The 72,089-nt window shown below is 40.9% G+C and overlaps 1 protein-coding gene across 1 annotated transcript; it reads right to left on the bottom strand.

The window, feature by feature from the left end:
* Positions 1-20,265: 20,265 nt before the first annotated feature.
* On the bottom strand, positions 20,266-60,153 carry CDKN3 (cyclin dependent kinase inhibitor 3). Its single transcript, XM_053711062.1, has 4 exons — positions 59,894-60,153; positions 45,968-45,999; positions 25,551-25,654; positions 20,266-20,424 (listed from the first exon to the last, which is right to left on the bottom strand). The coding sequence occupies exons 1-4, from the start codon at positions 60,151-60,153 to the stop codon at positions 20,338-20,340; spliced, it is 483 nt and encodes a 160-aa protein (XP_053567037.1). The 3' UTR covers positions 20,266-20,337.
* Positions 60,154-72,089: the final 11,936 nt, after the last annotated feature.

The raw sequence follows: 72,089 nt of genomic DNA, 5'->3' as shown, positions 1-72,089 counted from the left end.
ATCGTAACATTTTTCCTCACTTATCCTATAGTGATAAGGAATTACCTTTTTTAGACATCTAAATTAAAAAGGTAAGGTAGCCGTACTCAACTGAAAATTTTCGTAAAGATACGGCAACCAACAATCTTTTGGAAGCCTCGAGTGGGCACTCAGAGCCCTTGAAAAAAGGCATTCCATATGGGTCAACTGTTGCTAAAAAGATACTGTTCTTCAAATACTAAATTTAACTATCATGCTGAAAAAATGTGTAAACGCTTCATTGAAAGAGTTATTCTCATAACTTGGTTAAAAGAACTTTAAACAAAGTATGTAAGTTAAACCGTCATGACCTTCTATATGCTCAAAAAGAAACAAAATCTGATAACAATATCAGATTTATTACTACATTTAATTGCCAATGGCAAAGTGTTAGAAATATTCCATCTCAAAACTGGCATTTATTAACCCTAGATGACAAAATTGCAGATAAAGTAGGAAATAGACCATTACTGACCGCAAAAGAATCTCCTAACCTTAAAGATAAGTTAGTCAGAAGCAGATTTGTACGGTCTGAACCAGTTTACAAACTGGTTAAATAAACAAGTTGAAAGGAAGCTTTCCCTGTGGGCATTGTGTCTATTGTTCCTATATGCTAAAAAGCAAAACATTTTCAGCTAATACAGGTAAAAATTATACTATTAGATGTTTTTTCAAATTGTAACTCTGTGGGGGTTGTCTTACCTTTTGGGGTGCTCCTGTCCCCTGTTCTATGTTGGTAAAACAATAACGTTTATTCAAGGACAGGGTACAGGAGCACAGGGATGACATCCTCTACGGAAGAGATACAAGGCGTAGCTCGTCATTTTAGGGAGGTTCATAATAGTAGTACTGGTTTCTTTAAAATTTGTAGGGATTGACAGAGGAATAACAAATGGAAGAGGTGGGGATGAAGATAAATGCTTATTTAAAAAAGGAAGCAAGATGGACATTCATGTTAAATACAGTGTCACCTTTTGGTTTAAACGAAAGGATTGAATATGCATCTTTTCTTAAATAAAGCTAAAACTTTATATAACGACTTATGAGTCTAGAGATCTCCATCTCCACTTCTTTTGTAAATAGATAAAATAAACATGAGAGTGTCCTCTTCAGAAGCTGTAACACTATCAGCTAATTTTAAGAATTTTTATTTATTCTTCTGTTTTTATAAAAATGATGGTTCTTTTTTTGCTAAAAAAATACCTCCACAGTAATCTCTTTAACTATTTATAAGGGTTAAAAGATCTATCTAGATTTATAGAATTTAATCGCCTAGGATCTATGTTTACGTTATGTCCATTTGTTTTGATATAAATAACTAATGTAACAAAGCTTGATTGAACTGCAACATGCATTTGATTTTCTAGGATGCAATTAAAGTTTCTTGTAAATGAGTTGCTAAACAAAAATGTTCTTTCACAACATTGTAAATGGCTAAATTGTATCACTTTATGTGTTGGAAAACACTGAATGAATTTGTAAGATAGGCATGATCACTCTGTCTCAGTTACTTTAAGAGGTTTGGTATAAGTAGCTATTCTGATTGGCTAAAATAAAAACCTCCACTCCAATAGTGTTGCAATAAAAGCCGATAACTTGAGGTGATTGACAGTCCTGACGAGGCCCTGTTTCGCTCAGCATTATGGGGCGAAACGCGCGTCGACTCTTCTAAAAGCAGCTATTAATGCACCTGTGGAACAAGCAGCTGGCCTGAGCATGCCCGGGAAATTCAAATCTAAACTGAAGAAGCAAGCCTGGTTCTTGCGGTAATCAAGCGGTTCTCACAAGTCGCCTGGATATGGTTTATGCACAGAGGCAAGGAGTTCACCTGCAAAGTTTGTGTCCCTAGTGAGCAAGGAGATACAGTTGGGATAGGTGAGATAAGGATGTCGGAGGCTCATGTCCCGGTCCGGTATTCATTAGCCCTGTGATTTTGCTTTCTCGGATGTTGCTGCAATATCTACAAACAGGTCTGTTTCATTATTTCTGGTTTGCACTACTGAGATATGGTTTATCTGCTATCAAGCTGCACAAGTCTCCAGTTTAAGTTAACATTTGAGGACGTTTTTACCTCGGTTAACACATACTGCCATAAAATATGTTTGCAAGATTGTTTATTCAGTTGGATTACAAAGTTGATCTATATTGCAACTAACTGAGACACCTGATCTCTCCTATTCGGGACTTATATTGTCTGTAAAAAGGACTTTATTTTCTCCTTATCATAGAGGAATCTATGTGAATGTTAACCTAAGTTTACATTTCAGTTGAGAGTCTGTTAGTTATGTTTCCAACCCTTGCTTGCTGCATATGTTTTTATATGTCTGTGATGACACTTTAATATGTTTGATATGCAATACTCAAAATCCACTGCAGTGGTGTATACTAGATATAATGATTAATTTCTAGCTGTCTATTTTGTATTAGCAACTCTGCAATAAACTATTTGCATGTGATTAAGTCTGTGCATGTGCAGTTCATTTTTTGGATTTAATGCTGTTCCGCAGTCTTACACATCTAAGAATTTGGATAAAATGGGTTAAAATTTTGAGTGCTGAAATCCCCTACTTTAGTCATGGTATCTCATATAGCTCTACCATGGTTTCTTATCTATAATGTACTGGAATAAATACATTTTCAAGGGGTCTGCACCACGTTTGATTTCAGCTGACCCTGAGTCATTCGGTGTACACACAAAAAAAGTTTTATCAGAGTAAAGGTTCCTATTATCTTTGTATAAAGAAAGGTCCTGGTTTTTGATGTTTCTCTTCCACAATTTTGAATAGATATTTATTATGTATATGTATATATATATATATATATATATATATATATATATATATATATATATATTTATATGTGTGTACATATGTATTTATATGTGTGTATTTATTTACAGACATATATACACATATAAACACAAAAATACATGTGTGTACAAATATATAAGTGCATTGGAGCCCTTTGCAGTCAAGTAGATGAAAACATGTAAAAACTTAAATTATGCCTACCTGATAATTTTCTTTTCTTCAGATGGAAAGAGTCCACAGCTGCATTCATTACTTTTGGGAATTCAGAACCTGACCACCAGGAGGAGGCAAAGACACCCCAGCCAAAGGCTTAAATATTCTTCCCACTTCCCTCATCCCCCAGTCATTCTGCCGAGGGACAAGGAACAGTAGAAGAAATATCAAGGTGAAAAGGTGCCAAAAGAACAAAAATAACAGACGCACCACAGAAAAAATACAGGCGTGGAGCGGTGGACTCTTACCATCTGAAGAAAAGAAAATGATCAGGTAAGCATAATTTAAGTTTTTCTTCATAAATGGAAAGAGTCCACAGCTTCATTTATTACTTTTGGGAAAACAATACCCAAGCTATAGAGGACACTGAATGCAAAAACGGGAGGCCTGAAAACCCCTACCCAACAAAATCCTGCTTCGTCTGAAGCCGAGAACAACTTTGAAAAAAAGGAAAAGGCCCAAGGACACTGATCCATAGATATTCCACAGCCTTGCTAAAGACCGCAGGAACTAGACTCGACTGAGTCAACAGCCTCCAAGAGACACCGTCGCCCAGCAGTTGGTCTCCAAACAACAAACCCCTTACTAAAGAAAGGGAACAAACTACTGTATTCTTCCACAAAGAAGAAAGGTCACGGAGAAAACATGGTTGTACTTGTAAAGCACGGCTAATCCCCCTTAAGGGACTCAAGGCGCTGCTCATTTTATCAACCTCGAAAGGAGGAAAGCCTGAGTAGACCTAGCCGGGGATCAAACTTGCAACCCTCGGTTTGCTACAGTGCAGAGTAGCCACAGTGCATTAGTATGCTGAGCTAGCTTCCAGCTAGCATAAGGAACTCCAGAAAAAAACCCTAAAAAGGGCACAACGAGTCCTAAATAAAAACACAGAGCAAAAACCAGAGAAACCGGGTCAGGCTAACAGAGACCCAACCAGTCTCATAGAAACAAGGGGAGGCAACGCCCAGACCCCAGAAATACAGAAACCACGGGATAAGGCCAGGAGTCTGAAATAAAGAGGGGATCTTCCCCTAACACAGTGCAACCACACTCTAGAAAGCAACTGAAGACGAAGGACCCCAAGTCGCAAAAAGGTATCTCAGAATACCAAAATATTCAGAACGAAACTTCGTGCAGCAAGCTCGAATAGGTCTGACGAACAACACCTGAAGCAAAAACACTGCACGCTGCAGCCATCTAAAAATGACTCTGAAACTTAAATACTTGCAGGGCAAGTAGAAAGCAGCTGAAGATGGGATCCTTCAGATTGCTAAGTATCCACTAACCAGTGGATAACGTCGCAGGTTATCTAAAAACCGCCAGTCCTTCCCACAAATCTTGAATGTGGAGAAAGGATAAACCTCAAAAAGGTTTACTGTACCTCGAATGCTCCGAGGATGAAATAGCAGAACAACAGATCAGCCCAAGCGACAGACATGTCTGATAGACAAGGGGAAAGAAACACCCCAACCACAAGCCCTCAGGGAATGAAAGAAAAAAGGGAGGACTCACCCACCCCAACAGAGCTTGGGTGTCAACTCAATACGCTCCTCCAAAATAAGGCACTCCCAGGGAGAACCCCCATAGGACCTGGAACAGAGAAAAGTGCAATAGATCCATAGGAAGACCTATCACAACTCTCTTAGACAGTCTCTACGTAGAGAGATCAATTTCCAACAGGTGGAACAGAGCCCACAGAGCAGCAGATGGTGACTCTTACAGCAATAAGCCACCTGATCCAACCTGCTACCCACAGGGCAGGACAAAGACCCTCCAGAGTGAGGAAACCCCAACTCATAAGGAAGATAAACTATCCCCTCCAGGGGAAGGGCACAGATAAGAACAGCGTACATGTCCACAAGACATGAAGCCATAGTATGATCAAAACATGGATCGAATGAAAAATCATCCAGACACCACTGTTGACCCAACAGGAAAAAAAACTCCCCACAGAGGAGCACAATCCGTCTGAAGGACAAGTCAAGCCTTAAAACTCATAACCAGTACCCGAAGGTGGATGAGAACTCTGGCCTACCTGCTTGCAAGCCCAATGAGCTAGCCCCTATGTCACAACATAGGGTCCCTGAAAAAAACTGGGTCGTCTCAAACCAGTCCACCGGATCATAAGTCTCCAGACATCCAAGAAGGATCCAAGAAAAGAACTCCGGACCCGGGACCCAGAATCGTCCTAGAACGAACAACATCCTCAGGGAACACAAGATACCCCATCTAAAGCAATCAGACCTCACAGGGGATGAGAACCGAGAAACCCGGAGAACGGGTACAGGACTCACTCGTAATTCCCAGCCCAAAGGAAAGAGAACACCCTTAGCCGGAGGTCAACACCCCCCCAGCAAGGTACTAGGCCGCAACAAAGTCACACAATTTCTCTAGAGCCCAAAGGCCCCAAGGGCAGCACTAAGGGAAATGAAAACGAGAACAGAGTCACCCGAAAGAGAGTAGAAAGAAAAGCTAGTCTCCATAATCCTTTCAGATTAACGTTCCAGAGGACCACACCCAAGGGAGAAGAATGCAAAGCATCCGAACCCAGGCAGAAAAAACATCCCCTAAACAAAAAGCTTTGAAAAAGAGACAACACCTCCTATTGCCCCTGATATGGAGACAACTAACTCCCGAAGGAAGACAGAGCCTCACGGTCTTCACTTCCTTATTAAGCGCCCAAAGCCGCCAGAAAAAATGGACAAAGTCCAGAAAGTCTCGACTCAAAAGAAGAGAACCTCTAAAAGGAACAAGTACTAAAAGGACACTTCCAAAGAGACCACGAAAGGCAAAACCATAAGAACGGTGGTATGAAGAACCTAAATCCTCCAAGCCTCCAACCTACAACGGGAAGGAACACTCTAGTTCCCGAAAAATTAGGAAACGACTGAGCATGTCGCTGCAGATCTCAACGGAGTCCCGGCCCACTAGATTGAAAGGCGAATGAGGACTGAACCAATCCCCCATGCTCCTAAGCAACCACAGACCCTCAAGTCCTCTCAGGATGCTAGCTTGTAAAACAAGACAATTATATTGTGATCACTAGGCGCCCACACTGGACCAACCGGACATAGAAAAAGGTGCCATGTGTCTGAACTAGGCCTCAAAGACAGAAGGATTTGTACCCAGTCAGGACCAGCCTGAAACCAAGGGCCCCAGCATGGTCAAGGCTCGATGATAGAGGGATAAAGAACAGTCAGACAGACTTTTGTAAACAGAGCAACCACAAAATCGCGAGTATCAATTCCAGAGAGGAAAGTTCCAGAAGGAAACATCACACCACAACATGAGCTTTAAACCAAATAAAAATCATCCTCACCAGATGAAAATAAAAGATAAGGCAACCCGTAGGTTATCGCCCAGGAAGAACGGACAGACCCGCAGGACCAGCCCAACAGGGGTCCGAGACTTCCAAGCTCAGAACCGGAAAAGGATACACAAATAACAAAGACTATAAGAAGATTACTTCATCCCCTTATGTCTATGTATACAAGCCAGTCGAAGAATAAGACTGAGAATCCCCAGACCCATTAAAAGTGGGATCCTCCAGCAACGCCAAAAACGTGCCTTAGTAGGACACGAAGGCGCGCCAGTCTATAACGAAAGGCGCAACATACCTCCATGGGAGAAAAGGAAACACCGGCCCCGAAGGTTGACCCCTTGACCGCCTCAAGGGCAGTCGCTCCCCCGGAAGGCTAAACTGGACCAGGCGATCCCACGCCTGACGACCCCCGGTTAACGAAACACGGATATCGTAAGCACACTCCCGGGAGGTGCACATGCGCCAGCGCCAAAGATATGGCCATGCGGAACCATGTCATAACCTCCGATGGGAACAGGCCACAAGTAGCCAATTAGAATGAGTATAGGTAAGAGTAGGGCAGAGTATACAATCAACAGGAAGTCAGTACTATTTAGGCAAATAGCCAAAAAGTATGTATTATATTAATATAACTGCCTAGACTCCCTGCCACAGATTATGAGTTAAGGAGACAGAGAACAACTAACTAGTAATTGTAAAAAGGCTTACAAAAAGTAATAGGTAACTCAAATCTGTGTGTGAGTAGATTATGAGCAAAGCCCTATAGCAATCAAACGAATAAAAAACATTCATACACTAAAATTTATTGAATTATAGTTAACTAAACCACACATACATAAGCAAGGGCTGAAAAATTAAAGACACTACACCCCAGATAAACTGGAAATCTGATTATATCAGAGTTATCAAGGTGCTATCTGACTGGCAGCATATATATAAGGATAAATATATAAGCTAAGCCCTTACAATTCGAGGGCTAAGTTAATATTAATTTTTACTGTTATCAATTATGCTGCTAAGAAAGTCAGAACAACTAGGGTGAGCAGATTAAAAAAGGGAAAGACAGGGGGATGCTTCCGGGCGGCGGCCATGAAGGTCGCTTATTTCAGCAGCTGAAGAGTTGAGCATATCTATCCACTGCATATCGCTTAACTATGGCTCCATCTAGGATTGAAACACACCTATTCTTGTATAGTAACTTATGCTAAACAGTTTGGTCTAAAATGTGAAGCCACCTTCTGCCCTGAAGTACTGGAACGGTGAGGTACGCAGTGGAGGCCTTGAAGCGGGCCTGGCCTATACCTAACCCCCCCGGTTATCCGGGTATAGCAGCTTTGAAAGCTGTCCTTTCCTTTCTCTACCTAGCAGCACATAAACTCTTGGGGATATATTCTCATACCTTTTATTATTTGCCTCGCCAACAGCAATATGACGCTTAAGTGGCAGCACCTTGAGGCCTCAATGGCTAAACTATTGGACATGCATTACCGGAATCTGTCGGATCTCATTGTGGACAGCTTTGGGGCACTATCGCAGATGTGCACAGCCGTTAGAGAGAACCGGATGCATGCAACAACTCCATCGGAGCGAAAAACTGAGCGGCCTTCAACACACCCTATTATAACAACCAGGCAAGATGACAGTACTTGTCCGCCACAACCCCTGGAAGCATTATCACTAGAAGCGTTACCAAACGAAATTAATAGAGAACCGATAATAGTAAGTGCTTCTACTGAATGGACAGACCTTATGCATACTGTGTCACATGCCGTTCAGCTGGCTGACAGTTACTTGACAGCGGATGGTGGTCAGCAGGAGCGAGCGGTAGAATGGCTGGATGCAGATGGATCCGCAGGCTACAAAACTGCTCAGATGAAGAAAAGCCCATTTGATACCCTACCTGCCTTGCTGAGACAAAGATCACTTCATTTGGGAGACCTAGATCCTGAGCAAGTGACACCAGCATTACCACCGATTGAAGCAACAGAGAGAAACTTTCCTACATGCCCTGTTGCGCCTATGCGGAGAGCCACCATGCTCAGATCTACAGCTCTATCTGGAGCTATCAAGGAGACAGGCAGAAAGTTTCCGCTGCCGCAGTTACATTTGCTGAGACACAATGTCATACAGCCACGAATCCATATCCTAACAAATCTGTCATCAAACCGGGGGCACATGATAAAACTGACATACCAGGCTATTAACTGGATTCACATGGTCTCTTGTGCTCTCCGGTCCGGAATTGGTTAATGAGATGCCATCTCAGACATGTTTACTCAGAGCGGTGCATTTATGTCTGCGTGAACTAGCACTTGTCAGAGGAGTGGTTTTTGGAAAACTGCCGTTTTTTACCAGGTCCAAAGTGGGTTAACAGCAATGCACGCAAAAAGGAGGATTACCAATACCAATAATGTAAAGTAGTCATTAACATTACACATCTACTTATTAGCATAGGTTAACGTTCCCTACAAAAATCTTTGCACATCCTCCTCTGTATACTATAACTGAACGGCCCCTGTAAGGTATGCTCTCTCTGATACAGATCTGATGTGCTCGCTATTTAACTACTTAAACTAAAATGACTGTACTAATGAGGACTAAGTCTGATATATTATAGTCATAGTATAATGCTCCTCATGTTTCTTCTACCATAGGAACTTGTATATAGATTGTTAAAACAGTTATTTTCATTGATCATTACTTTCTTAATTTTATGTATACTATATTATTAATGCTGCACACGGAAGACTGACTAACATATTTAGAACATTTTGTTACAGGAACTTGAGGTAATATTCTGTATGACAGTGAAACAGGATATCATGACTGCTTATGTTACACAGTTATAGTTTGCATAGTTTGGGGCAACGCTAGGTGTGTGGATAAGTGTATAATGCTGCCACATTGGTGTTAGTCATAGCCACCTTTATGCTCTTTAGTCAGCTACCTTGACTAAATTTATTTAGTTAAAGTTTCTAAGTATCGCTGCCACAGTGTGCTCTTAGAGATCTGCCACCTATAAATCAGAAGTTGATGCTGTGCTGCTACGGGGGGGGGGGGGGAAGCAGTGGTGCTCAAAGAGATTAACTTGCAGGGGCTTCTCTCCTTATCTCCGCTACGCATCGGAGCACATCTGTTTCTAATTGCCTGTGTGTTTCATTAACTCCTGCCTTACCAGTCCCAAACTGATTTCTAAACTCAGATCAGTTGCAGATAACTATGTGATTGTGACAGAAACTAGACTTTACGCATGGTGAGTACAAATGTCACTTATAAATGTGTGCTGAGTCTGACATCTCTGGTAGATGTTACTTAAAATTAAATATGTTTGTGGGTTGTTTCTTTTTTTTTATATATATATATAGTTAATATAATTCAACATTTGAGCCTTAGATCCCTGTGCTTAAGAATATGATATATGGCATAGACATAAGACTCCCTCAGCAGCTCAATCAGCATCCGATTATACCTTGTTTAAAGCACTATAACGTGAATGTTCTGTACTTTATTACCTATTTTACTCTGAAAATCTGTTTTACATAGGCAGAATGAGAGGGTTATGTTGAAGCTCCTATCATTTAGAATATATCTGGAATATTTGCTGCAAGCCAGTATACTTCACACATAAGCCATACTACCTCAGTTAAGAGCCTATTGATATGCCTTAAGCTCCTTCAATACATTAATGGTTACTTTCTGTAACTCATTTATGTTTAATGTGAGTGTGCCCCCAGGAGCTACCTATACAAGTGGCTCAATAGCAACTAATATTTGTTTTAGCAACTCATCGCATTTAATGTTGGTTAATTGTCATTCTAAATCATATCTTGGGTCCAAGAGTGGCCAATTTTATTATTTTCTTCTCTCCCCAAAGTCCCCCACGATGCCATAATACTATTCCAGGGGGTCCAAGAGAGGCCTCTATATACCTCTGGGGGTAAACACTTAATCTCTTATTTTATCATATTTTAAGGGGTCACACCTTAATAGAAAACACGAGGTTCAATCTTTTATTTGCATTCCTAGATAATATTTGTATTCCTATTTTAACATGACTGTATATGATCTCTCCTTCTTGAATTTGCATGTTATTTGAATTATTGCTTGTATTTCATATTACATATTAAACCTCAATAAAAAAAAAAAAAAAAATGCTTAGATTTAAAAAAAAAAAAAAAAAAAAAAAAAGGGAAAGACAGAGCTTATCCCAGAGGGCCCCTGACGTACGTTTCGCAAAAAACGCTTCCTCAGAGAGGTGGCGAGCCGCTGCTGTAATGAAATATTTAAGAGTCAATGATACCCTCCTCAAAATTTGATTGGACATGCCTGTTGTACACACATAGTGTTCTGATTGGCTTAAAAATATGTATGTCAAAGAGATAAAAATTGATTGGATAAGGCTGTGGGTGGTGGTTCCTGACGTAGCTGTCATAGTCATAAAGGGGCGTGTATACAAGCCCTAACGTCATCTTTTAGCCCTCATTGGATGATGGTGTAGACCATATGTTCTGCTCTGTCATTGTTCCAAAATGCCCAATACTTGTATAAAAAGTGTATAATACAGTGCCAGTAAACATAGACAGACAGATCTATTGCCAGATAAGCACCACTATCTATTGGATTTACAGAGCCTCAGATCGTGTTAGTGATTTTGAAGGCGGATCAGATCGATCTAGCATTTGAAGTGCACATAAATTGTATTGAAGTATAAATACATATGGGATTGTAATGCTACGTTCACATGTGTAATAAAATGAAATTGTATAGTCGACCGATTAGCCAGAATAAATGTACACAAGACGTGTTTACCCTTATCGCTGCGGGGCATGTTGCTATATGGTACGTCATACAGGTCTATTTCATTGGATGATCGTGATGCCCTAGCTGTTATAGTCATACAGGGGCGTGTATGCAAGTCCTAACGTCACCTCTTGGCCCTCATTGGATGATACTGTTGACAGTATGTTCTGCTCTGTCATTGCTCCAAAATGCCCAAATGCGTGTACAAAAAGTCCATAATACAGTGCCAGTAAATATAAACAGACAGATCTATTGCCAGATAAGCGCCACTATCTATTGAATTTACAGAGCCCCAGATCATGTTAGTGATTTGGAAGCGGATCGGATCAATCTAACATTTAAAGTACACGTCAATTATATTGAAGTATAAATACATATAGAATTGTGATACTACGTTCACATGTGTAACAAATTGTGATTGTATGATCGACCGATTAGCCAGAATAAATGTACACAGGACGAGTTAACCCTTATAGCTACGGGGCGTATTACTGTATAGTATGTCTTGCAGGTCTATTACATTGGATGATCGTGATGCCATACGTAGCTCCTCACAGAGTTTGAGGAAATGTATTTGTGTGATCGACCGATTAGCCGGCATAAATGGACACCAGGCGTGTTTACCCTAGTAGTTATGGGGCGTGTCACTGTATGACCTGTCATGTGAATCAATGTGATTGGTTGATAATCGTATCATACATGACTCCTGTCAAAGTTTTAAAAATATGTATGAATTTTGCTTCATATTAGCCGAGTAAATTATGTTAAGCATTACATATATATGGAATCCAGATGGTTAAGAGATTTTAGTATCTTAACATGGAAACAGTCTTAGATGCAGAAGTCATATCAAACAAGATTTTGGAATTATCCAGATATTGGAAAATAGATATATGATTCAACTGTTAAGAATACAACATTTATGTTGACCGTTATCATATTTGAATTCAATTATATAAGTGTATTGCGTAATACTTAATATTATTACTTGTCTGAGCTTGATATTAGTGGGCATGAGAATCAAGTATTTATTATAATACGTGACTTTGCGCAAAACCAATATAATGTCCGTTGGTATATAATATCCTGAGATGTTACTAAGATCTGATATACTCTGCATTACAGTTAGTTAGAATTGGATCAAAAAATAAAACGTGCATTTACATGTAAATTTGGTATCAGAACCTATCATTGAATTAGATACTCAGGATGACCTTACAATCAATATTTGTATAATAGAAAAATGTACATATAATTAGTGACTAGTGAAATTAGATCAGGTTAAACGCTGATAAAAAACATATAATTTCATAAATAAATAATATGTGATGTGTGAGACGAATGAATAAGGATTTGAGTAGTGACAGAATAAGTGAAGTTACACAAATAATTATATAGGTGCTCTGCAAATAAAACGTGACATTATGAAGTGAAAAGTATTGGACTAAAAATATTGTCGCCTGTGAGAAAAATTATATATTAACCTAGTGATGTTTGGTGGTGATCATGAGAGATGAGAGAAGAGAATATAGTATGATATTATTAAATTTTTGTATGATTGTGTGCGATAAGTGACATAGGTGAAAAGAAGAATAACACATGTTATTCATACCGTGGTTATAAGTATACAAAATAATTATTAAAATCATTCATACCATTGGGTTTTACTGAATTCAAACGATAGATCCATTTACATTCAAGTTTAAGTAATGTTTTCTCAAGATTGCCTCCTCTTATGCCAAGAGAGGCTTTTTGGATTACTGTATACTGTAAATTTGCAGAAGAGCAATGGTGTTTTAATTGAAAGTGTTTCACAACAGATGTTATCTTCTTACCTCGTGCTTCATCTTTTTTTGCATTTTTGATATTATTGGCATGTTCAAGTATACGTACCCTGATTTCTCGTGTCGTCATACCCACGTAAATCATTTTACATGAACAGAAAAGGGCATATATGACTCCTATAGATCTACATGAAAAATGTGAGGCTAATGTGTATAGATTGCCAGTTTTGTCTTCAATAGTTTTTGTCTTTAATACATATTTACAGGCTGAGCATGTACCACAGGGATACATCCCTGGGTCAGTATCCTTTTTCTTCGTTGATCTAACATAATGACTGGATACAAGTCTGTCCCTTAAGTTTCTCGGTCTCTTGTACCCCATAGAGATCCTATCACCTATTGTAGATTTTAGGACTGGATCATTTTGTAGTATCTTCCAGTGTTTATTGATTATTTTGGTCACTTCGGACATTTGTGGGTTATATGTAGTGATTAGTCTTGGATTTGATTCATTCTGATTTTTTACTTTTGGAACAAGCAAATTGTCTCTATGAATTTTCAGAGCCTTGTATTTAGCTCTCTTGACTGCTTTCCTACTATATAACCACGGTATGAATAACATGTGTTATTCTTCTTTTCACCTATGTCACTTATCGCACACAATCATACAAAAATGTAGTAATATCATACTATATTCTCTTCTCTCATCTCTCATGATCACCACCAAACATCACTAGGTTAATATATAATTTTTCTCACAGGCGACAATATTTTTAGTCCAATACTTTTCACTTCATAATGTCACGTTTTATTTGCAGAGCACCTATATAATTATTTGTGTAACTGCACTTATTCTGTCACTACTCAAATCCTTATTCATTCGTCTCACACATCACATATTATTTATTTATGAAATTATATGTTTTTTATCAGCGTTTAACCTGATCTAATTTCACTAGTCACTAATTATATGTACATTTTTCTATTATACAAATATTGATTGTAAGGTCATCCTGAGTATCTAATTCAATGATAGGTTCTGATACCAAATTTACATGTAAATGCACGTTTTATTTTTTGATCCAATTCTAACTGTAATGCAGAGTATATCAGATCTTAGTAACATCTCAGGATATTATATACCAACGGACATTATATTGGTTTTGCGCAGAGTCACGTATTATAATAAATACTTGATTCTTATGCCCACTAATATCAAGCTCAGACAAGTAATAATATTAAGTATTACGCAATACACTTATATAATTGAATTCAAATATAATAACGGTCAACATAAATGTTGTATTCTTAACAGTTGAACAGTTGGATCATAGATCTATTTTCCAATATCTGGATAATTCCAAAATCTTATTTGATATGACTTCTGCATCTAAGACTGTTTCCATGTTAAGATACTAATATCTCTTAACCATCTGGATTCCTCGGCTAATATGAAGCAAAATTCATACATATTTTTAAAACTTTGACAGAAGTCATGTATGATACGATTATCATCCAATCACATTGATTTACATGACAGGTCATACAGTGACACGCCCCATAACTACTAGGGTAAACACGCCTGGTGTCCATTTATGCCGGCTAATCGGTCGATCACACAAATACACTTCCTCAAACTCTGTGAGGAGCTACGTATGGCATCACGATCATCCAATGTAATAGACCTGCAAGACGTACTATACAGTAATACGCCCCGTAGCTATAAGGGTTAACACGTCCTGTGTACATTTGCTCTGGCTAATCGGTCGATCATACAATCTCAATTTGTTACACATGTGAACGTAGTATCACAATTCTATGTATTTATACTTCAATATAATAGACGTGTACTTTACATGTTAGATTGATCCGATCCGCTTCCAAATCACTAACACGATCTGGGGCTCTGTAAATTCAATAGATAGTGGCGCTTATCTGGCAATAGATCTGTCTGTTTATATTTACTGGCACTGTATTATACACTTTTTGTACACGCATTGGGCATTTTGGAGCAATGACAGAGCAGAACATACGGTCAACACCATGATCCAATGAGGGCCAAGAGATGACGTTAGGACTTGCATACACGCCCCTGTATGACTATAACAGCTAGGGCATCACGATCATCCAATGAAATAGACCTGTATGACGTACCATATAGCAACACGCCCGCAGCGATAAGGGTAAACACGTCTTGTGTACATTTATTCTGGCTAATCGGTCGACTATACAATTTCATTTTATTACACATGTGAACGTAGCATTACAATCCCATACATATTTATACTTCAATACAATTTATGTGCACTTCAAATGCTAGATCGATCCGATCCACCTTCAAAATCACTAACTCGATCTGAGGCTCTGTAAATCCAGTAGATAGTGGTGCTTATCTGGCAATAGATCTGTCTGTCTATGTTTACTGGCACTGTATTATACACTTTTTATACAAGTATTGGGCATTTTGGAACAGTGACAGAGCAGAACATATGGTCTACACCATCATCCAATGAGGGCTAAGAGATGACGTTAGGGCTTGTATACACGCCCCTGTATGACTATGACAGCTACGTCAGGAACCACCACCCACAGCCTTATCCAATCAATTTTTATCTCTTTGACATACATATTTTTAAGCCAATCAAAACACTATCGCCTAGATTTAGAGTTTTGCGGCCAAAGGGGTGCGTTAGCTACGCGTGCTTTTTTCTGGCCGCACCTTTTAAATACCTCTGGTATTGAGAGTTCACAGAATGGCTGCGTTAGGCTCCAAAAAAGGAGCGTAGAGCATATTTAACGCAACTTCAACTCTCGATACCAGGGGTGCTTACGGACGCGGCCAGCTTCAAAAACGTGCTCGTGCACGATTCCCCCATAGGAAACAATGGGGCTGTTTGAGCTGAAAAAAAACCTAACACCTGCAAAAAAGCCGCGTTCAGCTCCTAACGCAGCCCCATTGTTTGCTATGGGGAAACACTTCCTACGTCTGCACCTAACACCCTAACATGTACCCCGAGTCTAAACACCCCTAACCTTACACTTATTAACCCCTATTCTGCCGCCCCCGCTATCGCTGACCCCTGCATATTATTATTAACCCCTAATCTGCCGCTCCGTAAACCGCCGCTACTTACATTATCCCTATGTACCCCTAATCTGCTGCCCCTTACACCGCAGACCCCTATATGATAGGATTCTATCAGCCAATCGGAATTAAGGTAGGAATATTCTGATTGGCTGATGGAATCAGCCAATCAGAATCAAGTTCATTCCGATTGGCTGATCCGATCAGCCAATCAGATTGAGCTCGCATTCTATTGGCTGTTCCGATCAGTCAATAGAATGCGAGCTCAATCTGATTGGCTGATCGGATCGGCCAATCGGATTGAACTTGATTCTGATTGGCTGATTCCATCAGCCAATCAGAATATTCCTACCTTAATTCCGATTGGCTGATAGAATCACTCTTCAGCCCCCCGCTTGGGCTTGGATCAACACTTCCGAGGACCGATCGGTGAATCTGGTATGGTGAAGATAAGGTAGGAAGATCTTCAGGGGCTTAGTGTTAGGTTTATTTAAGGGGGGGTTTCGGTTAGATTAGGGGTATGTGGGTGGTGGGTTGTAATGTTGGGGGGGGGGTATTGTATGTGTTTTTTTTACAGGCAAAAGAGCTGAATTCTTTGGGGCATGCCCCGCAAAGGGCCCTGTTCAGGGCTGGTAGGGTAAAAGAGCTTTGAACTTTTTTAATTTAGAAAAGGGTAGGGCATTTTTTTTATTTTGGGGGGCTTTGTTATTTTATTAGGGGGCTTAGAGTAGGTGTAATTAGTTTAAAATTGTTGTAATATTTTTCTAATGTTTGTAAATATTTTTTTATTTTTTGTAACTTAGTTCTTTTTTATTTTTTGTACTTTAGTTAGTTTATTTAATTGTAGTTTTTTGTAGGTATTGTATTTAATTCATTTATTGATAGTGTATTTTAACTATTTTAGCTATTAAATAGTTCTTAACTATTTAATAGCTATTGTACCTGGTTAAAATAAATACAAAGTTACCTGTAAAAAAAATATTAATCCTAAAATAGCTATAATATAATTATAATTTATATTGTAGCTATATTAGGATTTATTTTACAGGTATTTAGATTTAAATAGGAATAATTTATTTAATAAGAGTTAATTTATTTTGTTAGAATAAAATTATATTTAACTTAGGGGGGTGTTAGGGTTAAAATTAGCTTTAGGGGTTAAAAAATTTATTAGAGTAGCGGTGAGCTCCGATCGGCAGATTAGGGGTTAATACTTGAAGTTAGGTGTCGGCGATGTTAGGGAGGGCAGATTAGGGGTTAATACTATTTATTATAGGGTTATTGAGACAGGAGTGAGGCGGATTAGGGGTTAATAACTTTATTATAGTAGCGGTGAGATCCGCTCGGCAGATTAGGGGTTAATAAGTGTAGGCAGGTGGAGGCGACGTTGAGGGGGGCAGATTAGGGGTTAATAAATATAATATAGGGGTCGGCGGTGTTAGGGGCAGCAGATTAGGGGTACATAAGTATAACGTAGGTGGCGGTCGGCAGATTAGGGGTTAAAAAAAATTAATCGAGTGCCGGCGATGTGGGGGGACCTCGGTTTAGGGGTACATAGGTAGTTTATGGGTGTTAGTGTACTTTAGAGCACAGTAGTTAAGAGCTTTATAAACCGGCGTTAGCCCAGAAAGCTCTTAACTACTGACTTTTTTCTGCGGCTGGAGTTTTGTCGTTAGATTTCTAACGCTCACTTCAGCCACGACTCTAAATACCGGAGTTAGAAAGATCCCATTGAAAAGATAGGATACGCAATTGACGTAAGGGGATCTGCGGTATGGAAAAGTCGCGGCTGGAAAGTGAGAGTTAGACCCTTTCCTGACTGACTCCAAATACCGGCGGTAGCCTAAAACCAGCGTTAGGAGCCTCTAACGCTGGTTTTGACGGCTACCGCCAAACTCTAAATCTAGGCCTAAGTGTGTACAACAGGCATGTCCAATCAAATTTTGAGGAGGGTCTCATTGACTCTTAAATATTTCATTACAGCAGCGGCTCGCCACCCCTCTGAGGAAGCGTTTTTTTGCGAAACGTACGTCAGGGGTCCTCTGGGATAAGCTCTGTCTTTCCCTTTTTTAATCTGCTCACCCTAGTTGTTCTGACTTTCTTAGCAGCATAACTGATAACAGTAAAAATTAATATTAACTTAGCCCTCGGATTGTAAATGCTTAGCTTATATATTTATCCTTATATATATGCTGCCAGTCAGATAGCACCTTGATAACTCTGATATAATCAGATTTCCAGTTCATCTGGGGTGTAGTGTTTTTAATTTTTCAGCCCTTGCTTATGTATGTGTGGTTTAGTTAACTATAATTCAATAAATTTTAGTGTATGAATGTTTTTTATTCGTTTGATTGCTATAGGGCTTTGCTCATAATCTACTCACACACAGATTTGAGTTACCTATTACTTTTTGTAAGCCTTTTTACAATTACTAGTTAAAGGATAAGTAGCATTTGGGTTACCTGCATGCGTAGTAAGAGTTGATGGTAGGGAACTCGTCTCGTGAGAAATAGAATCCCCAGAGACGGATGGCTCAGTGGGCACCCAATTCCCCGATCCCGAGGAACCGAGCACTCTAAAACAGCATTAAGAACATAACTGATGGGCATGTATCACCAGGGCAAATTCATATTCTTCACAAGAAGTAGAGTCTGAATCAGAGACATCCGTCTCCAAGAATCCTCCATAACTGAGACACTGCCACCTCCAGAGAATCAGACACCTATTGGACCAGGATTTCTCAGTCGCCATGCAGTCAGCAAAACGGAAATGGGGTCACAAGGTAAACCGTGCAGTCCATGCAAAAGCGTGCCTGACCGAAAAGGCCGCGTCACTAGACATAGGCCGTTATGTTCCAAAATAGCCATGAGCCGAAGCAACACTACACAGTAGCAGACAGAATCACATAACAAACATGATTATAACCCCCCCCCCCCTGTTCAATAATCCCCCTCAGGAGATATTAACCCTTGATTCCTAGATACAAAAAGGAGCCTCACTGAGACCCTATGTTAAAGCTATACCAGAAAAGGTTGTAACCCCTCTCGGATAAACAGCTGAAATTACAATACATCCATGATGAAAGTAAAATGAAACAATCTTACCGGAATCTACGCCGTGGAACAGGAACACGGCCCTTCAAGTGTGACAGATAGTAGCGTCGCCTCTGCTATGGACTTGAGAGAAAAAAACAGGCAGTGAAACTCGTCAACACTGATTGCTTGTGGAGCTGTTAATATGAGTCGGGATGGTTTCGCAGAAAGACTCTCCCTGCATCTCCCGACTCTAACTTTCACCCATGCTCTCACTGAGAGGCTGACAGGACTACTTAAAACTTCAGTCCCATGCCGAAGAGTACTACCCTCCATAAGAGACTATCGAAAACTTCTGACACTTCTCTGCCAACCTCCTGGGACGAAAGGCAAAGAATGACTGGGGCATGAGGGAAGTGAGAGGAGTATTTAAGCCTTTGGCTGGGGTGTCTTTGCCTCCTCCTGGTGGCCAGGTTCTGAATTCCCAAAAGTAATGAATGCAGCTGTGGACTCTTTCCATTTATGAAGAAAAACATATTTATGCAATATTCATAATTAATAAAGTGTTATACTTTGTATTTTATGTAGAAATATGTATTTATGAATAAATAGAATATATTCTATGTGAAGAACATTGTAATGTGAAATATTCATATTTTCATGTCGAATTAGCGCACTTGAGAATATGTGATCAAATTTGCACGCAGGTAGAGTGTTAGGTTTTTCCCCACTTTTTTTGCTCCATTGACTTCTATGTTGGAATATGTTAACGCGTGGACAATATTTGAAGTTCCACTTTTTTGCGCTCATCAGGTTAGGGCGCTACCAGATGAGCGTTAAATACTGCTGCACTTGTAATCTGGCCCATTGTATGTATAGTATGGCAACCACAGAATGCTGCTATCTGCCTAAAACATAACTAAATTTGACAAGAATTTATCCCTTGAGTATCCTATTAGGCTTTCAATGCCTTTATAAATGCTAATTATTGTAACATAGGGGAGATAAAACAATCTTAAACACTTTGATATTTCTGTAGTGTGTTTATCTTTGGAAATGCTAATACATTGTGTTAATGGCATTTGTATATACAATTCATTTATGACATATTTTGTGTGAGGGTGTTTTTAAAAAAAAAAAATATTTATCTTCTATCGATAATAAAATAAAATAAAAAAAGATCATAAACTTAAAGAAGTCAAAATTAACTTAAAGAAAATAAAGTTTATTTTCAAAAACTTTAAGTAAACAAACAATATTCAACAAAACATCTTTTTTATCTTGATAGAGCACGGCAATTGTCATTCGAAGCAGAGAGCTGGGAAGCCATACGGTCACGAAACTCATTAAGAAAATTGTATTGCTAGAGAACAATAAAAAAAAGTCAGTAAACAAAACATACAATATGTTCACATGGTTCCTTTTATTAATTTAAATATTGTGCAGTGTGATTTGTCATAACATATGTGGGATTATGCTCCTGTTCACTATGAGGAGGCAAAAATACTCCAACACATTAGAGCTTTAAATCCCTCTACTTACCCAGAATCCCTCAGTCATTCATAAGGCCAAGTAGAGGAGGAAAAAAAACTAGAAATACAAGTAAGGACAAAGCAGGGCAAATGAAGTGCAAAAGTCCTGCCGCCAACTGTACAGAATAACATTAGAGAACTCAATTTAAAAGGTAAACATAAATGTTTGTCTCGTAAGATAAGAGTCCACAAGACATCACATTTGGGATCTTATATACAAGCAGTGGAAAACGGCATGAAAAAGAGGAAGGAACAATACCAGTAAGGCATGGTTGTTACAGATTGGACAAAGCAGACCACAATACTTAAAATTAAACTTTAATGATTCAGATAGAGCATGCAATTTTAAACAAATTTCCAATGTACTTGAATGATCAAATTTGCATTGTTCCTTTGATATCCTTTGTTGAAACGCATATATACATATGCTCAGCAACAGCAATGCTGCAGATGATTGGTGGCTACATACATTTGTCTCTTGTTATTGGCTCACCAGATGTTTTCAGATAGCTCCCAGTAGTGCATTGCTTCTCCTTCAATAAAGGATTCCAAGTTAACAAAGCAAATTTGATAACATAAACATTTGGAAAATTGACTATAAGAACTGGAGCACAGGTGAAATAATTAGCTCCTTAGTTTACATGGTTATTTTACATGCTCTCATCCAAGGTAATCCTGAAAATCTAGCCTGTTAGTGAGGCCTAGGGATGGGTTTGGAAACCAGTGCTCTATCTGAATCTCATACACGACAAAATGGTAGAACTTTGGGAAAGTATGCAAAGAAAACCAAGCTGTCTATAGATGCCTCATTACAGAAAGCTCAAGAAATGGCAACTGTTCTAGTGGAATGAGTAGCAATGTGTTCATGGGAAATATGGTGGGTGGGGTTTGGCTATTGACATAAAGAAGGAACCACAATCTCCTGATTAATCTTATCTGCAGATGTTTCTTTTGGAAGAAAAGAAAAACTTGTTAATAGCGCAATCTTACCCTTATTAAAGAAGAAAGAAGGCTTGCAAAAAATCTAATCGATGCATAGGTTCAAACGTAGAAGACTGAAGAGCCATCAAAACCAGATTAAGACTACAATGAATAGTAACTAGTTAAATAACTGTCCTAAGGCCAAACTCTGAAAAGAACAATATCCTAGTACACCAGGCCAAAAAAGGTTTTCCATACTCTGGTGACTACACATGGTAACAGGCTTCCTGGACTGAATTAAATGAATATTGTACTCTAAAATGTCTTCTTTAATGTGTTTCCATTGATCCATTTTATGTGCCAGAGTGTATTTCATTGTTTAATTGTATTTAAAAGAAAAAAATTAAATTAGGTCTGTGTACCAAGTACTAAGGGGCCAAGCCAGAGCAATTAGAATCACTTCTTACTTGATTCTTGCTATAACTCTGGATAGTAACACAAATAAAGGAAAAATATATATTAGATTGAACGACCTCAGAACCACCAGGAAATCTATTAGATCTGCTTGTGGATTCTGAGACCTGGCACATTAATACATTAGCTTGTGATTCAGGCAAGAAGCCATGAAGTCTATCTCAGGCAAACTATAATGCCTCACACTGGTTCAACACTTTCTAGTTCCAAGACCACTCTCTCCTGGGTGAATACTGAGAAAACTCTACCTCTCAATTGTTCACTTCTGGAATATGAATTGCTAAAATTAGGCAGTGATAACATTCCACCCACTTAATAATAAGGGACTCTTTTTTATCTACAGGGAACTCCGAGTTCTCCCTTGATGATTTATGTAAGCTACTACTGTGGCATTATCTGTCTGAAGAGTTTCTGTCTGAAGCTGAGCCAATTCTGTACAGCCTTGTAAGTACCGCTCCCCAACCACATAGGCTGGCATTTGTCCAGACTGTTTAAAGGAAGGAAGCCCCCTGGATGAGGGATTGTGAGTCTGCCACCACATCAAGAACTGTCTGATCTAGAAAGATCTTCTGAGAAAGGTCCATCGTGATCTCCATCCCACAAACAAAGTAGATATAACTGCAGAAGCTTGAGACTGATGGCAAAGCCTATCCGCCCAGCCATCACTATGGGTAGAGTGTGGGCATGAAGGGATTAATAGCCTCTGGTTCCCTTACACCTTTACCTCTACAAGGACCTAAAGGCATACCAAATTGACCCCCAAATCCTGCTTACACCACTCCAGATTAACAATGCTGCCACCACCAAGAGTTTTGAATAAGGGTGTCTTGGGAACCCAATAACTTGCACGACTAACAATTAGGTAACATGATTTTAACCTTGTCTCTATAGAGTGTGAATTCAGATATTAGAGCCCAACGACAGAATTAGATTATTTATATGTTTAATAACAAAAGACAAATACAGGTTACACAGTGCTAAATTACAAAAACAGACGACATACAAAAGAACAAGAATAATACCTACACTTTGCAAATATTACCAAGGTTCCATTAGGTATGTGTGAGAACTTTCTTCAGATGTTTCTCATATGATGTCCCAGGCAAGTTCTGACAATATCTTACACTCAATTATATCAGAGTCTCCCTTTCTGAACCATATAGCTGGGTAGAGGAAACATTTGTTATTTGGGATTTGGACTGCCAAAAGGAACTAAACATTAAGCCTTTATTTACCTTTACACTTTTTGTATTGCATAAAGAAAGCTCCCTTACCTCCAGTGACTGTGGCAATAATTGCATCTAGCCCTGGGTAAAAACAGGATTTTATTGTGAAACGGGAAAAAAACAGTAGAAGCCATCTTAACCACATCTGCAGACCAAGACTATGGCTCTTTGCATATGATCTACACTGCTGCATCACAAATAAAGCTGTTAGTGGTCTTTAGAAGCTTCAGGTGATGCTGGATCACCTCCAAGGATGCTTAATCAGAGAGATAAGCTCTGAAAGTTTGTCACACCAGACTGAGGTAGATGCAGCCATGCAAACTACACTACGATAGCTGGACAAAACGTAAAACCCACTATCTGAAAGGGTCACCTACAAAAGCCACTATACATTGGCTATTTAAAAGAGCTACTATCCTCTAACAGAATGGCCCATTCACTTTAGGAATTGTTTTCCATACCCCTACCTTAGTAGATGAAAGGGGAAACATGGCCTTGAATTTGGCGGACAGAATAAAAGGAATACCTGGCTTGTCCATTTCCTAATAAACAGTTTAGCTACTGAATCAGGCACAGGAAAGAAAAAGGCTGTTTAGGAGCTGTATTGAAGAATTTGTTAATTCTCTTAATAGGTGGCTTGCCAGGAGTAGGAGAATCATCCATCAACAAAGCACTTAACACCTCCTGTAATAATGTTCTACACTGAAATTGAGTCATCAGACTAAAATATTTTGACGGGTCACTCCCAAGGGAACTTCCTGATGAATAAAAGGATCAACTTCTTTTCTTTCCGGAGAGGATTACATTTTTGAAAATGAGGTATTTGATATTTGTTATCTGTATATTACTGTGGATCCAACAAAAGTATTTTGCTTATATACATTTTCTTTTGATAATTTTGTCTTATGGTTTGAGTGCTATTTTTCACTTTTAAACAAATAAATTTGTTAAACATGGTATCTGAGGACTAAATAGCCCTCATAGGGGCATGTTTATCAATGTGCGAGCGGACATGATACGAAGTACTGCATCTTGCCCACCGCACATCGATAAATGCCGACAGCCTACGCTGTCGGCTTTTATCATTGCACCAGCAGTTCTGCTGGTGCAATGTCGCCCCCTGCAGATTTGCAGCCAATCAGCAGATTAGCAGCCAATCAGGGGGTGTCAATCAACCTGATCGTATTCGATCGGGTTGATTTCTGTCTGCTGCCTCAGAGCAGGCAGACAAGTTATGGAGCAGCGGACAAGTTATGGAGCTTGATAAATATGGCTCAATATGTTTACCAAGACTGAAAAACGAGAGCTATTGTTTTCTGACATGTAACTCTTGTTTTGTTTTTCAATTTCTCTGATGCATTTGCTGGGACGCCAACTCCTGGGAAGAATGGAAACTGTCTTGAATATTTTCCACTTGTGAATAATCTTTCTCACTGTAGAATGATGGAATTTAAATTGTTTGGAAATGGCTTTAGAACCCTTCCCAGATTGATGGGCAGCAACAATTGCTTCACTAAGATCATTGCTGATGTCTTTCCTTCTTGGCATTGTGTTAACACACACCTGAATACTCTAGACCAGCAACCTGCTAAAATTTAGGTTTTTATAGAGGTGGTCACACTTGCTAATGATCAATTAATCAAGGACATTTGATTAGCAGCACCAGGCTGCTACTTAGCCTCTTACTCTTAAGGGTGTATTTAGTTTTCCACACATGGCCTCTCCATTTTTGCTTTATTTTTGTTAAATAAAGCATGACATGTTGTAATATGTCATGTGTTGTTGTTCATCTGAGGTTGAATTTACCTAATTTTAAGACCTGTAGAGGACCAGATGATTGTTATTATGTCCTGATATGTGAAACCATAGAATTCAAAGAGGGTGTACTTTCTTTTTCACATGACTGTATGTACACACATATGAATCTATCTATCTATCTATCTATCTATCTATCTATCTATCTATCTATCTATCTATCTATCATAATGTTCTAGCCTGAAATTGAGCATCAGACTAAAACTATCTATCTATCTATCTATCTATCATAATGTTCTAGCCTGAAATTGAGCATCAGACTAAAAATATCTATCTATCTATCTATCTATCTATCTATCTAGGTTTAGAAAATATCCATAGTTAGGCTTCAGCAGAAATAAAATTAACTCAAATTAGGGAAAGGTAATAGCTAGGCATATGAAGCCTGTCATGTTCAATTTTCAGGACTGGAAAATCTACAATTTTTAGACCTACGAACAGGAAACAGGGCAATCAATAATAATGAAAGGATATCGCAAAATGTCTTACTGTACTTTTAAATTAATCTGTTTAAATCATACCTTTATTGTTTGTATTGCTCCAGAACCTCTCAGTGTGCGGACAAAACTTAACGCTTCTTGAGGAGTCATTGAGTCAGACAAATGAAGTAATAAACATGCTGCAACTAAAAAAACAGAGGAAACACAACCATTTTTGCATATTTTTCCATGATTTACAGCACTTCATTATTAGCACTAAACCCCCATTTTAAATATAAATTCTCTTATATTCTAAATAAGATACCATATAAAAACTAACATTAGAATCCACAAAGTAAGCATCCACACAAAATAATGGTCATCCTCCTTCTAGCCTTACTTTTATTGTCTACCTTTTTGTAATTCCTTTTCTTCTAATTCTAAACGTATTAGATAGCTGGTTCTCAAGCCTTAAAAATAATGCAACCTTAAAGGGAGAAAAAAAAAACGATCTTCTATATGAAAGGGATGCAATTTAACGTTTTTTTTAGTTCATGTTAAAAAGGTTTCAATTGATAATAAAACCAATAAGAAATGCCTGTTTCTGGTTCCCAGGGATAAACAACTTGCTGTACATCTTGAGCAAAAAGTATATTTTATTTAAAAGATGAGCATCTATTTTAATTTAAATAAATAATATATATATAAAAATGCATTTTAAATAAACTTATTTAGATCCAACAAAGAAAAAAAAAATGCCCTATCCATTTAAATAGATGTTGCAAGGACCCTTGATCAGAACACTACAAAAGACAAATAAAAATGAGATAAAATAATTTATTTATTCATATATATTGTTTCGGCAATACTTTTTGCAAATAAGTCTTCCCTTTTTGGAAAAGGAAATGCAGAAAACTACAAATCAGTTCTAAAAACAGTAACGGTAAAATTCTCACTTGATATTTGAGACAAAAGGAATTTAATAAAAGTGCAGCCTTTAATACTGTCATATTATACAGCCCCCATGCTTCTCTTGTCTGTCTCTTGACACATAATCCACTAAAGTCAAAATTAAACTTTCAGGGTTTAGACAGAACATGCATTTTTAAACAACTTTCCAATTTATTTTTTATCAAATTTGGTTTGGTCTTTTGCTATCCTTTGTTGAAGAGTAAAGCTATGTAGTCTAATAGGAGCTCAGGAGCATGCATGTGTCTGTAGTACTCTATGGCAGCAGTGTTTTGCAACATTGTGTGTAACAGTGTTATACATTGATGCAAACACTGCTGCCATAGAGTGCTAAAGACATGCATGGGGACTACATAGATTTACTCTTCAACAAAGGATAGAAAAAGACCAAAGCAAATTTGATACAAAATACATTGGAAAGCTGATTAAAATGTATGTTCTGTCTAAACCTTGAAAGTTTAATTTCTGACTTTACTGTCCTTTAATTTATTTGTGTAACATATCCCTTTATGTTGGCACCATGGTGATATTTTAAATATTTTGTTGATATCCCTAATATTGAGCCATCACATGTGGGATCAAATACCAAAAGCTGTGGAATCCACAATACCAAGGAAAGGGTGGATCAAAAAGGAAGGCAGGCACATCATTGACCAGACACAGCCGCTTGGAGAACTTTACTGCCAAACGCAGTCTCAGACGAGGCAAAATCATCAATATGGTAACATTTTGTAAAAGTGTGAGGGGAAGACAAAGTTGCAGCCTTGCAAATTTGTTAAACAGAAGCCTTAGATTCTTTAACCATGTGGTTAAAGTCACCGAAGTAGCCATCTGGCCCTTACGTTTAACAGAGAACACAACAAATAAACTAGAAGATTGAAAATCATTTGTAGCTTCCAAAAAATGTTTAAATGCTGTGACAACATCCAAATTATGCAGCTATATTTCTTTGGAAGATTTTGGATTTGGAAAAAAAGACGGAACCACAATTTCTTGATTAATATTTTCTGTAGAAACCACCTTTGGTAAAATATCTGGACAGGGTATGTAAAATTGCTTTATCCTGATGCAACACCAGATAGGGAGGATTTCAAGAAAGGGCTGACATTTCAGATACCCTTCTGCTGAATACTTAGCCAACAGAAACAAACATTTCCAAGATAAAAGCTGAAGATCCATATAATGCATAGGTTCAAATGGGGGACATTGTAAAACTCTTAGTACTAAGTTAAGACTCAAAGTGGGAGAAATTGGTTTGATCACAGGTATAATTCTACCCAAGGCCTGAACAAGGGCTTGAATATCTGGAAGCCGAGCCAACTTCCTATGAAAAAAGGACAGAAAGCGCTGAAATGTGACCTTTTAAAGTGCTTGCCGACAAACCCTTGTCTAAATAGTCTTAAAGAAATTGTAAAATATGAGGAATCCTAAAAGAATGCCAATAATAACCCTGTCCCAAACACCAAGAACGATACACCTTCCAAACCTTGCAATCAATTTTTCTAGTGACAGGCTTGCAAGCCTGAATCAAGGTATCCACTAGAGTCAGAAACTCCCCTTTGATATATAATTTAAGCGTTCAACCTCCAAGCAGTCAAATTAAGAGACTGAAAGTTTTGATAATTGAAAGGACCTTGAGACAACAGATCTGGTTGTTGAGGAAGACACTACTGAGGTGAACTGAACATCTGCACCAAATCGGCATACTACGTCTTGCAATGCCAAGCAGGAGCTATTAGAATTGCAGACGTATGTTCTTGCTTGATCCGGGCAATCACCCTTAAGAAGAACAAATTGGAGGAAAGAGATAAACTAGAAGTAAGGGCCAAGAAACTGCTAGAGCATCTATCAATTCCATTTGAGGATCTCTAGACCTCAACCCATATTTTAGAAGCTTGTGGTTTAGGCAAGACGCCATCAAGTCAGTGTCTGGCAGACCCCAACAATGAACAAACTGATAAAAAATGTCCTGATTGAGAGACAATCCAATCCCCCAGAGTGCAGAGTCTAATGACTCAAGTAATCCGCTTCCCAGTTGTTAAACTCCGGGAATGTGAATTGGTGAAATGGTACACTGATGAGATTCTAGTTAAAGGAACAGAAATAGAGTGATTAGTGCCAGAAAAAAAGGTACCCACACAAACTTTTAAAGCAAAAGGGCTCTCCTATGCCTTTAGAGTTCTAGAACAAGAAACAGGTGGTACTCGCAGTACACTTGCAATGAAGGAAATGTCTCACATTCAAGCTTGGGCAGAATCTCATCAGTGTTGGAACAAGAAACTGGAATAGTTTAAAAGCTTAAATAAATGCTAAAATGTGGGGTTAAATAGAAGGAACTTTAAAATGTATACTGTATTTGCAAACACACATAAAAATAAAATAATATACACAACAATTCTAACGACAATTAAAATACACTTAGAATTTCATCTGCTCAAAATATCGCTACAGATGTTACAAATAACATAACAGAAAATATCAGTAAAGTATGTAAACAAAAGTCCAGATCAAGATTAAAACTGAATGTGGCAAATTAGTCTAGTTCCCAAATAAGATACGTGTGCACCTGTGGAGGAGAGAAAAGATCTCCTTACATGTAGTCAAGGTATTTGAAAAAATAAATATCCATGCTCACATATAGGAACACGGAAGACCCTATCCCCTAAAGGGCTAAATTTAGATTTTGATTTAGGCTGCTTCCTTATGGAATATATTATCTCTATGGATTATATACAGTATCCCACAAAAGTGAGTACACCCCTCACATTTTTGTAAATATTATATTATATCTTTTCATGTGACAACACTGAAGAAATGACACTTTGGCAACAAAAGTGAGTACACCCCTAAGTGGAAATGTCCAAATTGGGCCCAATTAGCCATTTTCCCTCCCCGGTGTCATGTGACTCGTTAGTGTTACAAGGTCTCAGGTGAATGGGGAGCAGGTGTGTTAAATTTGGTGTTATCGCTCACACACTCACTCATACTGGTCACTGGAAGTTCAACATGGCACCTCATGGCAAAGAACTCTCTGAGGATCTGAAAAAAAGAATTGTTGCTCTACATAAAGATGGCCTAGTGTCAGGGTTTTTTCCCCTGCTGTGTTTGCCATGTGCTGCTGGCAGCCATTTTACTCACCTCTCTTGCTGACTCTGGTGCATACTGTGTGATGCTGCTCATTTCGTGCACTTCCTTTTATGGCCAGACTGGTGTACATCATCCGTGTGAGACAGGATGCGGTCTCAGAATTGTGATGTCATCACTTATTATTTAAAGGGCCTCTGTTCAGTATGCTTTGCCCTTGCGTTGTCTCAGACCTGTTTGTGAGAGCTCCTGTGTATTTCCTGGCTGTCTGACGTCCCTCCTGGTTCCTGATCCCTGGCTTGTTCCTGACTCTGCTGTTCTCCTTGTTCCTGATTCCGGCTCATCTGACTACTCGATTTGGCTCCTGACTTGGCTCGTCTGACTATTCGCTTTGGCTCCTGACTTGGCTCGTCTGACTACCAGCTCTGGTTTTGATTCCTGGCTTGTTATTTGACTTGTGGACTTTTTATTATTTTTTGCTATTAATAAAGGTGTGATTATTTTTGCACTTCTCGTCTCAGTCTGATTCCTGGCACCCTGACATTACGCAAGGGTCATGAATGCTGATGGTGCTAATAATCCACCTTTATCTGCCATAATTTCCAGGATGGATGAACAGGATCACCGCTTGGATCAATTTGCACTAGCCCTGCAAACCCTGCTGACTCGCACTGCACATTTGGACCAAAATGTTCCGCAAGTTATAGTCGCTCCTGTTTCCGCTGCTGCACCTAGTCCTACCAGGAGCATGTCTGGTTCTGCACCTCTACCTCCGCGATATAGAGGCGATCCTAATCAGTGCAGAGGGTTTTTGAACCAGGTGGGAATTTACTTTGAGATGTTACCTCAGGCGTTTCCCTCTGACAGAGCTAAGGTGAGATTTCTCATCTCGTTACTCTCTGACACAGCTCTTGCCTGGGCTAATCCCTTGTGGGAGACTAATAAACTTGTGATTTCAAATTACCCTGAATTTGTGGCCTCCTTTCGAAGGGTATTTGATGTTACAGCTCGCTCCTCCTCTGCTACTAAACGACTCATGTACATTCAGCAAGGTACAAGATCTGTTGCTCAGTATGCCATTGAGTTCAGTACGCTTGCCGCAGAGGTAGGTTAGAACAATGAAGCCCCTGTTGCCGCCTTCTTTCATGGGCTCTCTGATGCGATTAAAAACGAAGTTGCTGCCAGAGATTTACCAGAAGATCTCGAGGCATTGGTATCTTTTTTTATCCTAATTGACATCAGACTAAGTGAGAGGCCCTCTTTCAAGGAGCGCTTGCGGAAGCCTCCTGTTCCGTTGTCTCCTACATGTTCGTTCCCACCCATGCCTCCCTCTCCTCCCATGCCTCCTGGTCCAGAGTCACCAGGTACTGCTGAGCCGATGCAGTTGGGATTCACGCGTCTCTCCACGGCGGAGAGGGCCTTTAGGAGGAGGGAGGGGCTCTGCCTCTATTGAGGGTTACAGGGCCACCTTTTGAAGTCTTGTCCTACACGGCCGGGAAACGCTCACACCTAAGGTCCTGTCGGGGGCAGACCTTGGGTGGTTTATCCTCGTCCACGGAACCGCTAAAGGAGAAACCTTTGGTCACGGTTGTCCTTTCCTGGGTGGACTCCTCCATAGTCACCCAGGCTCTTGTTGACTCCGGTGCTGCGGGCTATTTCATTGACAGTGCTTTTTGTATCAAAGCACTCCATTCCTGTTTTGCCTCGGTCCGTTCCACTTGCTATTGAGGCCATTGATGGCAGGCCCCTTCAGCACGCACTCGTTTCTCACGAAACTGCTCCGTTATCCATGGCTGTTGGGGTTCTCCATTTTGAAACCCTCCAGTTCCAGGTGATAAACTCTCCGCATTTTCTGGTTATTTTGGGTTATCCCTGGCTCCAAAAACACAATCCCAGTCTCGACTGGCGCAGGTCCGAAATTTTGTTGTGGTCTCCGCAATGTATTTCCACTTGTCTTTGGAAACCAGTTAAAGTCTTGTGCACTTCTTCGGTATCTCAATTGCCAGAGGAGTACCAAGAGTTCCTAGACGTTTTTGACAAGGTGCGTGCTGGTACGTTGCCTCCTCACCGGTCTTACGATTGTGCCATAGACCTGCAACCCAGAGCCATTCCTCCTCAGGGCCGGGTTTACCCTCTGTCTGTTGCGGAGAATTGTGCTATGGAGGAGTATGTTGCCTATGCTCGCAGGGGATCATCTGCAAATCTTGCTCTCCTGCAGGGGCTGGCTTCTTCTTTGTGAAGAAAAAGGGTGGCGAGTTAAGACCCTGCATCGATTATAGGGGTCTTAATCGTCTTATACTTACTCTATTCCGCTCATTACGGAACTCTTTGACCGCCTCAAGGGAGCTACGGTCTTTACTAAACTTGATTTGAGAGGAGCGTACAATCTCGTTAGGATCAAGGAGGGCCACGAATGGAAAACAGCATTTAACACCAGGAGCGGGCATTATGAGTATCTTGTAATGCCCTTTGGCCTATGTAATGCTCCCGCTGTTTTCCAGGAATTTATTAATGATGTCCTACGAGATATGTTGCAACAGTGTGTTGTGGTGTACTTAGACGACATCCTCATACACTCACCCACACTTGAGGCTCATCGTTCTGATGTTACACGGGTTCTTCAGAGACTACGTGAGAACGGCCTGTTTTGTAAACTCGAGAAATGTGAGTTCCATCAGACTCAAGTAACCTTCCTAGGTTATGTTATCTCTGTTGCAGGGTTCTTCATGGATCCTGACAAGTTATCTGCAGTTCTGCAGTGGCCTCACCCAGTTGGTCTTCGGTCTATTTAACGTTTTTTGGGGTTCGCCAATTACTACAGAATGTTTATTAAAAACTTTTCTTCCTTGGTCAAACCTATCACAGACATGACCCGTAAAGAGAATGATCCACTCCATTGGTCACCTACTGCCATTAAGGCCTTTGATAGTCTTAAGACTGCCTTTGCTGCCGCTCCAGTTCTGGCTGGTCCTAACCCTGTCCTGCCTTTCGTTCTTGAGGTCGATGCAACTGAGACTGGAGTAGGTGCCCTCTTGTCTCAACATCCTACGCCTTATGGTTCCTTGCATCCGTGTGGTTTCTTTTCTAAGAAATTGTCTCCAGCGGAGTGCAATTATGAAATTGGCGACAGGAAATTACTGGCCATAATTTTGGCACTCAAGGAATGGAGGCATCTTCTCAAGGGTAGTAGTGTGCCAGTGCTCATTCTTACTGACCACAAGAATTTAACTTATCTATCTGAAGCAAAACGTTTGTCGCCCTGACAGGCCAGATGGGCGCTATTTTTGTCTCAGTTTAATTATGTGGTCTCCTACCTGCCTGGTAGTAAGAATGTTAGGGCTGATGCCCTCTCTCGACAATTTTCGTCTCTGTCCAAGGAGGAGTCTGTACCTACTCCAGTTATACCTCCTGACCATATTTTGGCTACCATAGGTACTAATTTGACTTCTCCCTTGGGGGAGGAGATCCTGGCTGCACAAACCAATGTACCTCCTGAGAAACCTAGTGGTAAGTGTTTTGTTCCTGAGAATCTTTGAACTAAACTTTTGCACACTTACCACTATCCTAAAGCCGCAGGTCACCCAGGCAAGAACCAAATGATTTGGTCTGTCACTCGACAATTCTGGTGGCCAGCTCTTCGTTCTGATGTTACTGCGTATGTTGCCTCCTGCTCAGTGTGTGCACAGAATAAGACTCCTCTACGTCTTCCTGTGGGTCTTCTTCAACCTATTGCTAATGGTGAGCGTCCTTGGACACATCTTTCCATGGACTTCATTGTCGAGCTCCCTGTTTTCAATGGCAATACTGTTATCCTTATGGTAGTTGACCGTTTTTCTAAAATGTCACATTGCATTCCCTTGAAGAAGTTGCCTACCGCTCAGGAGCTTGCTTCAATTTTTGCCCGGGAGGTCTTCCGTTTACATGGGTTACCCAAGGAGATAGTGTCGGACCGGGGTAGCCAGTTTGTCTCCAGATTTTATCATTCCTTTTGTGCTCAAATAGGGATCCAGCTTTCCTTCTCCTCGGCATATCACCCTCAATCCAATGGGGCTTGATCAAGCTCTGGAACAGTGTTTTACATATAGCAGACTTTTCCACGCATCTTAGTAATATGTCTGCTATATGTAAAACACTGTATTCTGATGTTTATACATTCACATCTTAAGGTTAGGTTAGATTTTTAGATCCATTATGGAACGTCAATAAGATCTTATTCATATCAGCATTCCAGCTTTGTAGTTATTTGTAACCACTTTTAATCTTTTTTACCGATGATAGGATGTTTTTTAGAAACTCATATACTCTCCAGGATCACAACGTTAATTATCTGTATGGGAGTAAGATATATTATCCTATCAGTACATTGTCTTATCTGGTGTCTGTATAGTGAAGAAGTTAGACCGCAAGAAATGATTGAGATATGAGATGACATGTTAGATTGTAAGGGATTTATCACTTTGCGACAGCGCTATTATCCAGTAGTGACTCAGACATGATGATCAATAATAATTCAGTCGAGATGAAACATGTAAATAAATAAATCTCACAAATTGGTAACAAATACAAACGAATTTTGAGGTGTAGCCTTGATCAGCCCTTGCATTGGTTGAATTAAGAACCTATTTCTCATTTTTACATTTTATGAATGAATTCTATGACGTATTGACACACCCCTTGCTTATCTAATCGTGAGATGGATATTGGCGCAGACGCAGTGTGAATCCTAAGACGCTGAACAAGCGTATTTATTCTGTGGTTTTTAAACATTGTAATACACTTGAAAAAACGGTTTGATACCGTGAATCGTCGTGATTGCTTTTAATAAAGTCTTTTATATTTTCATTAAGACTTGCCACGGACTTTTAACTTCATATAATTATATACCGCTCATGTGTCTGTCAGATATCCTGTACTGACTTACAGAGGAGTTTGCGGTTTTAACTTTTTACACTATACACCGCATATGTGTTTGTCAGATTTCCCACACTGACTTACAGAGGATTTTGCGGTTTCTTTAGTTTTACGGTCCTACATACTGGTCGTCAGAGAAAAGAGCTGACCCAGAGGAGCTGTGCTGATATACTTGGAGCAGTTTGCTGGGCGACTGTGAGAGCCCAGAAGGTGTTTGTAGCACTACTCTAGTGCTTTGATTCCTGTAAGTACGGGCATTTGGAGTGGGTTTACCACTGTATTGCCTGTATCTTTGTTGACAACCATGAGGAGTATGAGGTCAGCAGCATTATTGACTCTCGTATGTCTAGGGGCCGCGTACAGTATTTGGTTCACTGGAGGGGCTACGGTATGGAGGAGCGTTCATGGGTTCCCTCCTCTGATGTTCATGCTCCCGCCCTTCTCCGTGCCTTCCATGCCCGTTTCCCCAATAAGCCTTTTGCCCTCCCGCGTGGGAGGGGTCGTTGAGGGGAGGGTACTGTCAGGGTTTTTTCCCTACTGTGTTTACCATGTGCTGCTGGCAGCCATTTTACTCACCTCTCTTGCTGACTCTGGTGCATACTGTGTGATGCTGCACTTCCTTTTATGGCCAGACTGGTGTACATCATTCGTGTGAGACAGGATGCAGTCTTAGAATTGTGATGTCATCACTTATTATTTAAAGGGCCTCTGTTCAGTATGCTTTGCCCTTGCGTTGTCTCAGACCTGTTTGTAAGTGCTTCTGTGTATTTCCTGGCTGTCTGACGTCCCTCCTGGTTCCTGATTCCTGGCTTGTTCCTGACTCTGCTGTTCTCCTTGTTCCTGATTCCGGCTCGTCTGACTATTCACTTTGGTTCCTGACTCGGCTCGTCTGACTACCAGCTCTGGTTTTGATTCCTGGCTTGTTATTTGACTTGTGGACTTTTTATTATTTTTTGCCATTAATAAAGGTGTGATTATTTTTGCACTTCTCATCTCAGTCTGATTCCTGGTACCCTGACACCTAGGCTATAAGAAGATTGCCAAAAACCCTGAATCTGAGCTGCAACACGGTGGGCAAGACCATACAGTGGTTTCACAGGACAGGTTCCACTCAGAACAGGCCTCGCCATGGTCGACCAAAGAAGTTGAGTGCATGTGCTCAGCGTCATATCCAGAGATTGTCTTTGGGAAATAGACGTATGAGTGCTGCCAGCATTGTTGCAGAGGTTGAAGGGGTGTGGGGGGGTCATCCTGTCAGTGCTCAGACCATACGCCGCACACTGCATCAAATTGGTCTGCATTGCTGTTGTCCCAGAAGAAAGCCTCTTCTAAAGATGATGCACAAGAAAGCCTGCAAACAGTTTGCTGAAGACAAGCAGACTAAGGACATGGATTACTGGAACCATGTCCTGTGGTCCGATGAGACCAAGATAAACTTATTTACTTCAGATGGTGTCAAGCGTGTGTGGCGGCAACCAGGTGAGGAGTACAAAGAAAGTATGTCTTGCCTACAGTCAAGCATGGTCGTGGGAGTGTCATGGTCTGGGCCTGCATGAGTGCTGCCGGCACTGGGGAGCTACAGTTCATTGAGGGAACCATGAATGCCAACATAAACTGTGACATACTGAAGCAGAGCATGATCCCCTCCCATCGGAGACTGGCCCGCAGGGCAGTATTTCATCATAACGACCCCAAACACACCTCCAAGACGACCACTGCCTTGCTAAAGAAGCTGAGGGTAAAGGTAATGGACTGGCCAAGCATGTCTTCAGACCTAAACCCTATTGAGCAACTGTGGGGCAGCTTTAAACGGAAATTGGGGGAGTGCAAGGTCGCTAACATCCACCAGCTCCGTGATGTCATCATGGAGGAGTGGAAGACAACTCCAGTGGCAACCTGTGAACCTGTGGCAGCCTGTGAAGCTCTGGTGAACACTCTGGCCATAGAGTTAAGGCAGTGCTGTAAAATAATGGTGGCCACACAAAATATTGACACTTTGGGCCCAATTTGGACATTTCCACTTTGAGGTGTACTCACTTTTGTTGCCAACGGTTTAGACATTAATGGCTGTATGTTGAGTTATTTTGAGGGGACAGCAAATTTACACTGTTACACAGGCTGTACACTCACTACTTTAAATTGTAGCAAAGTGTAATTTCTTCAGTGTTGTCACAAAATTTCCACAAATTTAAATTTTTTATATATATTTTTTAATAAAATATTGAATTTAATTTTTTATTTTTTTTATGAATTTTTAATAGTTTGATTTACCCACAATGAATTGTACTAAGGTGTATTTTTTAATTTGTACAAAGGGACATTTATCCTAACCATCAGTCTATAAATTAACGTTGAGAAATTATAATATATTATTTTGAAAAGTTTATAATTCTATATACAATTTCTGATATCTAAAATTTATTATTTTAAAAATGGTTTAAAGAATTAAAGTAAAGATAATCCTTATGAAATAATTCACTATCGGCTAGATTACGAGTTTTTGTCGGTAAGGCTGTGCGGTGCTAACGCTCCTTTTTTCTTACCGCTCACTTAAGAGCTCACTTAAGCCTCAGAAAAGTGAGCGTTGAGCAAAATTTAGCTCCACATCTCACCTTACGGTAGCAGTAAGCAGGTAAAACGTGCTCGTGCACGATTTCCCCATAGAAAACAATTGGGCTGAGCTGGCTGAAAAAAAACACCTGCAAAAAAGCAGCGTTCAGCTCTTAACGCAGCCCCATTAATTCCTATGGGGAAAGAAAATTTACGTTTACACCTAACACCCTAACATGAACCCCGAGTCTAAACACCCCTAATCTTACACTTATTAACCCCTAATCTGCCGGCCACCTACATTATATTATTAACCCTTAATCTGCCACTCCGTACACCGCCGCCACCTACATTATACTTATGAAACTCTAATCTGATGCCCCCAACATCGCCGAACCCTACATTTTATTTATTAACCCCTAATCTGCCCCCCAACGTCGTCGCAACTATATTACATTTATTAACCCCTAATCTGCCGCAGCCAAAACGAAATACTTACCTATAAAATAAACCCTAAGCTAGCTACAATATAACTAATAGTTACATTGTAGCCATCTTAGGGTTTATTTTTATTTTACAGGCAACAGTAAAATAAAAATTAATTGTAATTAATTGTAGTTAGTTTAGGGAATTAATTTAATGATAGTGTAGTGTTAGGTGTAATTGTAACTTAGGTTAGGGTTTATTTTACAGGTAAATTTGTACTTATTTTAGCTAGGTAGTTATTAAATAGTTAATAACTATTTAATAACTATTGTACCTAGTTAAAATAAATACAAAGTTGCCTGTAAAATAAAAATAAACCCTAAGCTAGCGACAATGTAACTATTAGTTATATTGTAGCTAGCTTAGGGTTTATTTTACAGGTATTTAGTTTTAAATAGGAATAATTTAATTAATTGTAGTAATTTTATTTATATGTTTTAAAATTATATTTAAGTTAGGGGGGTGTTATGGTTAGATTTCGATTTAGGGGTTAATACATTTAATATAGTAGCAACGACGTTGGGGGCGGCAGATTAGGGGTTAATAAATGTAGGTAGGTGTCGGTGATGTTAGGGACAGCAGATTAGGGGTTAATAAAATTTAACCAGTGTTTGCGAGGCGGGAGTGCAGCGGTTTAGGGGTTAATATATTTATTAAAGTGGCGGCGATGTCCGGTTGGCAGATTAGGGGTTAAACATTTTAGTTAAGTGTTTGCAATGTGGGGGGGGGGGGGCTCGGTTTAGGGGTTAATAGGTAGTTTGTGGGTGTTAGTGTACTTTTTAGCACTTTAATTAAGAGTTTTATGTTACAGCGTTAGCCCATAAAACTCTTAACTACTGACTTTTAAATGCGGTAGGAGTCTGGACAGGAGAGGGTCTACCGCTCACTTTTTCCAGCAATCGTAATACCGGCGTTAGGCAAATCCCATTAAAAAGATAGGATACGCAATTGACGTAAGGGGATTTTCAGTATGCTAAAATCGCAGAAAAAAAGTGAGCGGTACACCTGTACCTTCCAGACTCGTAAAAACAGCGGGCATTAAAAAGCAGCGTTGGGACCCCTCAGTGCTGCTTTTTAAGGCTAACGCAAGACTTGTAATCTAGGCGTATATGTTTTTAGATTAATAACGTTAAAATGATTAATTTTAAAGACATTGTGTGTTTGGAATTAATGTCCCTTTAACTAGTCTGCACCTTTAAGATGAAGGTATAAAAGGACCAGTAAGTGCCTAGTTCATTAGAGCTTGACAAAGATACATTTGAAACGTGTTGCTCAGTGAACTAACCTATCTATCTATCTATTGGGTTCTTGTAAAGCGCGGCTATTCACCCGTAAGGGTCTCAAGGCGCTGAGGGTTGCAGTTCAGTCGAAGAGCCAGGTCTTGAGGTCCTTTCTGAACTTAGTTAGGGCGGTAGCTTGTCTAAGGTGCAGCGGGAAGGTGTTCCAAGTCTTGGCAGCCAGGTGAGAGAAGGATCTGCCTCCCGCTGTGGTTTTCCTGATGCGGGGGATGACAGCGAGGGCTTGGTCGGCCGATCGAAGTTGTCTGGCAGGGGTGTAGAAGGTAACGCGGTGGTTCAAGTATTCGGGACCGATGTTGTGGAGGGCCTTGAATGCGTGGGTGAGAAGCTTGAAGGTTATTCTTTTGTTGATGGGGAGCCAGTGCAGGTCCTGCAGGTATTTGGTGATGTGGCATTGATGAGGGATGTCAAGGATTAGTCTGGCCGAGGAGTTCTGGATGCGCTGTAGTCTCTTTTGGAGCTTGATGGTGGTGCCGGCGTAGAGTGCGTTACCATAGTCCAGTCGGCTGCTGATGAGGGCGTGAGTGACAGTCTTCCTGGTCTCGGTTGGGATCCATTTGAAGATCTTTCGCAGCAGGTGAAGTGCGTGGAAGCATGCAGAAGAGACAGCGTTGATTTGCCGGTCCATGGAGAGTGATGAGTCCAGGTTGACGCCTAGATTTCGTGCATGGTCGGTGGGGGTTGGAGGGTGTCCGAGGGCTGTGGGCCACCAGGAGTTATTCCAAGCAGATGTGGTGGGACTGAGGAGGAGGACTTCGGTCTTGTCTGCGTTCAGCTTTAGGCAGTTGTAGTTCATCCACGTGGTGACTGCTGTCAGCCCTTCATGGACATTTCTCTTGGCGGTAGTGGGGTCACTGGTGAGTGAGATGATTAGCTGGGTGGCGACGGAGACGATGTTGAGGTTGTGTCGTCGGGCGATGGCGGAGAGAGGGGCCATGTAGATGTTGAATAGGGTGGGGCTCAGAGAAGAGCCTTGGGGTACACCGCAGCTGATTTCTGTGGGCTTGGAGGTGAAGGGTGGGAGTCTAACTTTCTGGGTTCTGCCGGTGAGGAAGGAGGTGATCCATTCCAGGGCTTTGTCGCGTATGCCGGCATCGTGTAGTCCGTTGTGGAGGGTGAGGTGGGAGACAGTGTTGAATGCTGCTGAGAGGTCTAGGAGAATGAGGGCGGCGGTCTCTCCTCGGTCGAGTAGGGCGAGGATGTCATCTGTGGCAGCAAGGAGGGCGGTCTCGGTGCTGTGGTTGCTCCTGAAACCGGATTGGGAGGGGTCCAGGGTGTGGTTGGCTTCGATGTAGTCAACGAGTTGCGCGTTGATGGACTTCTCGATGACTTTGGCCGCAAAGGGGAGCAAAGAGATTGGGCGGTAGTTCTTCGGATCATTGGGGTCAGCCGTGGGTTTTTTCAGTAGGGGTTTTAATTCTGCGTGCTTCCAGTCATCTGGGAAGGTGCCGGTTTCGATGGAGCAGTTGATGGTGCTGCAGAGCTCGGGGGCGATGGTGTCACCCGCTTTGTTGAAAATGTGATGCAGGCATGGGTCCGAGGGTGCTCCGGAGTGGATCCTGATGTGTCCTCTGTGGTGAGGGGGCTCCAGATTGTCAGTGGGGGGTAGGCGGTGGTGTATTTGGGTGAGGTATCGGTGGGCGTTGGTGGGTAGGCGGTGGTGAGTTCTGGGGCGCGAAGCTGTCATAGATGTCGACAATCTTGTGGTGGAAGTACATTGCGAGGTTATCGCAGAGGTCCTGGGAGGGCGGGATGTCGTTGGTGTTGCTGTTGGGATTGGAGAATTCCTTGATGACTGTGAACAGCTCCTTGCTGTTGTGGACGTTGGCATTGATTCTATCTTGGATGGCTGTCTTCTTGGTGGTTTTGATGAGGTGGTGGTGGGTAGTGATAGCTTCTTTGTAGGCTGTTTTATTTGAGGGGGTCTTGCTGGATCTCCAGGCAGTGGCATTTGGAGTCCTGGAGGGCAGGGGTGAACCAACTAGCCTTGTTGGTGAGTTGGCGGTTGGACGGTTTCTTGAGAGAGGCGAGGGTGTTGGCGCAGTCTGTGAGCCAGTGGTGGAGGTTACGGGCGGAGGATTTGGCATCTGTGGAGGTAGCTGGGGGGCAATTGTTCAGGGTGGAGTGCAGTTGGTCTTCGGTGATGTTGTTCCAGTTTCTGCGGGGTGGGTGGTGCTGCCGGAGGTGTGCGGTGGGTTTGTTGAAGGAAAAATGTATGCAATGGTGGTCGGTCCAATGGAGTTCGGTGATGTGGTTGACTGAGATGTGGTTGCCTGCAGAAAAGATAGGGTCGAGTGTGTGTCTGGCTGAGTGGGTTGGGGAGTTGACAAGTTGCTTTAGACCGATGGTTCCAAGGTTTTCAAAGAGGATGGCATTGTTGTGGTCATTGGGGTTGTCTAGGTGAAAGTTGAGGTCACCGAGGAGGATGTAGTCTGTTGAGGGGAGGGCGTGGGGTGCGATGAGGTTGGTGATGGAGTCACAGAAGGCAGGACGAGGTCCGGGAGGTCTGTAGATGAGGGTGCCACGGAGGGTAGTGTTGGAACTGACCTGGATCTTGAAGTGGAGGTGTTCCAAGCCTGGTGAGTGGTAGTCGGAAGCTGGTTGTGACGTGGAGGGAGTGTTTGTGGACGATGGCGATGCCTCCTCCCGGTCGGTTGCTGCGGTCCTTGTGGGAGATCTTGTATCCGTCGGGGATGGCGATGTCCGGCATTGATGTGGGGTTCAGCCAGTTTTCAGTAAGGAAGGCAATGTCTGGGGAAGTGGAGTTGAGCAGGTTCCAGATTTCAACGGCGTGCTTGCGGATGGAGCGGGTGTTGAGGAGGATGCAGTTGAGGTGGTTGCGGTTGTTTTTGGAGGGAGGAGAAGGAGCAGTTGCGGCAGGTGAAGGGTCCTATGGTGTTCGTCGGGGATGCGTGGTGGCAGGCAGATGATCGACCGGTGTTGAGATGGAGGAGGGTGCTAGCGTCGTAGTGGCGGTGGTTGTGGGAGCCAGGGTTAGTGGCGCTGGACTCGGTCCAGGCACGGACGGGCACAGACTGGCTTGCCTTTGGTGCGCCTTTGGCTCGCCAGCGCTGCGCGGTCTCGCAGCAACTTCCATTAAATAGGTACTGGGAGGTGGGAGGGCTGGGAGGCGGGGGGCAGGGCAGTGGCTGTAGGAAGAAAGTTAACAAAGGGAGTAACCTGTTTTGTGCTGGTAGGCTGGGGTAGGGCAGTGGCTGTGGCATGGGAGAGACAAGCATGAAGGAGAGCAGGCTAGAAGAGGCTGCAGTCTCAGAGTAAGGCAGCAGCAACTTCCATTAAATAGGTGCTGGGAGGTGGGAGGGCTGGGAGGCGGGGGGCAGGGCAGTGGCTGTAGAAAGAAAGTTAACAAAGGGAGTTACCTGTGCTGTGTTGCTAGGCGGGTGGAGGGCAGTGGCTGTGGCATGGGAGAGACAAGCATGAAGGAGAGCAGGCTAGAAGGGGCTCCCATACTTAGAGCGCACCTGTCTTTGATTATACAGAATGAGCTATTTGCTCAGGTAACTACTATCAGTGGCTCCTTCACTTGGAGCGCACTTTGTCTTGGAATATACTGAAAGTTCCAGAGAGCTGTATGTTGATAGGTTGTTACCTTTTGGGACATGCTAATTTCTAAGGGACTGCACCGGGTCGCTGGAGCGGCTATCTAGACTGCATGAGAGCGGTGAAGCCCTTGATCCTCCTGCACTGTTTTCCGTGTTCCTATATGTGAGCACGGATATTTATTTTTCCAAATACCTTGACTACATGTAAGGAGATATTTTCTCTCCTCCACAGGTGCACACGTATCTTATTTGGGAACAAGACTGATTTGCCACATTCAGTTTTAATCTTGATCTGGGCTTTTGTTACATACTTTGCTGATATTTTCTGTTATGTCATTTGTAACATCTGTACCGCTATTTTGTGCAGATGAAATTCTAAGTATATTTTAATTGTTGTTAGAATTGTTGTGTATATTGTTTTATTTTTATGTGTGTTTGCAAATACAGTATACATTTTGCAACATACTTGTAGATGCTTTCATCCTATTGGCTGATTTGAATTTGAAGAATCAAATGAGCCAATGCAAGGGTACCCCTATATAAAAGGGGTACCTTCCATTCAATCTTCAGTGTGCGGCTGAAGAGGAGGACCGCTGTCGCTGCCGTCGCCACTGACACTGGGATGAATATAGAAGATCAACCATGGCGGGGATGAAGATGGAAGAAGATGGAGCAGAGATGATGAAGGAGTGTCTTCCATCATCAATCACCAATTTTGGGGTTAGAATTAGTTTTTTTTGGATGTGTTTTTTTTAATTTTATTTGGGCAGAAAAATTGCTGAATGCTGAATTTAAGGGCAATGCCCATCCAAATGCCCTTTTCGGGTCAATGGGTAGTTAAGGTTTTTTTAGTTACATTTTTTTTTATTTTGGGTGGTTTAGAGCAATGTCCTACAAAAGGCCCTTTAGTTTATTTGTAGAATATTTGTTTTCATTTTGGGATGTTTTTTTAGGACTATTAGAATAGGATTTTTTTTTAATTTTTTTTTGGTAATTGGTTTACCAGAGCTCCTAGATCGCGGTATGGATTAAAGCGGAAAAGACTATTGCGCTAGCACAATTGCGATTTCTCCTGACTTGTAGAATTAGCTGGAGGAAATGGACCGTGACCTCGCGATTACGCAAAATCCATTGCGCCTAACTTGTAATATCGCCCTAAATAAGGAATTGTGGATTTTCACCACCTTAGAAAGAAAATTGATTTTCCATCCACGAGTTTGAAAAAAATAAATTGGAGCAATATGCAGTGTGAGACTTCGCAAAATGTAAGGAAGGAGTTTGGACCAAAATGTCTTCCAAGTATGGAGTTACCGAAATTCCCTGAAGTCTTATCACAGAGTTTTCGCTATTTCCCACATTAAAGAAAATAGTGGGTCCTGGCAAAAGTGAAACATTTTCAAACACAAGTAATGTGAGTTTCCTAATGAGCTGCATACCCCATAGTATTGCCCTCTGTCCACCATAAGAGTACTGTCTATAAGAAGACTGTGTGCTGTCACATAATCAGTCCCCTGGCTATGATGTACATCTATATCTACCTACTTATAGCCTGCAGGCTATGTGAGTACAGATGGTACTTACCTGAAAGCACCCAGTCTTTAGTGATTACCCAGCTACAGGAATCCTGCTTTAAGTGGAAGAACCCATCCAGGTTAGACCAAACTAATCCAGGATCTTTGGTAGGATATACCTCAAAGAGACCAACAAGAGGAGGCTGCAGGATCATATCCCAGCAATGCCTTTGGCATGCTAGTGATAAACTCCTGCAGGAGAATTACTCTCACTGCCTATGGTACTCCTCTACACCCCTCTGTCCTATTCCCACTCCAGGGGGGAAAATGGGTATCAAAAGAACCTCTGTCAGCACGGTATATTGAGCTCCTCAAACTTTCACCTCTTCCTGTGGAGGCAAAAATAAGATTGAGACATGCAGGAAAGTGGGAGGGATTAAAAGCTTAGTCCTAGTGGACTGGAGTTTTATCCCACATGTGATGGCTCATTGACTCTCACCACCTTATGAAAGAAATGTGGTCTGATATCAATCTAAGTCACAATTATAGACAAACACAATCAGACTAAACTAATAACACACAGACAATTCTACTTTTCAATTTTTTTATTTTAGACATTGAGCAATCATTCACAGTGCTGGCTTTAAAAGTAATTTGTAGATCCTCCATTGGCAGCAACAACCTCCACCAAATATTTCCTGTAGCTGCTTATAAAACTTGCACATTCTTGAGGATGAATTTTGGACTGTTCCTCCCTACAAGTCTTTTTCAGTCCATCAATATTCTTGAGTTGTATTTATTGCACAGCCTTTTCCAGGTCATTTTACACAATCACAATTTCGTTAAGGTTGGAACTCTGAGACAAATCTTTTTGTTTTTCAGACACTTTTTAGATGATTTACTTGTGTGTTTTGGGTCATTGTCTTGTTGCATCACCCAACCTTTAAGCTTGAGGTCATGGACTGTTCCTTCATGGTATCATTCCATGAACACCGTTTTTGTTCAGTGTTTTTCTGATAGTTTACACATAAACAACGGTTTTCCTAGTTTGTAGAATTTTCTGGAGATCTTTTGCTGTTACCTTTGGGTTCTTTTTCACCTCTTTCAGGATTGCCCAGTGTGCTTTTGGAGTGATCTTTGCAGGACACCCACTCCTAGAGAGAGTAACAACAATCCTGAATTTCAAGTCTTGTGAAAGTTGTTAGGATAGAGGCATGTTCACACTAACCATTCTATCTTGACAAGACCAGAGTTGTAAGTAACCAGGCTTTGTCTGTCTTTATTTAGTTGGCAGGATACCTGTGCAACCCACACTTCCAATCTCATCTCCTAAATTGAAACGCCTGACTTCAAATGACTTTTGGAGAAGTCCTTAACACAGAGGTTCACTTTTTCCAGCCTGCACTGTGAATGATTACTCAATATCTTCAAGAAAAAATTGAAAAGTACAACTGTTTCTGTGTTCATAGTTTAGTCAGATTGTGATTGTCTATAATTTTTACTTAGATGAAGATCAGACCACAATTTATGAGATATCAATGAAATAAATAATAATCAGGTAATTCCAAAGGGTTCACAAACTTCTTCCTTGCAACTGTACTTGGGAGCGTTCCAGACATCATAGCCACACCTCTCTCCTGCACAGCTGTACATAATCATCTTACTGCTATTTCTCTTAATAGGAAGCCAAATGTGCAATGTGTGAGAAATTACATAATGAAAGCCCCAGAGAACAAGGTAGATAAAATAATTATGTACAGAAGTATGTACTTTGACTTCAGAGTACTGGAAGGGAGGGAGCAGGTGACTACTATGTAACTGTTTGTACAGTAGAGCCAACAGAAGATGAGCATGTTGAAATGTGGGGTAAGAGGAGTTGTGTATATTTTATTTATTTATATAAATGTTCTTTAATATAATATCTCTTAATATAGCTACATTAACATGAGTGAGTGACAAACCCACAAGCAAACAGGAACTTGTGCGTATTGGATGGTAATGGTTTGCCATTGCAGTTGTTAAAGGTCTGACTACTTAAAATTTAGCGAACACGCATTATTTGAAATGTATTTAATTTTAAACACTAATTGTGTAAATGTCTAAAAAAAAACAAAAAAACAGCACACATGTTTAAAGTAATTACTTACCAAGACATGAACGTCCCATACCACCATAACAGCTATGAGGAAATGAGGTTATAATATTAACAAGCATATAAAAAAGTTTTTAAAGAACTAAACAAAAACAATTAATTAATACAACATATGAAAGCTTCAATGAATTAGATGACTCATATAGACTAAACCAAGGTTCGCAACCCATTACTGAGCTGCATCACCATGTTTACTGGGTCACGTGTGTTGCATGAGAGAGTGTATGTATGTTGCATGAGTGTGTGTGTCTTGTATAAGAGTGTGTGTGTGGTGTGTTGTATGAGATTATGGTGTGTATGCTATGACCTTGTACAACACTTTAAAATTTGACTGCAATTAGGAATAATGTATGCACACATTTTAGTCAATTTGCCAAAAATTGCAGCTATTTTGTTGTATATTACTTACGAAATTTCCAAGAACAGGGTCATGAAGTTATGTGGTATTGTTGAAGAACCCTGGACTAAGCTATTCAAGCATAAAAGTAGGGATGTACATTCTGCTCCTTCGTGAGGGTTCGAAAATGGAAGAAAGCAGCGGTTCGTGTCCTTCGGATATTTTCGTAGCCGGATTAATTCCTATAAAAGATACCCACACTAAGATCTGTGCAAATCCAGATGTTTTGAGGTGGCATCTTTTACAAGAATAAATCTGGCTACGAAAATATTTGAAGGGCACTAGCCACTGCTTACTTCCGCATTTGGTCCTCACAAAGGATCCAAATGCACATGCATACATACAATTAAGCAGAACTGCAGTAAAACCAGGTTGTCCAAATCACCAACAGTCTGAGAGACTATATATATATAGATATAAATAACTAAAACAATGCATACATACATTACACACACAGTACTCCCTTACCTAGAATGGAGTAGTTAAAGACATATAGTTGTGACTTAAATAATAATTAAACTATATAATTTCTTCTTTAAGAATGCTTTGCTATGTTCAGAACCCAAGTAAAGAAAGGCTAGACGCCCCAGACTGAAAAGACTGCTTAAGAACACCATTATTATCTTGAGGAAGGGTCCATAGCTACTTCAACAGAGCTCATTGCTTCTAAGCTGCATAAGCATACTAATATTACTAAAATTCCAAAAGGCTGCTATGGGGCATGTCATTTCAGTGATTAGAAATAATTTGACACAAAATTAAACTAACTTTAAAAGTATCAGTGTTCAGCTTTGAATAACTGAAATGTTGCTTCCCTAAAGAGATGGATCAGGCTTTATTCAGTATTACATGGACCGTAAACACCTTTATATTTTATATGAAATTTAGTTATGCCTAGTTTGCAATATAATTTTATTATTTATGTTGCTCCCTTTCCATGGTCTGACAATTGTATATTTTCCAATGATTAAAGCACCCTACAGACTTCTCAAGGTGAAACCAGCTACATATATTTTCCTATTTAGCTTCAGCAAAAAAATGCAAAATAATGCACTTTATGCTAACATAATGGATGTGGCTAGCATTGTCAGCTGCAAACACAAGTCTGGATTGACTCCTCCAAATAAGGCAAGTGGTGGATGAAGTTTTGCTATTTAAAAAATAATTAAGAAGTTTTGTTTTTACCCCCTTAACGACATCCAGCGTACCATGTATGTTAGCAAACAGCAGCAAGATATGTAGCAATAGTGAGTCTCACTGCTTTGGAAAAAGACCGCTCTATAATAGGGTGCACGTCCGTTTCATTAGGGGGTTAAAATGTATAGACCTGGTTGATATGTTATTCTATAGCAACACAACAGAAATGTTGTGTAATTACAAGGGCCTAGATTTAGAGTTTGGCATTAGCCGTCAAAAGCAGCGTTAAGGGGTCCTAACGCTGCTTTTTAACGCCCGCTGATATTTAGAGTCAGGCAGGAAAGGGTCTACCGCTCACTTTCTTTCCGCGACTCCAGGCTACCGCAGATCCCCTTACATCAATTGCGTATCCTATCTTTTCTATGGGATTTGCCTAACGCTGGTATTTGGAGTCTTGGAAGAAGTGAGTGGTAGAGCCTCTACCGACAAGACTCCTACCGCCAAAAAAAGTCAGTAGTTTAGAGCTTTATGGGCTAACGCCGGAACATAAGGCTCTTAACTACAGTGCTACAAAGTACACTAACACCCATAAACTTCCTATGTACCCCTAAACCGAGGCCCCCCCCACATCGCAAACCCTCTAATAAATTTTTTTAACCCCTAATCTGCCGACCGGACACCGCCGCCACCTACATTATAGCTATGAACCCCTGATCTGCTGCCCCTAACATCGCCGACACCTACTTTATATTTATCAACCCCTAATCTGCCCCCTCGCAACGTCGCTGCCACCTACCTACACTTATTAACCCCTAATCTGCCGATCGGACCTCGCCGCCACTATAATAAATGTATTAACCCCTAAACCGCCGCACTCCCGCCTCGCAAACACTATAATAAATTGTATTAACCCCTAATTTGCCCTCCCTTACATCGCCGCCACCTACCTACAATTATTAACCCCTAATCTCCTGCCCACAACGTCGCCGCTACTATAATAAAGTTACTAACCCTTAAACCTAAGTCTAACCCTAACCATAACACCCCCCTAAGTTAAATATAATTTTAATTAAACAAAATAAATTTACTATTATTAAATAAATTATTCCTATTTGAAACTAAATACTTACCTAGAAAATAAACCCTAATATAGCTACAATATAACTAATAGTTACATTGTAGCTATTTTAGGATTTATATTTATTTCTCTTGTAAGGTGTATCCAGTCCACAGATTCATCCATTACTTATGGGATATTCTCCTTCCCAACAGGAAGCTGCAAGAGGATCACCCACAGCAGAGCTGTCTATATAGCTCCTCCCCTAACTGCCACCTCCCAGTCATTCTCTTGCAGCTCTCGACAAGGGAAGTAGCTAGAGAGATGTGGTGCATTAATGTAGTTTATCTTCATCTTCCTCTAAGACAAAACAAGAGGGAACTTTTGCCCAGTCTAAGCCGGTCTGGAGACCTAACCAGGCTTGGAACAAGGGGAAACAGGCCAAAAAGCCTGCTGCTGCCTCTAAGACAGCATGAAGGAGCAGCCCCCGATCCGGAAATGGATCTAGTAGGGGGCAGACTCTCTCTCTTCGCCCAGGCTTGGGCAAGAGATGTCCAGGATCCTTGGGCATTGGAAATTGTGTCCAAGGGTTATCTTCTGGAATTCAAAACCTCTCCCCCAAAAGGGAGATTTCATCTATAACTTTTATCTGCAAACCAGATAAAGAGAGAGGCATTCTTACATTGTGTTCAAGACCTCCTAGTTATGGGAGTGATCCACCCAGTTCCGCAGGAGGAACAGGGACAGGGCTTCTATTCAAATCTGTTTGTAGTTCCCAAAAAAGAGGGAACATTCGGACCAATCTTAGATCTCAAGATCTTAAACAAATTTCTCAGAGTCCCATCCTTCAAGATGGAGACTATTCGAACCATCCTTCCTATGATCCAGGAGGGTCAATATATGACTACCGTAGACTTAAAGGATGCTTATCTTCACATCCCGATACACAAAGATCATCATCGTTTTCTCAGGTTTGCCTTTCTAGACAGGCACTACCAGTTTGTGGCTCTTCCCTTCGGGTTGGCCACGGCTCCAAGAATCTTTACAAAGGTTCTATGGTCCCTTCTAGCGGTCCTAAGGCCGTGGGGTATAGCAGTAGCCCCTTACTTAGACGACATTCTGATACAGGCGTCGACTTTTCAAATTGCCAGGTCCCACACGGACATTGTTCTGGCATTTCTGAGGTCCCATGGGTGGAAGGTGAACGAAGGAAAGCGTTCTCTATCACCTCTAACAAAAGTTTCATTCCTAGGGACTCTGATAGATTCGGTAGAAATGAAGATTTACCTAACGAAGGCCAGATTGTCAAAACTTCTAGACTCTTGCCGTGTTCTTTATTCCACTTCTCGTCCTTCAGTGGCTCAGTGTATGGAAGTAATCGGTTTAATGGTAGCGGCAATGGACATAGTACTGTTTGCCCGCCTACATCTCAGACCGCTGCAACTTTGCATGCTCAGTCAGTGGAATGGGGATTACACAGATTTGTCCCCTCTACTAAATCTGGATCAAGAAACCAGGGATTCTCTTCTCTGGTGGCTATCTCGGGTCCATCTGTCCAAGGGGATGAGCTTCCGCAGGCCAGATTGGACTATAGTAACGACAGATGCCAGCCTTCTGGGCTGGGGTGCAGTCTGGAACTCCCTGAAGGCTCAGGGCTCGTGGACTCAGGAGGAGGCACTCCTTCCGATAAACATTCTGGAACTAAGAGCGATATTCAATGCTCTTCAGGCTTGGCCTCAGCTAGCTGCGGTCAGGTTCATCAGATTTCAGTCGGACAACATCACGACTGTAGCCTATATCAACCATCAGGGGGGAACAAGGAGCCCCCTGGCAATGTTGGAGGTTTCAAAGATAATTCTTGCCATCTCTCAGCTATCCATATCCCAGGAGTAGAGAACTGGGAGGCGGATTTTCTAAGTCAGCAGACTTTTCATCCGGGGGAGTGGGAGCTCCATCCGGAGGTATTTGCCCAGCTGATTCAACTATGGGGCAAACCAGAACTGGATCTCATGGCGTCTCGTCAGAACGCCAAACTTCCTTGTTACGGGTCCAGGTCAAGGGATCCCCAGGCAGCGCTGATAGATGCTCTAGCAGCGCCCTGGTCCTTGAGCCTGGCTTATGCGTTTCCACCGTTTCCTCTGCTCCCTCGGCTAATTGCCAAGATCAAGCAGGAGAGAGCTTTGGTGATTTTGATAGCTCCTGCGTGGCCATGCATGTCTTTGTATGCAGATCTGGTGGACATGTCATCCTTTCCACCATGGACTCTGCCGCTGAGGCAGGACCTTCTACTTCAAGGTCCCTTCAAACATCCAAATCTAATTTCTCTGCGTCTGACTGCTTGGAGATTGAACACTTGATTTTATCAAAGCGTGGTTTTTCCGAGTCGGTCATTGATACCTTAATTCAGGCTCGAAAGCCTGTCACCAGGAAAATCTATCATAAGATATGGTGTAAATATCTTCATTGGTGTGAATCCAAGGGTTACTCATGGAGTAAAGTCAGGATTCCCAGGATATTGTCTTTTATCCAAGAAGGATTGGAGAAGGGATTGTCAACTAGTTCCTTAAAGGGTTAGATTTCTGCTCTGTCAATTCTTTTCTGGCGGATGTTCCAGACGTTCAGGCGTTTTGTCAGGCTTTAGTTAGAATCAAGCCTGTGTTTAAACCTGTTGCTCCGCCATGGAGTTTAAATTTAGTTCTTAAAGGGGTTCTGTTTGAACCTCTGCATTCCATAGATATCAAGCTTTTATCTTGGAAAGTTCTGTTTTTGGTAGCTATCTCTTCGGCTCGAAGAGTTTCAGAGTTATCTGCCTTGCAATATGATTCCCCTTATCTGATCTTCCATGCAGTTAAGGTAGTTTTGCGTACCAAACCTGGGTTTCTTCCTAAGGTGGTATCTAATAAGAATATCAATCAGGAGATTGTTGTTCCGTCACTGTGTCCTAATCCTTCTTCAAAGAAGGAACGTCTATTACACAATCTTGACGTGGTTCGTGCTTTAAAGTTTTATTTACAAGCTACTAAAGATTTTCGTCAAACATCTGCATTGTTTGTTATCTACTCTGGACAGAGGAGATGCCAAAAGGCTTCAGCAACATCTCTTTCTTTTTGGTTAAGAAGTATAATCCGCTTAGCTTATGAGACTGCTGGCCAGCAGCCTCCTGAAAGAATTACAGCTCATTCCACTAGAGCGGTGGCTTCCACATGGGCTTTTAAAAATGAGGCTTCTGTGGAACAGATTTGTAAGGCGACGACTTGGTCTTTGCTTCATACTTTTTTTAAATTCTACAAATTTGATACTTTTGCTACTTCGGAGGCTATTTTTGGGAGAAAGGTTTTACAGGCAGTGGTGCCTTCCGTTTAAGCACCTGCCTTGTCCCTCCCTTCATCCGTGTCCTATAGCTTTGGTATTGCTATCCCACAAGTAATGGATGAATCCGTGGACTGGATACACCTTACAAGAGAAAACAAAATTTATGCTTACCTGATAAATTTATTTCTCTTGTGGTGTATCCAGTCCACGGCCCGCCCTGTCATTTTAAGGCAGGTGTTTTTTTATTTTTTAAACTACAGTCACCACTGCACCCTATAGTTTCTCCTTTCTCTTGCTTGTCTTCAGTCGAATGACTGGGAGGTGGCAGTTAGGGGAGGAGCTATATAGACAGCTCTGCTGTGGGTGATCCTCTTGCAGCTTCCTGTTGGGAAGGAGAATATCCCACAAGTAATGGATGAATCCGTGGACTGGATACACCACTAGAGAAATAAATTTATCAGGTAAGCATAAATTTTGTTTTTACAGGCAACTTTGTATTTATTTTAACTAGGTATAATAGCTATTAAATAGTTAATAACTATTTAATAGCTACCTAGTTAAAATAAGTACAAAATTACCTGTAAAAACATAATTTATGCTTACCTGATAAATTTATTTCTCTTGTAGTGTATCCAGTCCACGGATCATCCATTACTTATGGGATATTCTCCTTCCCAACAGGAAGTTGCAAGAGGATCACCCACAGCAGAGCTGCTATATAGCTCCTCCCCTAACTGCCATATCCAGTCATTCGACCGAAACAAATAGAGAAAGGAGAAACCATAGGGTGCAGTGGTGACTGTAGTTTAATTAAATTTTAGACCTGCCTTAAAATGACAGGGCGGGCCGTGGACTGGATACACTACAAGAGAAATAAATTTATCAGGTAAGCATAAATTATGTTTTCTCTTGTTAAGTGTATCCAGTCCACGGATCATCCATTACTTATGGGATACCAATACCAAAGCTAAAGTACAAGGATGATGGGAGGGACAAGAAAGGGATTAAGCGGAAGGAACCACTGCCTGAAGAACCTTTCTCCCAAAAACAGCCTCCGAAGAAGCAAAAGTATCAAATTTGTAAAATTTTGAAAAAGTGTGAAGCGAAGACCAAGTCGCGGCCTTGCAAATCTGTTCAACAGAGGCCTCATTTTAAAGGCCCAGGTGGAAGCCACAGCTCTAGTAGAATGAGCTGTAATTCTTTCAGGGGGCTGCTGTCCAGCAGTCTCATAGGCTAGGCGTATAATACTCCGAAGCCAAAAGAAAAGAGAGGTTGCCGAAGCTTTTTGACCTATCCTCTGTCCAGAATAAACGACAAACAGGGAAGATGTTTGACGAAAATCTTTAGTAGCTTGTAAGTAAAACTTCAAGGCACGGACTACGTCCAGATTATGTAAAAGACGTTCCTTCTTTGAAGAAGGATTAGGACACAATGATGGAACAACAATCTCTTGATTGATATTCTTGTTAGAAACCACCTTAGGTAAAAACCCAGGTTTGGTACGCAGAACTACCTTATCTGCATGAAAAATCAGATAAGGAGAATCACATTGTAAGGCAGATAGCTCAGAGACTCTCCGAGCCGAGGAAATAGCAATCAAAAACAGAACTTTCCAAGATAAAAGCTTAATATCAATGGAATGAAGGGGTTCAAATGGAACTCCTTGAAGAACTTTAAGAACCAAGTTTAAGCTCCATGGGGGAGCAACAGGTTTAAACACAGGCTTAATTCTAACCAAAGCCTGACAAAATGCCTGGACGTCTGGAACTTCTGCCAGACACTTGTGCAAATGAATAGACAGAGCAGAAATCTGTCCCTTTAAGGAACTAGCTGATAATCCTTTGTCCAAACCCTCTTGGAGAAAGGACAATATCCTAGGAATCCTAACCTTACTCCATGAGTAATTCTTGGATTCACACCAGTAAAGATATGTACGCCATATCTTGTGATAGATTTTCCTGGTAACAGGCTTTCATGCCTGTATTAAGGTATCAATGACTGACTCTGAGAAGCCACGCTTTGATAGAATAGAGCGTTCAATCTCCATGCAGTCAGTCTCAGAGAAATTAGATTTGGATGATTGAAAGGACCTTGTATTAGAAGGTCCTGTCTTAGAGGCAGAGTCCATGGTGAAAAGGATGACATGTCCACTAGGTCTGCATACCAGGTCCTGCGTGGCCACGCAGGCGCTATTAGAATCACTGATGCTCTCTCCTGTTTGATTTTGGCAATCAGTCGAGGGAGCAGAGGAAACGGTGGAAACACATAAGCCAGGTTGAAGAACCAAGGCGCTGCTAGAGCATCTATCAGCGTCGCTTCTGGGTCCCTGGACCTGGATCCGTAACAAGGAAGCTTGGCGTTCTGGCGAGACGCCATGAGATCCAACTCTGGTTTGCCCCAACGATGAATCAACTGAGCAAACACCTCCGGATGGAGTTCCCACTCCCCCGGGTGAAAAGTCTGACGACTTAGATAATCCGCCTCCCAGTTCTCCAAGCCTGGGATATGGATTGCTGACAGGTGGCAAGAGTGAGTCTCTGCCCAGCGAATTATTTTTGAGACTTCTAACATCGCTAGGGAACTCCTGGTTCCCCCTTGATGGTTGATGTAAGCCACAGTCGTAATATTGTCCGACTGAAATCTGATGAACCTCAGTGTTGCTAACTGAGGCCAAGCCAGAAGAGCATTGAATATTGCTCTTAACTCCAGAATATTTATCGGAAGGAGTTTCTCCTCCTGAGTCCACGATCCCTGTGCCTTCAGGGAGTTCCAGACTGCACCCCAACCTAGAAGGCTGGCATTTGTTGTTACAATTGTCCAATCTGGCCTGCGAAAGGTCATACCCTCGGACAGGTGGACCCGAGACAACCACCAGAGAAGAGAATCTCTGGTCTCTTGATCCAGATTTAGCAGAGGGGACAAATCTGTGTAATCCCCATTCCACTGACTTAGCATGCATAATTGCAGCGGTCTGAGATGTAGGCGCGCAAATGGCACTATGTCCATTGCCGCTACCATTAAGCCGATCACCTCCATACACTGAGCCACCGAAGGGCGCGGAATGGAATGAAGAATACGGCAAGCATTTAGAAGCTTTGATAACCTGGACTCCATCAGGTAAATTTTTATCTCTACAGAATCTATAAGAGTCCCTAAGAAGGAGACTCTTGTGAGTGGGGATAGAGAACTCTTTTCCTCGTTCACTTTCCACCCGTGCGATCTCAGAAATGCCAGAACTATCTCTGTATGAGACTTGGCAACTTGAAAGCTTGACGCCTGTATCAGGATGTCGTCTAGATACGGAGCCACCGCTATGCCTCGCGGTCTTAGAACCGCCAGAAGTGAGCCCAGAACCTTCGTAAAGATTCTCGGGGCTGTAGCCAACCCGAAGGGAAGAGCTACAAATTGGTAATGCCTGTCTAGAAAGGCAAACCTTAGGAACCGATGAGGATCTTTGTGAATCGGTATGTGAAGGTAGGCATCCTTTAAGTCCACTGTGGTCATGTACTGACCCTCTTGGATCATGGGTAGGATGGTCAGAATAGTTTCCATTTTGAATGATGGAACTCTGAGGAATTTGTTTAAGATCTTTAGATCCAACATTGGTCTGAAGGTTCCCTCTTTTTTGGGAACCACAAACAGATTTGAATAAAAACCCTGTCCTTGTTCCGTCTGCGGAACTGGATGGATCACTCCCATTACTAGGAGGTCTTGCACACAGCGTAGGAATGCCTCTTTCTTTATCTGATTTGCAGATAACCTTGAAAGATGAAATCTCCCTTGTGGAGGGGAAGCTTTGAAGTCCAGAAGATATCCCTGAGATATGATCTCCAACGCCCAGGGATCCTGAACATCTCTTGCCCACGCCTGGGCGAAGAGAAAAAGTCTGCCCCCTACTAGATCCGTCGCCGGATAGGGGGCCGTTCCTTCATGCTGTCTTAGAGGCAGCAGCAGGCTTTCTGGCCTACTTGCCTTTGTTCCAGGACTGGTTAGGTTTCCAGGCCTGCTTAGATTGAGCAAAAGTTCCCTCTTGTCTTGAAGCGGAGGAAGTTGATGCTGCACCTGCCTTGGAATTTCGAAAGGCACGAAAATTAGACTGTTTGGCCTTTGATTTGGCCCTGTCCTGAGGAAGGGTATGACCCTTACCTCCAGTAATGTCAGCAATAATTTCTTTCAAACCAGGCCCGAATAAGGTCTGCCCCTTGAAAGGAATGTTGAGTAATTTAGACTTTGAAGTCACATCAGCTGACCAGGATTTGAGCCATAGCGCCCTACGCGCCTGGATGGCGAATTCGGAATTCTTAGCCGTTAGTTTAGTCAAATGAACGATGGCATCAGAAACAAATGAGTTAGCTAGCTTAAGAGTTCTAAGCTTGTCAACAATTTCAGTCAATGGAGCTGTATGGATGGCCTCTTCCAGGGCCTCAAACCAGAATGCCGCCGCAGCAGTGACAGGCGCAATGCATGCAAGGGGCTGTAAAATAAAACCTTGTTGAATAAACATTTTCTTAAGGTAACCCTCTAATTTTTTATCCATTGGATCTGAAAAAGCACAACTGTCCTCAACCGGGATAGTGGTACGCTTTGCTAAAGTAGAAACTGCTCCCTCCACCTTAGGGACAGTCTGCCATAAGTCCCGTGTAGTGGCATCTATTGGAAACATTTTTCTAAATATAGGAGGTGGGGAAAAGGGCACACCGGGCCTATCCCACTCCTTACTAATAATTTCTGTAAGCCTTTTAGGTATTGGAAAAACATCAGTTCTCACCGGCACTGCATAGTATTTATCCAGCCTACACAATTTCTCTGGCACTGCAATTGTGTCACAGTCATTCAGAGCAGCTAATACCTCCCCAAGCAATACACGGAGGTTCTCAAGCTTAAATTTAAAATTAGAAATCTCTGAATCAGGTCTCCCCGAATCAGAGACGTCACCCACAGACTGAAGCTCTCCGTCCTCAGGTTCTGCATATTGTGACGCAGTATCAGACATGGCTCTTACAGCATCTACGCGCTCTGTATCTCATCTAACCCCAGAGCTATCGCGCTTGCCTCTCAATTCAGGCAATCTGGATAATACCTCTGACAGGGTATTATTCATGATTGCAGCCATGTCCTGCAAAGTAATCGCTATGGGCGTCCGTGATGTACTTGGCGCCATATTAGCGTGCGTCCCTTGAGCGGGAGGCAAAGGGTTCGACACGTGGGGAGAGTTAGTTGGCATAACTTCCCCCTCGACAGACCCCTCTGGTGACAATTCTTTTATAGATAAAGACTGATCTTTACTGTTTAAGGTGAAATCAATACATTTAGTACACATTCTCCTATGGGGCTCCACCATGGCTTTTAAACATAATGAACAAGTATCCTCTGTTTCAGACATGTTTGTACAGACTAGCAATGAGACTAGCAAGCTTGGAAAACACTTTAAAGCAAGTTAACAAGCAATATAAAAAACGTTACTGTGCCTTTAAGAGAAACAAATTTTGACAAAATTTGAAATAACAGTGAAAAAAGGCAGTTACACTAACAAAATTTTTACAGTGTATGTAACAAGTCAGCAGAGCATTGCACCCACTTGCAAATGGATGATTAACCCCTTAATAACAAAAACAGAATAATAAATGACAAAAACGTTTTTTAAACACAGTCACAACAACTGTCACAGTCTACTGTGATTGTTACCCTCCTCAAACACGACTTTGAAGCCTTTTGAGCCCTTCAGAGATGTCCTGTATCATACAGAGGGAAGCTGAATGTCTCTGTCAGTATTTTTAGCTGCACAGAAAAACACTAAAATAGGCCCTTCCCACTCATATTGCAACAGTGGAAAGCTTCAGGAAACTGTCTCTAGGCAGAAATCAAACCAGCCATGTGGAAAAAAACTAGGCCCCAATAAGTTTTGTCACCAAACATATATAAAAACGATTAACATGCCAGCAAACGTTTTATATTACATTTTTATAAGAGTATGCATCTCTATTAATAAGCCTGATACCAGTAGCTATCACTGCATTTAAGGCTTTACTTACATTAATCCGGTATAAGCAGCATTTTCTAGCAAATTCCATCCCTAGAAAAATATTAACTGCACATACCTTATTGCAGGAAAACCTGCACGCCATTCCCTCTCTGAAGTTACCCCACTCCTCAGAATATGTGAGAACAGCCATGGATCTTAGTTACTTCTGCTAAGATCATAGAAAATGCAGGCAGATTCTTCTTCTAAATACTGCCTGAGATAAACAGCACACTCCAGTACCATTTAAAAATAACAAACTTTTGATTGAAGAAATAAACTAAGTATAAAACACCACACTCCTCTCACGACCTCCATGATGAGGCTTGCAAGAGAATGACTGGATATGGCAGTTAGGGGAGGAGCTATATAGCAGCTCTGCTGTGGGTGATCCTCTTGCAACTTCCTGTTGGGAAGGAGAATATCCCATAAGTAATGGATGATCCGTGGACTGGATACACTTAACAAGAGAAATAAATCCTAACCTAAGTTACAAATACACCTAACACTACACTATCATTAAATTAAATAAATTACCTACAATTAGCTAAACTAAAATACAATTAAATAAACTAATACAAAAAACAAACAAACAAACACTAAATTACAGAAAATAAAAAAATATTACAAGAAGTTTAAACTAATTACACCTAATCTAAGCCCCCTAATAAAATAAAAAAGCCCCCCAAAATAATAAAATGCCCTACCCTATTCTAAATTACAAAAGTAATCAGCTCTTTTACCAGCACTTAAAAGGGCTTTTTGCGGGGCATTGCCCCAAAGTAATCAGCTCTTTTACCTGTAAAAAAAAAAATACAACCCCCCCAACATTAAAACCCACCACCCACATACCCCTACTCTAACCCACCCAAACCCCCCTTAAAAAAACCTAACGCTAACCCCCTGAAGATCTCCCTACCTTGAGTCGTCTTCACCCAACTGGGCCGAAATCTTCATCCAAAGGTGCGCAGAGGATGTCCTTCATCCGGTAGAAGTCTTCATCCAGGCGGCGTCTTCAATCTTCATCCATCCGGAGCGGAGCCATATTCCAAGGAGCCGACGCGGAGTCATCTTCTTCATCCGGAGTCTTCTAACACAATGACGGTACCTTTAAGTGACGTCATCCAAGATGGAGTCCCTTCAATTCCGATTGGCTGATAGGATTCTATCAGCCAATCGGAATTAATTTATTTATTATAGTGTTTGCGAGGCGGGAGTGCGGCAGTTTAGGGGTTAATACATTTATTATAGTGGCGGCGAGGTCCGGTCGGCAGATTAATAAGTGTAGGTAGGTGGCGGCAACGTTGGGGGGGTGCAGATTAGGGGGTAATAAATATAAAGTAGGTGTCGGCGATGTTAGGGGCAGCAGATTAGGGGTTCATAGCTATAATGTAGGTGGCGGCGGTGTCCGGAGCGGCAGATTAGGGGTTAATAGTATAATGCAGGTGTCAGCGATAGCGGGGGCGGCAGATTAGGGGTTAATAAGTGTAAGGTTAGGGGTGTTTAGAATCGGGGTTCATGTTAGGGTGTTAGGTGTAGACTTAGAGAGTGTTTCCCCATAGGAAACAATGTGGCTGCACTAGGAGCTGAACGCTGCTTTTTTGCAGGTGTTAGGTTTTTTTTCAGCCAGCTCAGCCCCATTGTTTCCTATGGGGAAATCGTGCACGAGCACGTTTTTCCAGCTTACCGCTACCGTAGGCAACGCTGGTATTGAGGGTTGAAGTGGAGCTAAATTATGCTCTACGCTCCCTTTTCTGAGGCTAACGCAGCCACTCAGACAACTCTAAATACCAGCGTTGTCTTAAGGGTGCGCTGGAAAAAAAAGCAGCGTTAGCACCGTGGGTCTTTACCGACAAAACTCTAAATCTAGGTGAAGGTGTTTAGTGTCCCTTTAAGCCCCATTGCTTTTGCACATGAATACCATTTAATATGCAAACAGTGTACAAATCAAACATGCATATTTCTTCTGGTGTCATTACATTCATAGCATTTTACTTACTGTATTAACACCTTCTTGTTGCTATCCATACAGGCTTTTAAATCTTGTAGGATTAAGCGAAAGTTGGATGGTTGTGGCACGTCCCCATCAGGGAATGGATGATGATGCACAGTGAAGTCTTGTTTCTGATATTCTTGTAACAGCGTTGGGACCCGATATAATGACAGTTCTCCCATAGTGCAAAATACAAATATATCCTGGATACCTTGATTCTTCATTTCCTCTACAAACAATTCAATATTAACAAAGCATATCCTCATCTCCAACTCCAGTTGATCAAATTTACCATAAAAAAATAGAAATTAATTTAAAAAAAGACATTTTTACATTCACCATCCCTAGATAATACTCACCAAGGAGAGACCCCTTGTCTGTGGGCAATGGGCATAAAATTAGCTCTCCCCTTCCACATTAATGATGGTTCCCTTATTGACTCTTTCCCTCCACTTTTAATTAATGTCCATAACAGGACAGGACTCAAGGAAAGATAATTTAGTATTATCTGGTGATATTAGACAATAGATAAGAAACTTTTTTTCTTTTATATTTCATTTCTGGTTGTCTTGGTTTACTCTAGATAGTGCCAATGAACCAAGAAAAAAAATCAGTACAAAGATGGGTTGGAAAAAGAGTGAAATACACAAAAAAATAAGACAAAACAATTTAATACATCTCTCTTTTGTGGAAGCTGATTGTTGTAACTTAAAATAAAACACTTCAGAAGCCGGTGTATCTGCTTCAATCAGCCAAGAGGTTAAGACTGCCCTTGTAGAATGAGCTCCAAGCCTTGTTGAAAAAGGAATTCCCTTCAGTTAATTGCCTTAAAGGGACGTTAAACTGCTGTGTACAACTACAAAAGAATAGTGACTACTCACGTTATTGCATTTCAAAAATCCAAAAGGAAGGCGCACTGCAGGAAACAGCTCGATGACTCATGTTATAGTAAAAATCAAAAAAGTTTTATTAAAGGCACGAATATAAAAACATATAAAGGGCTGCTGTGAACAAGTGAGCATGCTCACGAAATGCGTCTGCATTGTTTCCTGACACACCTGATGATTTTAACCTGTGTGCTTACACTGGGCTGTTGAGCCCTTTATATGTTTTTATATTCGTGCCTTTAATAAAACTTTTTTGATTTTTACTATAACGTGAGTCATCGAGCTGTTTCCTGCAGTTTGCCTTCCTTTGGATTTTTGTATTTACTTCTGGATTTGCAAGCAGACTAATCTTGGCTGCAAAGCAGCACAGCTGATTTTTGCACGCACACCCACTCTCCACTGAGCCACGGCAGAAGACCGGAGTCTCCACCTCATCAAGTCTCTAAGCTTCTGTGCACAGCGCGCTCCTTAGACACAGACACCTTCCCGTTTCTTGTTATTGCATTTCATCCTGTACCTGCAGCTCTTTTCAAATCAGTTACTGTTTTAATAGCTTAAAAGGGGGCCAGATACTGAAGCTCCTCCTCTTTGTACTGTGGGCTGGCATCTTGGAGCTCAGGTATTCTCACAGCCTGTGACAGAAGCTGTGCACACTCGCAGATCAATAACATTGAATTGCAATAACATAGTGAGTAGTAACCATTCTAGGGTAGTTGTGTCCAGCGGTTTAATGTCACTTTAATAATGCACTGTACTACCTATATTATGATGTCCCTGTTAAACAAACAAACAAAAAAAAACCTGTTGATTTTGTTTTCCTCTTGTCTTCTGTTCTGCTAAATGTGTAAACATCCAGGGCTAGATTATAAGTGGCGGGCTAAATAAATGTTTCCTTACGCGCTAACTCTGCTCAAAGTAAAATTTTAGCGCAGCCGGGTAAGTGGGCGTATAACAAGTTGAAAGTAAAAATGTTAGAGCGTGAGTGAAAGTCCGATGTGCGCTAACTTCAGGACTTTGTATATCACAATCGCACTAAATTCTTCTCCCCATAGACTTCTATGGGGAGCACTGTTAAAAAAATAAATAGAAAATTAACAGTTATCAATTTGTGCACTAACCCGACACCGTGTTAGATCAACTGCGCTAAACTTAAAGGTAGTTATTAATATTTTAAATTCCAATGTTTTTCACATAGAATAGAATGTTCTTTTTATTTTTAAATATATATATAATTCAATTTATTTAAAATATATACAGTATATACATATATATATACACACACACCTATATATATTTATACACACATATACAGTACAGGTATACCCCGCTCATACAGCGGGTTAGGGACCGGAGCCCCGCTGTAAAGTGAAAACCACCTTAAAGTGAAACAAGGCAGTTTTAGCTTTCTTTCCACTTGCCAGTGTGTTTAAAAACTTGAAAACATGTTTGAACTTGCATATATTAGGGGTGCAATAGGGCTAAGTTTAGTTTAACACTAGCACAGCTCAGTATTCAATAAATACTGTACTTGTAAAATAGTGACAATTACTGTAGTAAAATTTGCCAAACTATAGCACTGAGACACAGATTGCACTGTAAAGCTGTAAACAGAGTGAACAGCGCATAACAAAATGGTGCCAGTCACTTTTCTCGCAAACTCACAATGATTACAGCACTATATCATAATCCTTGGAGGTTGAACTTCAGCTCCACAAAGCGCTGTATTAGCGAATCGCTGTAAAGTGAAGCGCTGTAAAGTGAGGTATACCTATATATATATATATATATATATATATTATGAGGTGTAAGTCACTCCCCCTGCACACGTAGGACGCCGGAACTTTGAATTCTCCTAAGGATGGAGGCTGGTGTAAGCAGCACGCTACAGGATGCCAATTGTTCCTTTGGTGAAGACACTACACTGAATCCGGGTTGGCCTGTATGGTGAGTCTAGGTCTGAATGACCAACCGCAATATGTGCGAGTTTGTTTACCACCAGGATATTTTCAACAGATAAAGTCAATTATTCGCTATCTGGTCTATTTGAAGAAATGGAGAAACTGCTAATTAGAGAACATAAACTGCAGTGGGACATATGGACAATGGAAACTTATGCTAAACTTAAAATCATTCCTCGTGGGTTACGCATTAACAAATTTCCCACTTTTGATGTTTCTGATTTTGACTTTGTTAATTCTTGGAATTATATACTTTCTGAGTGTTCTATTCGTCTAATGGTTTTATTAAACTCATATAAATTACACCTCTTAAATACTGTTAGAGTGGAAATTGGCCTCTTACAGACTGAGATGAATAATAGGTTGACTGACATAAATTTCTCTAGATTTGATGCTATACTTAAAAATAGTGTGGCAGAAGCAAAACAAAATGTATTAGAGATCAAACACACAAAATTTGTCAGAGATCAATCTGACTATACAAATAACAGTGTGTACATTTGGAAACGCTCTGACAAGGGTAGATCTAGACGCAACTACAATAGGGGTAGATCTAGAAATAATAACAATAACAAAAACAAGGGTCATCAAAATTCCACATCTGATCAGAAAAAGGTCACATACTCAGACAGTGAGTTTGAGTCAGGAGAGGATGCCGGGGCTTCGGGAGGTGAAGAACCACAAAAGAGTATCCTAAAAACACCAAAAACATATACACAACCACAAGCCAGAATATAGCCCAAGCACAAGTGGTTAGACCCAACGATTCTCAATTTGGCTCTACCACTTCTAATTCCAAATATATTTATGTAACTGAAACAGTGGGTACACACGCACAGGGCCCTAATGTCTCTAATGAAGACAAATTAAATCTGGCTCAGGTTTTTTGCCTTCCTCAACAGGAAACCGGGATAGGATTAGGGGCACAAGGGGGTCAGAAACGATACCAGCTGAGAGGCAACAGAGGGAACAGGGGGAAACAAAAATACAAATAATTGACAATGTTGTTAATTTATCAAAGTATATACTCACACCTGCCCAATTATCTGTACTCAGCTATGGTTTAAATTTTTCCCCCACGAGTAATTTTGATACATTTAAAATACTTTTGGACGTCAATAAATTGATTAGGAATATTACTTTGAAGAAACATTATCAAGGGGAACCAGACTCGCTGGTGACTAACACTGAACTTCCTAAAGTAGAAGTATCCTCCACACTTAAAACCACTAAATCAACATTTAGTGAGGTATGTGATACTCTTACACTTGAACATCTATTTAGGGAAGGGACACAAAACACTGAATCAAATACTATTAATTCATTTGGAGGTTTCAGAAACCCCTCAAACTTTTATCCCATTCAACATAGAGGACAGGTATTGGAAACCTTCTTTAAAAGGGTTGAACGTGATTTGTCTATATTGAAAACAACTGGCAATCAGGGAAAACCAAATCTAACCAGATATGAGAAATTGGCCCTCGATGAGTTAAGGAGTAATGAAGACATAGTTGTTGATTCAGCGGATAAAGGCGGCTCTATTGTGGTCTTAAATAGAGCAGATTATGTTCAAGAAGCATACCGCCAATTAAATAATGCTGAAAACTATGTCCTTCTATCTGCAGATCCCACTAATATCTATAAACGTGAACTTTTGAGTATCCTGGACGATGGTTTGGAAGGTGGGCACTTTGATCTCAAAACTTTTGAGTTCCTTTGTGTTGACCACCCTATAGTGCCCATCTTCCACCATCTCCCTAAGATACACAAGTCCCTTAGTGAGGTGAGGGGACGTCCCATAGTGAGCGGGATAGGTTCTTTGACTGAACATGTGTCGCAATGGATAGATAGCATTTTAAAACCTTTTATACTGTCACTCTATAGCTATATTAGTGACACTAAACATGTTATTAATATACTTCAAGGTGTAAAATGGAATTTTGGCTTATACCGTTGGGCCACAATTGATGTGGTTGCGCTATATTCTTCCATTCCGCACAAAGAGGGGTTGGAAGCTGCGGCCTATTTTCTAAAATACTATTCAGAGTACAGTGAGGATTTTCAAAAATATATTCTGAGGATTCTTGAGTTTCTGCTAACACATAATTATTTTAAGTTTGAGGGAGGGTTTTATCTCCAGAGATGTGGGACAGCTATGGGGGCTAAGTTTGCCCCCTCCTATGCCAACCTTTTTATGGGTTGGTGGGAGCTGTCCCACATCTATGGAGATAATAACCCCCAAAGGCATCTGGTCCAGTATTACGGACGCTACATTGACGACCTTCTCCTTATCTGGTTTGGTGGCGATTCAGAATTCTCTGAATTTATTGATTTTCGAAATAGCAATACTATTGGTATCAAATTTACCTACGTATTACAACAGAATACAATTGATTTCTAGGATATCACCTTGGAAGGAACTGAACAAGGAAAGATTATTAGTAAGATTTATAGGAAACCCACAGCTGGCAATGCACTGTTGCACGCTAATAGTTGCCACCCTCGACACGTTCCCTTTGCAGTTGCAAAGGGACAGTTTGTCAGGGTAAAACGGAATTGCACCCTTGACCAAACCTGTCGTGAACAATCTATGAAACTGAGTAACAGATTGAAGAAAAGAGGTTACTCTAGACAAATTGTTCAAAAGCAGAACAACAAGTACAGAGAATCAACAGAACCACTTTGGTACAGGAACATTCAAAAGTTCGCTCCAACTCTGAAACAGATTTTCTCAGCTGACGACAAATTGGAAAAATGTGTCAGTGATGGATTGCGCTGCTCATACCAGAGAGCCAAAACCCTTGCAAATGTGTTGTCACCTTCATCACTGCCAGAATTAAATAAACCAACCAGTTCTTGGCTGGTACATAAGGGCCTATTTAAGTGTAGACAGAAGTGTCGGGTTTGTGAGTACATTATGGTGTCAAACATTTTTAAATCAGAAGTGACTGGAGATACTTTTCCAATCAATAATTGCTTGAAGTGCACCCCAACCTATGTCATTTACTTGCTCACCTGCATGGTTTGTCACCTACAATATGTGGGTTTAACCACTAATGAAATTAAGGTCCACATTCGGAATTACCTGTCCCCTATACAAGCAGGAGAAGCCAGTACACCACTGGTTAGACATTTCCTATGCCATCATAATAGGGACATTAGCAGTCTGAGATGGCAAGAGATAGAAAAAGTCAACTGCCCCCCTAGAGGAGGTGACCGTGACAAGCTACTGCAAAAGAGGGAGATGTATTGGATCTTTAGACTTCAGACCCGAATGTGTTTGTAACTGCAGCTGTAATAAGCACAATGTTCTTATACACATGCTCATGTATTTTTTTAAATTTACTTTTGTATTTTTTACATTTACTTTTACATTTACATGGTCTATGTCATCATATCCCTATGATTTTCATTAATCTTTATGATTGTATTCTTAAAAATGGTTACTTTTTTAGAAAGGTCTGTTTATCTTTATAATCTGGTTTCCATACAATGTTACAGTATGAACATGTACATTCATGCATCCTAATGTATGCACATAATTTTAAAGTTTAATTACTTTTGGATTGTATTTGGTATATAATAACATAAATACTTTACCTAAGCTTTATACATGTATTACCTTGTACAGTGGGTGGTTTGAATGTATATGTCCTATTCGACTATTAGAATATGCATATTCATATAATATAACAAATGCAATTTGATTATGTTCTCATTTGATTTAGTGTGATTTATTGTGTTCTATAAATCACATGTTAAATGCAACTTATGTTCTCTTACTTCATTTGTATATTCACTAATTCTACACATATGCATATAAGTGAGTAATCTTTTTGATACATATGTTTAGCAGGTTATTTTTCTTCTGGATATATTCTATATTCTGTATTTTACTATGTGCCATATATATGTGCATAAGCACAGAAATACATTTAAATATGTATGAGGTGGTTCACTAATATACATGGATTGTGTCCCATATTATGCATATGTTTTGAGGCTGCTTATTTATTAAGGCCTAGATTTAGAGTTTGGCGGTAGCCGTCAAAACCAGCGTTAGAGGCTCCTAACGCTGGTTTTTACCGCCCGCTGGTATTTGGAGTCAGTCAGGAAAGGGTCTAACGCTCACTTTGCAGCCGCGACTTTTCCATACCGCAGATCCCCCTACGCCATTTGCGTATCCTATCTTTTCAATGGGATCTTTCTAACGCCAGTATTTAGAGTCTTGGCTGAAGTGAGCGTTAGAAATCTAACGACAAAACTCCAGCCGCAGAAAAAAGTCAGTACTTAAGAGCTTTCTAGGCTAACGCCGGTTTATAAAGCTCTTGACTACTGTGCTCTAAAGTACACTAACACCCATAAACTACCTATGTACCCCTAAACCGAGGCCCCCCCACATCGCCGCCACTCTATTAAAATTTTTTAACCCCTAATCTGCCGCTCCGTACACCGCTGCCACCTACGTTATCCCTATGTACCCCTAATCTGCTGCCCCTAATACCGCCGACACCTACATAATATTTATTAACCCCTAATCTGCTGCCCCCAACGTCGCCGCCACCTACCTACACTTATTAACCCCTAATCTGCCGACCGGACCGCACCGCTACTATAATAAATGTATTAACCCCTAATCCGCCTCACTCCCGCCTCAATAACCCTATAATAAATAGTATTAACCCCTAATCTGCCCTCCCTAACATCGCCGACACCTAACTTCAAGCATTGACCCCTAATCTGCCGACCGGAGCTCACCGCTACTCTAATAAATTTTTTAACCCCTAAAGCTAATTCTAACCCTAACCCTAACACCCCCCTAAGTTAAATATATTTTTTATCTAACGAAATAAATGAACTCTTATTAAATAAATTATTCCTATTTAAAGCTAAATACTTACCTGTAAAATACACCCTAATATAGCTACAATATAAATAATAATTATATTGTAGCTATTTTAGGATTAATATTTATTTTACAGGCAACTTTGTATTTATTTTAACCAGGTACAATAGCTATTAAATAGTTAATAACTATTTAATAGCTACCTAGTTAAAATAATTACAAAATTACCTGTAAAATAAATCCTAACCTAAGTTACAATTAAACCTAACACTACACTATCAATAAATTAATTAAATAAAATACCTACAATTATCTACAATTAAACCTAACACTACACTATCAATAAATTAATTAAATACAATACCTACAAATAAATACAATTAAATAAACTAACTAAAGTACAAAAATAAAAAAGAACTAAGTTACAAAAAATAAAAAAATATTTACAAACATTAGAAAAATATGACAACAATTTTAAACTAATTACACCTACTCTAAGCCCCCTAATAAAATAACAAAGACCCCCAAAATAAAAAAATGCCCTACCCTATTCTAATATTAAAATAGAAAAGCTCTTTTACCTTACCAGCCCTGAAAAGGGGCCTTTGCGGGGCATGCCCCAAAGAATTCAGCTCTTTTGCCTGTAAAAAAAAAACATACAATACCCCCCCCCAACATTACAACCCACCACCCACATACCCCTAATCTAACCAAAACCCCCCTTAAATAAACCTAACACTAAGCCCCTGAAGATCTCCCTACCTTGTCTTCACCACGCCGGGTTCACCGATCGATCCAGAAGAGCTCCTCCGATGTCTTGATCCAAGCCCAAGCAGGGGGCTGAAGATGTCCATGATCCGACTGAAGTCTTCATCCAAGCGGGAGCTGAAGAGGTCCATGATCGGGCTGAAGTCTTCATCCAAGCGGGAGCTGAAGAGGTCCATGATCGGGCTGAAGTCTTCTATCAAGCGGCATCTTCAATCTTCTTTCTTCCGGATCCATGTTCATCCCGCCGACGCGGAACATCCATCTTCACCGACGAATGACTGTTCCTTTAAGGGACGTCATCCAAGATGGCGTCCCTCGAATTCCGATTGGCTGATAGGATTCTATCAGCCAATCGGAATTAAGGTAGGAAAATTCTGATTGGCTGATGGAATCAGCCAATCAGAATCAAGTTCAATCCGATTGGCTGATCCAATCAGCCAATCAGATTGAGCTTGCATTCTATTGGCTGATCGGAACAGCCAATAGAATGCGAGCTCAATCTGATTGGCTGATCGGATCAGCCAATAGGATTGAACTTGATTCTGATTGGCTGATTCCATCAGCCAATCAGAATTTTCCTACCTTAATTCCGATTGGCTGATAGAATCCTATCAGCCAATCGGAATTCGAGGGACGCCATCTTGGATGACGTCCCTTAAAGGAACCGTCATTCATCGGGAAGTCGTCTGTGAAGATGGATGTTCCGCGTCGGCGGAATGAACATGGATCCGGAAGAAAGAAGATTGAAGATGCCGCTTGATAGAAGACTTCAGCCGGATCATGGACCTCTTCAGCTCCCGCTTGGATGAAGACTTCAGCCGGATCATGGACATCTTCAGCCCCCGCTTGGGCTTGGATCAAGACATCGGAGGCTCTTCTGGATCGATCGGTGAACCCGGCGTGGTGAAGACAAGGTAGGAAGATCTTCAGGGGCTTAGTGTTAGGTTTATTTAAGGGGGGTTTGGGTTAGATTAGGGGTATGTGGGTGGTTGGTTGTAATGTTGGGGGGGGGGTATTGTATGTTTTTTTTTACAGGCAAAAGAGCTGAATTCTTTGGGGCATGCCCCTGGTAAGGTAAAAGAGCTTTCTATTTTAATTTTAGAATAGGGTAGGGCATTTTTTTATTTTGGGGTCTTTCTTATTTTATTAGGGGGCTTAGAGTAGGTGTAATTAGTTTAACATTGTTGTAATATTTTTCTAATGTTTGTAAATATTTTTTTATTTTTTGTAACTTAGTTCTATTTTATTTTTTGTACTTTAGTTAGTTTATTTCATTGTATTTATTTGTAGGTATTGTATTTAATTAATTTATTGATAGTGTAGTGTTAGGTTTAATTGTAGATAATTGTAGGTATTTTATTTAATTTATTTATTGATAGTGTAGTGTTAGGTTTAATTGTAACTTAGGTTAGGATTTATTTTACAGGTAATTTTGTAATTATTTTATCTAGGTAGCTATTAAATAGTTATTAACTATTTAATAGCTATTGTACCTGGTTAAAATAATTACAAAGTTGCCTGTAAAATAAATATTAATCCTAAAATAGCTACAATATAATTATAATTTATATTGTGGCTATATTAGGGTTTATTTTACAGGTAAGTATTTAGCTTTAAATAGGAATAATTTATTTAATAAGAGTTAATTTATTTCGTTAGATTTAAATTATATTTAACTTAGGGGGGTGTTAGGGTTAGACTTAGCTTTAGGGGTTAATACATTTATTAGAGTAGCGGTGAGATCCGGTCGGCAGATTAGGGGTTAATTATTGTAGGTAGGTGGAGGCGACGTTGGGGGCGGCAGATTAGGGGTTAATAAATATAATATAGGGGTCGGCGGTGTTAGGGGCAGCAGATTAGGGGTAGGTTGCGGCGGTGTATGGTGTACGGAGCGGCAGATTAGCGGTTAATAATAATATGCAGGGGTCAGCGATAGCGGGGGCGGCAGATTAGGGGTTAATAAGTGTAAGGTTAGGGGTGTTTAGACTCGGGGTACATGTTAGGGTGTTAGGTGCAGACTTAGGAAGTGTTTCCCCATAGGAAACAATGGGGCTGCGTTAGGAGCTGAACGCTGCTTTTTTGCAGGTGTTAGGTTTTTTCCAGCTCAAACAGCCCCATTGTTTTCTATGGGGGAATCGTGCACGAGCACGTTTTTGAAGCTGGCCGCGTCCGTAAGCAACGCTGGTATTTAGAGTTGCAGTGGCGGTAAATATGCTCTACGCTCCCTTTTTTGGAGCCTAACGCAGCCCTTCTGTGAACTCTAAATACCAGCGGTATTTAAAAGGTGCGGGGGAAAAAAACATAATTTATGCTTACCTGATAAATTCCTTTCTCCTGTAGTGTGGTCAGTCCACGGGTCATCATTACTTCTGGGATATTAACTCCTCCCCAACAGGAAGTGCAAGAGGATCACCCAAGCAGAGCTGCTATATAGCTCCTCCCCTCTACGTCACACCCAGTCATTCGACCAAGAACCAAACGAGAAAGGAGAAACTATAGGGTGCAGTGGTGACTGGAGTATAATTTAAAAATTTAGACCTGCCATAAAAAACAGGGCGGGCCGTGTACTGACCACACTACAGGAGAAAGGAATTTATCAGGTAAGCATAAATTATGTTTTCTCCTGTTAAGTGTGGTCAGTCCACGGGTCATCATTACTTCTGGGATACCAATACCAAAGCTAAAGTACACGGATGACGGGAGGGACAGGCAGGATCTTTATACGGAAGGAACCACTGCCTGAAGTACCTTTCTCCCAAAAACAGCCTCCGAAGAAGCAAAAGTGTCAAATTTGTAAAATTTGGAAAAAGTATGAAGAGAAGACCAAGTTGCAGCCTTGCAAATCTGTTCAACAGAGGCCTCATTCTTAAAGGCCCAAGTGGAAGCCACAGCTCTAGTGGAATGAGCTGTAATTCTTTCAGGAGGCTGCTGTCCAGCAGTCTCATAAGCTAAACGTATTATGCTACGAAGCCAAAAAGAGAGAGAGGTAGCAGAAGCTTTTTGACCTCTCCTCTGTCCAGAATAAACGACAAACAGGGAAGAAGTTTGGCGAAAATCTTTAGTTGCCTGTAAATAAAATTTCAGGGCACGGACTACATCTAGATTGTGCAGAAGCCGTTCCTTCTTTGAAGAAGGATTCGGACACAATGATGGCACAACAATCTCTTGATTGATATTCTTGTTAGTGACAACCTTAGGTAAGAACCCAGGTTTAGTACGCAGAACAACCTTATCTGAATGAAAAATCAGATACGGAGAATCACAGTGTAAGGCTGATAACTCAGACTCTACGAGCCGAGGAAATAGCCATTAAAAACAGAACTTTCCAAGATAACAGCTTGATATCAATGGAATGAAGGGGTTCAAACGGAACACCCTGTAAAACGTTAAGAACTAAATTTAAGCTCCATGGTGGAGCAACAGTTTTAAACACAGGCTTAATCCTGGCCAAAGCCTGGCAAAAAGCCTGAACGTCTGGAACTTCTGACAGACGCTTGTGTAAAAGAATGGACAGAGCTGAGATCTGTCCCTTTAAGGAACTAGCAGATAAACCCTTTTCTAAACCTTCTTGTAGAAAAGACAATATCTTAGGAATCCTAACTTTACTCCATGAGTAACTCTTGGATTCGCACCAATGTAAGTATTTACGCCATATTTTATGGTAAATCCTTCTGGTAACAGGCTTCCTAGCCTTTATTAAGGTATCAATAACTGACTCCGAAAAACCACGCTTTGATAAAATC

Source organism: Bombina bombina, chromosome 1 (assembly GCF_027579735.1).
Source record: "Bombina bombina isolate aBomBom1 chromosome 1, aBomBom1.pri, whole genome shotgun sequence".
NCBI classification, from domain to species: Eukaryota; Metazoa; Chordata; class Amphibia; order Anura; family Bombinatoridae; genus Bombina; species Bombina bombina.
The sequence above is the reverse complement of the archived record's forward strand: the minus strand, read 5'-3'. Positions and strand labels throughout refer to the sequence as shown.

Coding starts and splice junctions, on each gene's coding strand:
- CDKN3 (XM_053711062.1), bottom strand. CDS start 60,153: ATGAGGATATGCTTTGTTAATATTGAATTGTTTGTAGAGGAAATGAAG. Junction 46,000..59,893: donor AACAAGAAGGTGTTAATACA/GTAAGTAAAATG, acceptor ATTTCCTCATAG/CTGTTATGGTGGTATGGGAC. Junction 25,655..45,967: donor TATGGGACGTTCATGTCTTG/GTAAGTAATTAC, acceptor CTGTTTTTTTAG/TTGCAGCATGTTTATTACTT.